General features: G+C 42.8%; 1 protein-coding gene, 5 non-coding genes and 3 pseudogenes across 6 annotated transcripts; 8 read left to right on the top strand and 1 right to left on the bottom strand.

Annotated features, from left to right (window-relative positions):
- Positions 1-33,117: 33,117 nt before the first annotated feature.
- LOC148099773 (5S ribosomal RNA) lies at positions 33,118-33,236 on the top strand. Its single transcript, XR_015720309.1, has one exon. It is a non-coding gene; the product is annotated as a 5S ribosomal RNA (ribosomal RNA).
- Positions 33,237-33,701: 465 nt separating this feature from the next.
- On the top strand, positions 33,702-33,814 carry LOC148099772 (U5 spliceosomal RNA). The gene has a single exon (XR_015720451.1). It is a non-coding gene; the product is annotated as a U5 spliceosomal RNA (small nuclear RNA).
- A 194-nt stretch (positions 33,815-34,008) lies between these two features.
- Positions 34,009-34,199, top strand: LOC148099771 (U2 spliceosomal RNA). Its single transcript, XR_015720098.1, has one exon. It is a non-coding gene; the product is annotated as a U2 spliceosomal RNA (small nuclear RNA).
- A 101-nt stretch (positions 34,200-34,300) lies between these two features.
- On the top strand, positions 34,301-34,497 carry LOC148099770 (U2 spliceosomal RNA). The gene has a single exon (XR_015720245.1). It is a non-coding gene; the product is annotated as a U2 spliceosomal RNA (small nuclear RNA).
- Positions 34,498-35,150: 653 nt separating this feature from the next.
- Positions 35,151-63,907, top strand: LOC148099765 (mannan-binding lectin serine protease 2-like). Its single transcript, XM_087851713.1, has 6 exons — positions 35,151-35,700; positions 51,105-51,230; positions 51,487-51,561; positions 60,526-60,773; positions 60,884-61,072; positions 62,461-63,907. Exons 1-6 carry the CDS (start codon positions 35,151-35,153, stop codon positions 62,926-62,928), a joined length of 1,656 nt encoding a protein of 551 aa, XP_087707839.1. The 3' UTR covers positions 62,929-63,907.
- Positions 39,408-39,585, top strand: LOC148099769 (U2 spliceosomal RNA; annotated as a pseudogene).
- Positions 39,829-39,941, top strand: LOC148099768 (U5 spliceosomal RNA). Its single transcript, XR_015720543.1, has one exon. It is a non-coding gene; the product is annotated as a U5 spliceosomal RNA (small nuclear RNA).
- Positions 40,136-40,300, top strand: LOC148099767 (U2 spliceosomal RNA; annotated as a pseudogene).
- On the bottom strand, positions 40,339-40,457 carry LOC148099766 (5S ribosomal RNA; annotated as a pseudogene).
- Positions 63,908-71,812: the final 7,905 nt, after the last annotated feature.

Below are 71,812 nucleotides of genomic sequence, written 5' to 3'. Positions count from 1 at the left end.
AAAGCCTACTGTTCCCTATTAATAACATAGAGCAAAATTTCTCTGCCTTCCCTTTTAAATTAGAAAAAGAAACGTTTAAATATTTGGGAATAAATATAACCCGCACAATGAACGAGTTGGGGATTTATAATTTTGACACTTTGTTAGAACAAACGTCACAAGATTTTAAAAAATGGGCAACACTTCCAATCTCATTAGCAGGCAGAATAAATATAGTTAAAATGGCAGTCTTACCAAAATTTCTCTATGTTTTCCAAATGGTTCCTGTTTTTATAACCAAATCAAGTTTCAAAGATTTAGACAGATTAATAGCAACATTTATTTGGAAAAATTCAAATCCCAGAATAGAAAAAACATATTTGGAAGTACCAAAAGAGGCTGGTGGGCTAGGGTTGCCAAATTTTATTTTTTACTACTGGGCAGCTAATATCACCAAATTATTGCACTGGAAATATGTTTATGAAAATAGCGAGGGTGAGGCTTGGGTAAAAATGGAACTGATGTCTAATCCACTTCCCCTCCTAACCTCATCCCTAGCTCTAAATCAAAAACAGAAAATAACAAATCCAGTTGTAAGAACATCTATTAAAATATGGCTTCAATTCAGAAGGCACTTCTGTTTGCAACAGGTTAGTAATTTTTTCCCTGTTGCTTTTAACCCTTTTTTCTGCCATCCATTTCAGATAAAGCATTCCAAATTTGGCACAATAATGGTTTGAAGTTTTTTTTACAATTTATTTTCAGGAGAAACTTTTAACACCTTTGACGCTCTGATGAGAGATTACAATATACCAACCTCACATATGTTTAGATACCTGCAAATACGAAGTTTTGCAAAAACATTGTTTCCTTCTTTCCCCTACCTACCTCCTAAAAATCAAGTGGATACCATTTTGAAAATAGATCCTTTTGGCAAAAGGAGAATCTCCGTCATATACAAACTGATACAGAACTTAAGGCCTACTACTTGGGAAAAAACTAAAATAATTGGGAAAAAGACATTGGGGTGGATTTATCTGATGATGAGTGGAGATCTTGTTTGAATCGTATACATACTTCCTCCCTTTGCAATTAATGATAATAATAATAATAATAATAATAAAAGTATGGATATTTCTGCATACATATGTCTTTGTGTGGTGCAGCAGGCTCTGTATCGTGATTGTGAGCTGCTAACCTCTGGATTAGCTTGCATGTCATTGCACTGAACAACTTTAAGGATTTTTATTTTTATTTTTAAACCGTGTCCTGTCTGGCAGCTGTTGCAGTCAGAACTGTCATCTGAACACACTGTGGTTCCAAACAGATGTTGCTCATCCAAGAACAGCTGTATAAGATCTCTCTAGACTCCTCTTGTTCATGTGAATCTTTTATCTTTATTTCTTAATTTCCACTTGTGTTATTTCAGTTTCAGTGTCTGAGGCAGGAGGGGAAAAGGAGGGCGAGAAAATATATTAAAAGGATAGAGTACAAATACACATGCAGAATGTGTCACTACCAATTACTGCACCTGCAAGAAAAAAGTAAAGATACAACACCTGGAACACAAAAATTAGAAAATGCAGATACATAAACCCACAATCCTTTTGTAGCCTGAGAGGGAGAGGAAGAGAGTGTGTCTTTGACATGAAATGTACTTGAAATCGTTGCCCAGGAGCCACAGGGAGAGAGAGATGGAACCAGGACCACCGGACCATCCGCAGTCCCGAAGAGTACTGAAGACCTGAGAGCGCACAAAACAGTGACATCGGCGCATGCATCCCAGAAGGACAAGGAAGGAGGCCCCAGATAGGGTCCCCACGATGCCGCTAAAGGCCAGCCACCTGGTACAAGAAGTAAGAATGAGGTCCCAGGGCCCCAGGCACCCAAGAACTGCTTGTTACCCCCCCTTTCCCACAGGGGCCAAGTCTCAGCATGTGCTAGACCCAGGCCCAGGCTGGCCAAAAAGCTTTAAAGTTAACATTATGTCTTTTTTAAATAAAAAGTCTCCGTGTGACTTCCTGCGAAAGAAGGCGTTTCTGAGATGTACTAACAGTGTAGCGCTGTCTTTCTGGTGAAAAGATGAGACGTGTTTCTGGTTTCATTTCTTTTTGCTGTTGCTTTGCTTGCTGCAGTTTAGTATCTGCAGCAACAACAGAAAACTTTGATCACACAAACAAGACTCACACAGAAAATCAAGGACTGAATCAGTCCAGCCATGTGCCAAAAGTTTCTCCTCTCTCCTTTTCCTAACATATTTTCCTTGACCACAGCAAGGTCACGGAGAGGTGGATAGGAGAAGTGATGAGGAGTTATTAAAAGACAAGAGTGACACCATGCTGAAGCTACGATGTGCAGAAGATGGACAAAAAAACATCTTACTTCACCACAACATGATCTAACCTTGTTGTTTCATGCAGGTCATTTAAATGAGACGCATGTGTGAAAAATATCCGTTCAGTACAAAGATCGGAAATTTAAAGAAAAAGTTACACTTTGGGTCAAATTTACTAACATCTGCAGCAAAAAGTGTTTAATGTTAAAAAGCTGCTGGATTTACTGAAGAGGCACAGTGTCAGTTTTGTAACTGAAAGTTGTGAACAGGAATATTTTTGCAGCTAAATTTATGGCTTAGCCTGTGAGTTTGTAGTTACACTTATATGTGTCAAATAAATGTGAATAAGAAGTCTGTGGCACACAATTTATTGCTTTTCAAAAATGTCCTTTATGCACATTTTGACTGGGACGGCTCGTGATCTGAAGGTAAATAATGTTTTGTGCTCTTCAGCTCATTGTGCCGGTCACCTGTTCACATGCATTTAGTGTTTATAGGGTGGAACAGTTTGTAGTAATGCCACGCTCCTCTTGATGAATCTGCACCTGAGTCCTAATCCTCAGACCCTTTGCTCAGCAATTTCTACCCAAAGAGTTATTTGTGATATAAACAGCATGTTGATTTTTCTTCAGCCTCCTCATTTTTCTTGTTTGGAAATCAGCAAAGGGCATTATTACTGCAAACTGATTATATCGAGCCTTAAACACACCTGACTTTATATAAATGTGCGTTCTTCATGCAAAGCAACAACTCAACAAGAAGCAGTTTTTATTCCAGCAGTGTGATGTTCAGAGTTCAACAGTGAGCTTAGAAACTGTTAAAACTCCAAATATGACAGCAGGTTTTGGCATGAATAGGAAAATACAGTTAAAATGAACATTTGCATGATCTGTGCCACTTTATTTATTGTGTTAATGGTTTTCATGAATGGAGGCCCGCTGCAGTGAATTATGGAACAGCATCTTCTCATCTTCTGTTAAATTAGATTTAGATATTTTTATTTCAGAAATGATTCCTAACAAAAATGGAGAATATAAAAACACAATCAAAGCAGTAACGTCCATATTATGAAGTGTTTGCTGTATCAGACAATCATGTTTATTCACAACAATGAAAACAATATAGTGCAGATGAACATGGTGCTGTAATGAATCTGCTCTTAAACACAATAACAAAATACATTTTCCAAGAGAGATGATAATGATTCACATCAGAGTGAAGAACGAATACATTTACAACTGGTTTCTAACATTTATTATAGATCGAACTGATCACTGATAGAAACAGAAGAATATTCAAAATGATACTCTGAGAGATACATGAATGAGATATGGATAAACATCAAATCACATAAAACAAAAAAGCACATAATCATTATAACTGAAATAAAATATGAGCAGAAATAAACAAGAATTAAGTCGAAAGATAGAAAAAGGCAAAATGTTTAAAATATATAATCATATAAGAGACTGAACCGTCCAGTCAGGTCACAGATTCATATCTACAATAATATTTTTGTTTGTTTTTGTTTTGATTTCTTCACTTCTATGTATTATTATTATTATTATTATTATTATTATTATTATTATTATTATTATTATTATTATTATTATTATTATTATTATTATCATAAGCATATTAAGTGTGTGTCTGAGCTGAAAGCTGCTCTCCTCTCCTGGTTTTCTGTGTCACACAGACCACAACAACACAAAGCATCACCTGCAGACTGCTGAGCAGTATCCACCTGACTCTGTAGAAGGTCGAGTAAACCCCAAAGGGCTCTCTGTAGATCAGAACAAATGTTTCTGCTGACACACACTCTAAACCCAGACCTGCACACACATACTCTCCTGCATCTTCCAGTGAGACATTAGAGATTATCAGGCTGTCATCGGAACAAGTGATTCTATTGTCACTGCAGAACACATCATCGTACACAATGTTACCTTCTGTTTGGATCAACTTTAAGAACATAAAGCCCAAAGTCATAGTTTTCCAATCATCAGAGCATCTCATAGTGACTTCATCTCCCTCTGAGAAAACCTTTACTGCAGGTGGACCAAGTTTAGGGCACACCAAAAGATCGTACTCATGTTTTACTGTTTCACCTACACAGAAGTAGTAACCTGAATCATTTAACATTAGTGATGGAAGTACCAGCGAGAAGTTTCGACCAATTTCTTGAGCAGTTTTGTAGGGAAATACTTCCTTCATCCAAACTGGGGGCTGGTCATGAATGGGGTCCATGAAGGGACACTCCAGCACAGCTGTGTCTCCCTCTGAAGCATAACGTCGCTTTATTTGTTTAAACAAATGTACAGAGTGAGTGCTCACACACTGCTGTTGGTTCATCACCAGGCAGATGTAAACAGTTTGTCGTTGATTGAAGACATGAAGAAGTGATGTGTTTGTCACCTCCAGGAAACTTTCTTGGACTTTATTCACCTTCAAAATTCTGTCTTTGAAAATACTCGGCCTGGCTTGTTGCCACTTACTGTCATGTCTGATCAAACGCACCGTCAGATTCTCACCTGCTCCTTTACATTGTACGTCTACAGTGTCTTCAGGACTTATGATATCTTGCCCCCTTACTGTCTTACACACAGTCAGGCTGATGTTTCTCTCATATGTCACGCTGCCCTGAGTCCAGCACACTTCTTGGTACAGTCCAGAGTCTGAGTGGGTCAGGCTGTTGAGAGTAAATGAAGGAGAACCATGAAATGTCTCAGGAAATGAGAGTCGTCCTGTCAGGTCTTCATGTTCTGTGAAGTTTCTGTTCCAGGGGTCAGAGATGTTCCACAGGACCAGAGTATCTTCACCAACACGTCTGGAGGTGATGCAGGAGCTGTTTTGATCTGGGAGCTTGAACTGTAAAGACTCTCCTTCTTTTCTTATGGCGATAAATTCTTCTGCATGAATGTTGCTGATGAGAGTGAACAGCAGGGAGAAGCAGAGCTGTGCGACTGCAGCCATCCTGCTCAGAGGTCTCGTGGTGAGTGTCGTACAAGCACTGACACTGCTCGCTTCATGAGCTTCCTGTTTGTGGTTGGAGGAGGAACGCCACTTCTTTATCACATCATCAAGGAACACTTTGAAGCATTTGGCTCGATATCACGCCGTATATCTGCTTTCACTCTTCACAGGCCAAAGTGTGGACACGGTTTTTATACTTCGTTGCATGGGTCCAGGGGTATCAAACATGTGGCCTGGAGCACAGAACCGGCCAGTCACAGTGTCCAATCTGAACCATTACAAGTGAGATAATGTCAGCTTTACCACACAGCCATGAATATTATGAAAATGTAAAAGTCCTTTCTAAACTATTTAAAACTTTTTGAATAGTTTTTTAGTTTCAAAAACAACTAAAAAATGTTGTTTCTTATGTGATCCTTCATAAAACATCACATATTTTCCAACATAATTCAGGGTTTGGTTTGGTCTAAGTAAGCAGAGAAGTCCAGGCATCCAGTTTCCATGCAGATGTTTACATGAAGCTCATCATCTGATGATGAAACTTACTTTGTACCCAAGCAGCCCAACCAGAAATTGAAAGTGTACATGCATCAAGGGACGGAGCGCATCCCGTCAATAGGTCCAAAGTGCAATCGAGGCTAATCCCATGATCTTCTTATTTTCTTGTAGACCGAAGTTGAAAATCTGGCAGTATTTATTTTTGTGATTTTTTTCCACTCTCAGCTGTCCTTCTCCTGTATTTGGGCCTGTTTGTTAATTTATTTCAATCATGTAAACAATATACACGTACATTTAGCAAAGAAAATCTGAGAAAAACATACTATACAAAATAAAGTTAATACATTTCAATATTGCTTCTGTTCTGATTCAGTTACATGTCGAAAGGGAGAGGGAAGAAGTACACACTTATTTAATCCCACCCCTTTGCCATAAGTTATCAGTCAATATTTAGTCACTTACTGATATAATCTGTAATAAAAATAGTGAACAGATTTCTGATATAATATATACTATAATATCACATCATGAAATTTTCTAAATAGTGACATTCACTTAATTTCAACATTTTCCCTTTTCTTTATAGCTCAAGAAGATCATATCTTTATAACTCTTTTTGAACTGTTTCATGTTTGGATATTGCTTCAATTTCATATTCAAACTGTTCCACAGCTTCACTCCATGCACAGAAACACAAAAGCTTGTTCCTGTTGTACGTACCTTCCCTGTTTTGAGTTACAAAAACCCCTTAAATTATAACTTACTCTGAATATAATCTGGCAGTTCCTTATTTTTTGCTTAACACTTAAAGCCAAGTTCACTCATAAAATGTGCCGGTCATAATAACGTTACAGGCTATGCTAGGCTTTGGCCGACATCAGTCTAAAATTGTATGTAACCATGAATAACGTGTTTTGGAAACTAACTGCACAACAGGCAGCACTATTAGTTCTCTCAGTCTCAGAGCAGCATTTCTAATTTTGATTAAAACTGTCAGAGAAAACGGAGCCTCGAGCAGCCAGGATAATAATACTAAAATGTTTAATTATTACTACATTACCTTTGACTAAAACTCTTGTTTGCGAGCAGCTTATTGATCTTGATAAAGACGTGCTGCTTACTTGTGTAAAAACAGTGAAATATAAAAAGTGTTTACTAATTTGTACCAACGTGAGAGAGAAATGGATCTGAAACCACTGAAACCAGAGTGTTTGCAGACACACAGATAATGAAGACATGCTGCTCGGAAATGCTAGATACAGATAAAAATGGAGTGTGTGTGTGTGTGTGTGTGTGTGTTTGTGTGTGTGCGTGTGTGTGTGTACTGAGCCAAGATTGCGAAACAGCCTAACTGCCTCAATAATTATGGACCTTATAGTCCTTACAAACACTGTTTCACTAACTTCAGTAAACATTTTACATACATATGTCACACCGTGAACGCAGCGGTGCACGAGCCACTGCAGTGGAGCTCACGTACAGCTTTGTGGGCTCAAAATGTGGTTATAAATATTTTGTACTTGTACTTTTGTATGTGTAAAAAGAATTTGTGTGTGTAAAAAAGATTTGTATGTGGACTTAGCCAAAAAAAACGTGTGACTCTCTGCAAGTTACAAGTACGAATTTTGACCCTATTTTTCTTCCTTTCATCTGATTGGTCAATGTCATGTCAATCACAAATGTAACAATCCAATCAGAGAACAGATGGGTTTGGCTGTCGGAGGATAAAATTGATTCATGTTTGCGGCTGTAATGTGACAAAATGTGGAAAAGTTTAAGGGGGCCGAACACTTTTGCAAGCCACTGTAAGGAGCTTGGAAAGAAAAGCATCTGGCATCAGGACATCCAGATGTTTTTCTTCTCTACAAAGGTGTATTAAAAAAAAAGAACAGCAAATTATAATATGACAGCGGATGTGTGACCTTAAAGGTTTCTGGCTGAAAAAAGGTCACTGATCAAACTGATTCTTGCTCACAAAAAACATTTTAATCAGATTCTCTGCAGGAACATTTGAAAACATTTCCTCCTAACTTCTCAGTATTCACTTATCAGCATTCAGTCAAACGTTCATTTACGGGTGTAGTTAAAAAACTGCTAATAACTGACTTTCCACAGCAGTTGTTTGGTCGGACACAGTGAGAGATGTAATCTGTTACTCTTCGTGTGAGAAAGAAGGTGTCTCTGAGATGTACTAATAGTGTGTTAGTTCCAAATAGTAAATTAGTGAATGTATTTCATGGCAGTTTGATTATTCTGGGACAAACAGTGCAGTCTTCCTCAAAGCATCACTGTGAATATAATCATATAATGTTAAAAATATAATAACAGTCTTTTTATTATTGGTCAATGAAATAAATAAATCCTCTTTATTATCAGAGTGAAAACAGACTTCCACAAACGAACGTCAACTGATGACTCCATAAATATTCAGCCCTTCAAAGGTGACTGACCTACTTCAACAGCCAAAATCACATATTTCTGGAAGGTCCACTCACTGGTTATTCAGCATGCCAGGCTACAGTTACACCATGCAGACAAAAGAGCACTCGGAGCAAGTTAAAGGAAAGTTTATTCAAAAGTAGAAGTCTGGGAATGGAGACAGAGGAGTTCACTTAAATCTGTCATTATGAAACAGAAGCAATCAAATCTGCCTAAATCTGACACTCAAAGGTAAACTGGATACCTGGCTGACCATCACGTTCACGACCAGGTGAGGACGGATCAAAGATCAGGAGTCGATTTCAGGCTTGGGCTCGCTTTCATCATATTAGTCCAATCCAATCCAACTTTATTTATAGAGTACGTTAAAACCAACATGGTTGAACAAAGTGCTTTCCATCACAAAAACTGAGATAAAAGTAAAAAAAAACATAAACAGACAAAGAAAGTGAAATAACAATAAAATAAATACATAAATTAAAAAAAGATTTAAAAATTAAATCCTTAAATATCTTAAATATTAAAACTAGTGCTGTCAGCGTTAATCTCGTTAAAATGACGTTAACGCCACGCGGCAAATCTCCGTTAGTGAATTAACGCAGATCGTGTGGTTGTTTGCTGACAACAGAAAAAAGTTGCATCTAAGAACACGTTTTTTTCTTACTGATGCTCATTAGTGAAACACAAAGACATTAGACTAGTGATGGTAAATTTGATTCTTTTTACTGAATCGAGTTTTAATGAGTCACTCACCAAAGTGAATCGTTTTTTTGAGTCATTTGATTCACTGAGTCAGTTGACCAGAGTGTGCAAAAAATGTACATTTTCACTCAAACTTAATTTGTTTCTCTTTTCATGTGAATCCTACTGCTCAGATGAATGATTCAAAAACAAACAAACAACTATTTTATAGAGCAAAAAAAGAGCAAAAACATTTCTAAAATTCAGCAATTTCCTATCAAAATTGCTTAATAAACATTTATTTTGTTTATCTTTATTTTATTAGTATTTTCCTTAAATGTGTTAAATATATATTTTCTCATCTAAATGTCCACTGAAATGTGAGCCAGGGGGCGGTAATGCGCCTTAACATTGGTTGCCAACCAAGAAGAAGAAGAAGCTGTGAGCCAGGAGGGAGGGGGTGAGTGATTGAGTGATTCGTTCGCTCTATGATTCAGCACAGGAAGGGAGGGGGTGAGTAGCTCAAATGTGCTGTTAGCATGTTAGCAGAGCGATGCTACTGTGAACCGAGGAGCTATTGTCTTGATGTGAGCTTCTACTCAGGGTTTTTTCTTCCAGTTCAGAGCAGAAATGTTTTTGTTAAGATACTGGATGTTGTGTTTTTCTCCACAATTTTAATTATAAGCTAGATACATTGCTGCTAACAGCAACAGGGATGAGTCAGTGAGTCAGTTGGACTTGTGAATCATGATTCATGAGTCAGTAAAGTGATTCTCGAGTATTGAACGATTCGTTCATGATTCGCGCATCACTACATTAGACAAAAATGAAACTTTAGACCCTCTCTTCCCCCCCAACAGAAGTCAAAGGGATCTTCCAGGAATAGTGACACTATTTTCTGGAGAAGTGATTGGTCAGTACGTCGTGATTTCATACCTGCTGATCTCTAATCTGGAACCTAACCGGCACCAGCAGAGTAAAAGACACTTAACAGCTAAATTGAATCAAGCATAAAAACATTTTAGGCATCAAGACAAGTCATATTATCTGTGAATTTCCCTTTTTTTGATTGGTCAGATGCTGCCAACACCTCCCTTTCCTTGTGAAGGTGCATGAGAAACCCTGGATCCTGATCACGATTGTTAGTGTAAGTGAATCCAGATGATGGAAAGAAAACCTGGGCATGCTGAAATCACTTCGTAGTATATGCCCCAGGGTTCAAAGGCCATCCAGTCGCACCATAACAAGAACATGGGAACACTAATGTTGTTTCTCCTTTTACAGTCATAATCTGCATTCATGAATGTTAAAAATGATTTTATTAGAAATGTATTTTGAAACAGAAGAGGTATTTCAGTTAAGATAACACAGAACTACTTCAGTGACAGTGGACGAGATCTTTCCACTGCTGTGCAGTCCAGATGTACAGCTCACAGACTGATGGCAACCTCTCAGAAAACACGAGTTACAGTAGTAGTGATAAACAGTGAGACAAAGATCCTCTGCTGAAGCAGAAAAGGTTTTATATATTTCCTATGTAACCTGCAGGGGTGATTCTCAAGTCTGTTGGAGCCCAGGCAAAAAGGGACAGGGACACCTGACAGCCCAGTGGGCCCAGCAGAGCTGACATGAGGGCTGTTTCAACTGAATCACACACTCTGCTTGCCAGAGGTGAGTGAGTGGAGTCATGTGGGGTCCCTTTAGGGAAGTCAGGTCCAGCGTACCGCCACTGCAGACTCTGCACATTATCGCTGCTGTAGTCTCAAATTTGTGCAAACAGTGCATTGTGGGTTGTGTTGCATCCGAATCTGCTGGCAGGCATCTTTTTCTCAATCCTGCCAAACTCCGCCCCTTTCATGTAAGCGTGCAGGGAAGACCCTGGGTTAGAGAACTGATAACAAACTCTGTGTGACAGTTTATCCTGATTACAAACGTTAGGGTAAGTGAATCCAGATGATGGAAAGATAGCCCGGGTCTGTTGATGAGTCTCCACTTAAACACTGACTTTGTTTGTGTTTCCTGGAGTCCCGTCAGTCCTGTAAACCAGCGTCCCCAACCTTTTTTGTGCCACGGACCAGTTTATGACCGACAATATTCTCAAGGACCGGCCTTTAAGGTGTCGAGGATAAATACAACAAAATAAAACCAGTACCGCTGCCAAAAAAAGAAGAGTTATTCAAAACACATGGGAAAAGACCCAGGGAAACAGAGTTACCGATAAAAAAGATTTTAAAACATAACGCTTAAAAATTCATAGTTTTTCATTAAAACATTTTAATTAATTAAAATAAATTAAAATTTTAATTAGCCTAAAATTTCTCCTCCGTGAATCGCAACCTTATCCTGGTGGAGGGGTTTGTGTGTCCCAGGGATCCCAGGGGCTATGTTGTCTGGGGGCTTTTGCCCCCTGGTAGGGTCTCCCATGGCAAATTGGTCCTGGGTGAGGGACCAGACAAAGAGCGATTCAAAAGACCCTTATGAAAAAAACACAGAGGGAACAGTTTACCCTGCCCGGGATAGGGTTACCGGGGCCCCGCCCTGGAGCCAGGCCCGGGGAGGGTGCCCGAGGGCGAGCGTCTGGTGGCCGGGCCTTAGTCCATGGGGCCTGGCCGGGCACAGCCCGAAGAGGAGACATGGGCCCATCCTCCCGCAGGCCCACCACCCGCAGGAGGCGCCATAGGGGTCGGGTGCATTGTGTGCCGGGTGGCGGCCAGGAGCGGAGGCCCTGGCGGACTGACCCCCGGCTGCCAAGACTGGCAATAGGGACATGGAATGTCACCTCTCTGGTGGGGAAGGAGCCTGAGTTAGTGCGTGAGGTTGAGAGGTACCGGCTAGATATAGTCGGGCTCACCTCTACGCACGGCTTGGGCTCTGGAACCAGTCTCCTGGAGAGGGGCTGGACTCTGTCTCAGTCTGGAGTTGCCCCTGGTGAGAGGCGGCGGGCTGGGGTGGGTATTCTAATATCCCCTCGGCTTGCTGCCGGTACGTTGGGGTTTTTCCCGGTGGACGAGAGGGTTTGTTCCCTGCGCCTTAGGGTCAGGGAACGGGTCCTGACTGTCATCTGCGCTTATGCGCCGAGTGGCAGTTCGGAGTACCCAGCCTTCTTAGAGTCCCTGGGGGGGTGATGGAAGGTGCTCCACCTGGAGACTCTGTTGTCCTGCTGGGAGACTTCAATGCTCACGTGGGTAACGACAGCGAGACCTGGAGGGGCGTGATTGGGAGGAACGGCCTCCCTGATCTGAACCCGAGCGGTGCTTTGTTATTGGACTTCTGTGCTAATCACAGTTTGGCTATAACGAACACCTTGTTCGAACATAAGAGTGTCCATAAGTGCACGTGGCACCAGGACGCTCTAGGCCGTAGGTCGATGATCGATTTTGTAATCGTATCACCAGACCTGCGACCATATGTTCTGGACACTCGGGTAAAGAGAGGGGCTGAGCTGTCAGCTGATCACCACCTGGTGGTGAGTTGGATCAGGTGGCGGGGGAGGACGCTGGACAGACCTGGTGCACCTAAACGCGTAGTGAGGGTGTGCTGGGAACGACTAGCAGAGGCCCCAGTCCGCGAGATCTTCAACGCACACCTCCGGCAGAGCTTCAACAGCATTCCGAGGGAGGCGGGGGACATCGAGTCCGAATGGACCATGTTCAGCGCCTCCATTGCCGAAGCTGCTGCATTGAGCTGCGGCCGCAAGGTGGTTGGTGCCTGCCGTGGTGGTAATCCCCAAACCAAATGGTGGACACCAGAGGTGAAGGGAGCCACCAGGCTGAAGAAGGAGTCCTATCGGGCTTGGTTAGCCTGTGGGACTCCGGAGGCAGCCGACAGGTATCGACAGGCCAAGCGGAATGCGGCTCGGGCAGTGGCTGAAGCAAAAACTCGGGTGTGGGAGGAGTTCGGAGAGGCCATGGAAAAAGACTTTCGGACTGCCTCGAAGAGGTTCTGGCAAACCGTCAGGCGTCTCAGGAGGGGAAAGCGGTGCTCTACCTGCACTGTGTATAGTGCTGGCGGAGCGCTGCTGACGTCGACTGAGAAAATTGTCAGGCGGTGGAAGGAATACTTCGAGGACCTCCTTAATCCCACTGACGCGTCTTCCGAGGAGGAAGCAGAGTCTGGGGATGAGGGGAATGACTCGCCAATTTCCGGGGGCGAGGTCACTGAGGCAGTTAAACAACTCCTTGGTGGCAGAGCCCCTGGTGTTGATGAGGTCCGCCCCGAGTTCCTGAAGGCTCTGGACGTTGTAGGGCTGTCCTGGTTGACACGCCTCTGCAATGTTGCGTGGAGATCAGGGGCAGTACCCGTGGATTGGCAGACCGGGGTGGTGGTCCCCATCTTTAAGAAGGGGGACCGGAGGGTGTGTTCCAACTACAGGGGGATCACACTCCTCAGCCTCCCCGGGAAAGTCTATGCCAGGGTGCTGGAAAGGAGAGTTCGTCCGCTAGTCGAACCTCTGATGCAGGAGGAACAATGCGGTTTTCGTCCTGGTCGCGGAACACTGGACCAGCTCTTCATCCTCTCGAGGATACTTGAGGGTGCATGGGAGTTTGCCCAACCAGTTTACATGTGTTTTGTGGACTTGGAGAAGGCATTCGACCGTGTCCCTCGGGATGTCCTGTGGGAGGTGTTGCGGGAGTATGGGGTGTCTGGCCCATTGCTACGGGCCATTCGATCCCTATCCAACTGTTGCAAAAGCTTGGTTCGCATTGCCGGCAATAAGTCGGACTCGTTCCCGGTGGGTGATGGGCTCCGCCAGGGCTGCCCTTTGTCACCGGTTCTGTTCATAATTTTTATGGACAGGATTTCTAGGCGCAGCCAAGTGGCGGAGGGCTTTCGCTTTGGTGGCCTCAGGAACTCATCTCTGATTTTTGCGGATGATGTGGTTCTGTTGGCTTCATCGGGTGAGGGCCTCCAGCTCGCACTGGAGCGGTTCGCAGCCGAGTGTGAAGCAGCGGGAATGAGGATCAGCACCTCCAAATCTGAGGCCATGGTTCTCAGCCGGAAAAGGGTGGAGTGCCCACTCCGGGTCGGGGATGAGGTCCTGCCCCAAGTGGAGGAGTTCAAGTATCTCGGGGTCTTGTTCGCGAGTGATGGGAGAAGGGAGCCGGAGATCGACAGACGGATTGGGGCTGCAGCTGCAGTGATGTGGACACTGCACCGGTCCGTCGTGGTGGAGAGGGAGCTGAGTGTAAAAGCGAAGCTCTCAATTTACCGGTCGATCTACGTCCCTACCCTCACCTATGGCCACGAGCTGTGGGTAGTGACCGAAAGGACGAGATCGCGGATACAAGCGGCGGAAATGAGCTTCCTCCGAAGGGTGGCTTGCATCTCCCTTAGAGATAGGGTGAGAAGTTCGGCCATCCGGGAGGGGCTCAGAGTAGAGCCGCTGCTGCTCCACGTCGAAAGGAGCCAGCTGAGGTGGTTTGGGCATCTGACAAGGATGCCTCCTGGGCGCCTCCTGGGTGAGGTGTTCCAGGCATGTCCCACCGGGAGGAGGCCCCGGGGCAGACCCAGGACACGCTGGAGAGATTATATCTCTCGGCTGGCCTGGGAACGCCTTGGTGTTCCCCCGGATGAGCTGGAGGAGGTGGCTGGGGAGAGGGAGGTCTGGGCCTCTTTGCTTAGGCTGCTGCCCCCGCGACCCGGCCCCGGATAAAGCGGATGAAGATGGATGGATGGATGGATGGATAAAATATTTAAAAAAATTTAAACTCTACCACCACCAAAAATAGAAAAATAAAAATAATAATAAATGATGATAACATGTATTTATTATGTTGCTCTTTTTTGTTTGATTTCTCTTCTGTTTTTTTTCTCCATACAGGTGATCCAGGTGTTTGTTTTTCTTTTTGTTCCTTCCCCCCTTTCTCATCATCTCTTCTGCCCTCTGTTTTTCTTTCTCTCCCTCTCTTTCTTTCATTCTTTCCTTCTCCCTGTCCTATCCCCCAGTCATGTCTGTCCCGTCTGTAACAACCGATAATAAAATAAAATAAATACACAATTATAATAAAGGTCAATCAAATGGACCAACATGGCATCTTTCTTGGCCTTCAAACAACAATTCTGATGGCTAAAGATCCAAATGGGACAGGCAAAAAAATAAATGAATAAATAAATGATGATAACCATGTGCAGCTTCTCTCGTCTTCCATTTTTCCATGATATGTTTCACTCTACATCAGACACATGTTAAAGTGTGTTGGCTGCATATTAAGTTCAAAATGCTGATGAGCTCTGATCCAGTTGACTGATATACTCTGCTCTACATCCTGCACTGAAATATGAGGATTGTGTGTTTATTAAAATGTAAAATCATCATGGAGTCATTGACAGAAGAGCATCAACGTTCAGCCTGTTAAATTAGATTTAGATATTTTTATTTCAGAAATGATTCCTAACAAAAATGGAGAATATAAAAACACAATCAAAGCAGTAACGTCCATATTATGAAGTGTTTGCTGTATCAGACAATCATGTTTATTCACAACAATGAAAACAATATAGTGCAGATGAACATGGTGCTGTAATGAATCTGCTCTTAAACACAATAACAAAATACATTTTCCAAGAGAGATGATAATGATTCACATCAGAGTGAAGAACGAATACATTTACAACTGGTTTCTAACATTTATTATAGATCGAACTGATCACTGATAGAAACAGAAGAATATTCAAAATGATGCTCTGAGAGATACATGAATGAGATATGGATAAACATCAAATCACATAAAACAAAAAAGCACATAATCATTATAACTGAAATAAAATATCAGCAGAAATAAACAAGAATTAAGTCGAAAGATAGAAAAAGGCAAAATGTTTAAAATATATAATCATATAAGAGACTGAACCGTCCAGTCAGGTCACAGATTCATATCTACAATAATATTTTTGTTTGTTTTTGTTTTGATTTCTTCACTTCTATGTATTATTATTATTATTATTATTATTATTATTATTATTATTATGAGCATATTAAGTGTGTGTCTGAGCTGAAAGCTGCTCTCCTCTCCTGGTTTTCTGTGTCACACAGACCACAACAACACAAAGCATCACCTGCAGACTGCTGAGCAGTATCCACCTGACTCTGTAGAAGGTCGAGTAAACCCCAAAGGGCTCTCTGTAGATCAGAACAAATTTTTCTGCTGACACACACCCTAACTCAAACTGTGACTTAAAACCTGCACACACATACTCTCCTGCATCTTCCAGTGAGACATTAGAGATTATCAGGCTGTCATCGGAACATCGGCTATTGTCCCTGCAGAACTCTTCATCAAACACAATTTTGTCTTCTGTTTGAATCAACTTAATGAACAAAAAGCCCGAAGTACTATTTTTCCAATCATCAGAGCATCTCATAGTGACTTCATCTCCCTCTGAGAAAACCTTTACTGCAGGTGGACCAAATTTAGGGCACACCAAAAGCCTGTACTCATATTTTACTGTTTCACCTACACAGCTGTAGAGACCTGAATCATTTAACATTAGTGATGGAAGTACCAGCGAGAAGTTTTGACCAATTTCTTGAGCAATGTAGGGAGGTACCTCCATCCACCAAACTGGGGGCTGGTCATGAATGGGGTCCATGAAGGGACACTCCAGCACAGCTGTGTCTCCCTCTGAAGCATAACGTAGCTTTGGTTCTTTGATCAAATGTACAGAGTGAGTGCTCACACACTGCTGTTGGTTCATCATCAGGCAGGTGTAAACAGTTTGTTGTACATTGAAGACATGAAGAAGTGATGTGTTTGTCACCTCCAGGAAACTTTCTTGGACTTTATTCACCTTCAAAATTTTGTCTCTGAAAATACTCAGCATGTCTTGTTGCCACTTTATGTCATGTCTCATCCAACGCACCGTCAGATTCTCACCTGCTCCTTTACATTGTACGTCTACAGTGTCTTCAGGACTTATGATATCTTGCCCCCTTACTGTCTTACACACAGTCAGGCTGATGTTTCTCTCATATGTCACGCTGCCCTGAGTCCAGCACACTTCTTGGTACAGTCCAGAGTCTGAGTGGGTCAGGCTGTTGAGAGTAAATGAAGGAGAACCATGAAATGTCTCAGGAAATGAGAGTCGTCCTGTCAGGTCTTCATGTACTGTGAAGTTTCTGTTCCAGGGGTCAGAGATGTTCCACAGGACCAGAGTATCTTCACCAACACGTCTGGAGGTGATGCAGGAGCTGTTTTGATCTGGGAGCTTGAACTGTAAAGAGTCTCCTTCTTCTCTTATGGCGATAAATTCTTCTGCATGAATGTTGCTGATGAGAGTGAACAGCAGGGAGAAGCAGAGCTGTGCGACTGCAGCCATCCTGCTCAGAGGTCTCGTGGTGAGTGTCGTACAAGCACTGACACTGCTCGCTTCATGAGCTTCCTGTTTGTGGTTGGAGGAGGAACGCCACTTCTTTATCACATCATCAAGGAACACTTTGAAGCATTTGGCTCGATATCACGCCGTATATCTGCTTTCACTCTTCACAGGCCAAAGTGTGGACACGGTTTTTTATACTTCGTTGCATGGGTCCAGGGGTATCAAACATGTGGTCTGGAGCACAGAACCGGCCAGTCACAGTGTCCAATCTGAACCATTACAAGTGAGATAATGTCAGCTTTACCACACAGCCATGAATATTATGAAAATGTAAAAGTCCTTTCTAAACTATTAATAGTTTTTTTCACAAAAAGGACAGAAAGATGGCGGGGCGCTAGGTCGCAGCAGCCACACCGTGTCCTGTCTTGTCTACAATATCCCGACCATAACTTGAACCTGGTATTTAATACCTACTGCACAATCCACTTCGTATTGTCTCTGTCCTGTCTTCGTGTACAGTAGTCCCTCGCTACAAAATGTGTTCAGCTTGTCAATTTTACATAAATCTTTGATCACTAGCAGTGTGACTCTGAAGTGCTGTACAGTATGTTTGTAAGTCTTCTCCCCAACAAACACCAAAATATCGACAAAACGTTTTGCACCGTCAAAAGGCAGCGGCGGGTGTTTTTGGTTTCATTCTATAATACTGGACTCATTTTTCTATGGAGGACCGCGAGAGCCACGCGCATCGAAATAAAGAATTCTGTGCTTAAATAATGAATTGTAGAATAAATTCTGCATTTGTAAATTTATTTTTGAATTCCAATTTAAGAAACTCATTTCAAAATCCATTTCCCTTTCCTGTTCGCTCTGGGATTAGCTGCTGGATTAGCTCTTCGATTAACAACTTCCTTGCTGCTATTCAAATTAGCCACACTGTGGGATGTAAGGAGCTCTCTGATTGGTTGGACAGACACAGGCTTTCTGCCTGGATTTTTCTAGCTCATAGCTTCACCCTGCTAAGAAGCGTGTGTGCTTGTACAAAGGCCGTTCAGCCTCGGGATTTACACTCGGCTCGACACGGATATGTGAAGAATGAAGGGACCCTGCAGCGAAACGGAGAGCCCAACCTCTGACTGAGTGCCTGTTTTCACAGTCTGACCACCTGTGAAGGTAACGTGCTAACATGGCTAACGCTAGCATCACCGCACATAGCCCCATTATTTCAAGGTCATCTTAGTTTATGAAGGTTTTACGTCGCAGCTGTACGAGCTAGCTACGTGTTTTGTAAGCTGCTCTTCACAAATAAAGCTGGAAGCAGCTCAGACTAGTAGAACCAGCACTGAGGCCTGTTACATTTATACAGTGTTAGAGCAACGGCTGCAGCCTACAGCCTTTAAACTAGCGATTAAAATGCTGACAGTAAACTCATCAGTCCAGATGTTACCACATTACTTTGTGATACTTAGAGTTAAAACAACTGAGACAGGCTGATTAAAATAACAGCTGTCAGTTCTCTCATTCCTTATATCAAGACTGGAGATCACACTACTGATTTCAGTTCATTTAATATGTGAGTGCACAGATTCATTCTGAGCTGGACATAAATGATGATCAAAGGTTGTATATATGACGAATTCATCAAATCCCAGCCTGTAACACAGTGCGCTGAATCTTAGCTTTGAATGTCCAGTATATTCTAATCAGTGCAATTTAAGCATTCACTGAACCTAAAGTATCTATGTCATAGGTGGATTCACAGGTGGTAAGTTTAACACAGAAGGGAAACCCTTCTGACGGGAAGAGCAGTGGAGCAGCCCAGGGAAGTAGTAAATATAAACACAAGTTGCTAAAACTATAATTTATTTTTAAAGAAAGCGCTAAAATACTCTGGCCAGGCAGGAACATGAAGTTAAAAACATTAAAAGTAATTAAAACTATACAGCCAAAATGCAATGGCCTCAGCCATGAAGGTCAAGTCCCATAAAAGTCCAAACGGTGCAGAAACCAACAGGATCGTCGCCGCCCTGTCTGCCTCTTCATTCTGGTGCCAACTAAGAAAGGAGAGAGGGCCAGCAGCAGCCACCATTCTTAGATTCCACTGGAATGTGTGTGTGTGTGTGAGTGTGTGTGTGTGTGTGTGTGTGTGAGTGTGTGTGTGTGAGTGTGTGTGTGTGTGTGTGTGTGTCTGTGTGTCTGTGTGTGTGTGTGTGTGTGTGTGTGTGTGTGTGTGTGTCTGTGTGTGTGTGTGTGTGTGTGTGTGTCTGTGTGTCTGTGTGTGTGTGTGTGTGTGTGTGTGTGTGTGTGTGTGTGTCTGTGTGTGTGTGTGTGTCTGTGTGTGTGTGTGTGTGTGTGTGAGTGTGTGTGTGTGTGTGTGTGTCTGTGTGTGTGTGTGTGTGTGTGTGTGTCTGTGTGTGTGTCTGTGAGTGTGTGTGTGTGTGTGTGTGTCTGTGTCTGTGTGTGTGTGTGTGTCTGTGAGTGTGTGTGTGTGTGTCTGTGTGTCTGTGTGTGTGTGTCTGTGTGTCTGTGTGTCTGTGTGTGTGTGTGTGTGTGTCTGTGTGTCTGTGTGTCTGTGTGTCTGTGTGTGTGTGTGTGTGTGTGTGAGTGTGTGTGTGTGTGTGTGTGAGTGTGTGAGTGTGTATATATATATATACACACACACACATGAATGAATCATTGAGTTTCAGCAGCATTTCTATTCATCTTATGAATTCCAGTCTAATGTCAATTCACTGTTTGAGTTTGGTCTTAAACTCCAGAGAATACCACCTGGTTCAACAATCTTTTTATCTTATTATTTGCTAAACGGTTTTCTTCTGAGAGATGCTCCTGAGGCTGAAATTGAGCCCAGAGAAACAACAACAAAGTTTGTCTGTGAAGGTTCTCAGTCATCCAGGTCATCATAGTCAAAGGAGCTGCAAAGAAAAGCGTCTGGACTTCTTTAAGTTGCTTGAAGACGTTTCACCTTCATCCGAGAAGCTTCTTCAGTTCTAAGGTCAAATGGTGGAGAGTCCCAGATTTAAACCTAGTGGGAGTTTCCCCCCACAGAGGGACAAAAGGACCCCCTGATGATCCTCTAATCGCCTGAGCCAAGGTGTGAAACTGGGTGTGGGTCCCAATCAGCCAGAGTTTCAGGTGAGTTCATTGTGAAACCTGGCCCCACCTTATCATGTGACTTCCTGAGGTCAGATGGCCCAGGATGTGAGTGGGCGTTAAGGCGTCTGGGGAGGGAACTCAAAACTGGATTATAGATGGCAGAGAGTTGTTGTCGTAAACCACCGCCTCTGTTCAAAGATGGTCGCTCACAGTGGACATAGATGCTTCTTTCACTCCTCTTTCAAACCATCTGTCCTCTCTGTCCAAAATGTGAACATTGGCATCCTCAAAAGAGTGACCTTTGACCTTAAGATGCAGATGGACTGCTGAGTCTTGTCCTGTGGAGGTGGCTCTTCTATGTTGTGCCATGTGCTTGTGAAGTGGCTGTTTGGTCATTGGAGAGACCAAACAGCCACTTCACAAGCGCATATATATAAGATATATATATATATATATATGTATGTATTGTTACGGATTCAAATATTGGGGATGGATACAAGAGGAAAACCAAAATAACAACACTGGTCCGGCCGGGTCAAGTCAAACGATGATTTAATGAACACACGCGTGGGAGATGGACACCATACACAGACAGCATCAGATCTCAAAATGGTGGAGCCTTGATCAAACTCTTATAGCCTCTAGTGGCCCCCACCTAATCATCAGAGCCTAAACATTCTTTCTCACACAGCGCCTAAGCTACGACCTTGGCTCCCTGTTTATCTGCTCCTGATGAAATGGGGCAGTATGCTCTGTTCTCTTCTAATCAGACAAATGAGACGATGACTTTCTGTGAACAATATTTCTTATAACTCAGCAGTATAATGCATCATAAAACAATATCATTCATTCACAATAAATCAACAGTCTAATGTAATGCAGATCAGTTTACCAAATGTAATAATTATCACCTTCTTCTAGTTCAGGAGCATGATGCAAACTGAAACTACATAATAATTCACAATCTTTAATTAGGGGTCTAACATGGCATAAAATAATATCATAATCCCACAATTCCCCCTGATGAGCTCTTTAGACTTAAAGAGCTCACTTACACCCTGCAATCCAGTGTTGCCGGGTTCATTTCTCCTTACTCCTCAGGCCTTTTGTCCCCCTGTTGGGTGAACCATATGTGAGATGACCTCTGTGTTTACGCAGTTCAGATGCAAGAAAAACTTTTATTACAACAACAACAGTAGGTACAGATGATACTCCCATCACTCCCCAGTTCTCCCACAGCTTTATTTCGATGCTACCTTATACCCTCCAAACGTACTCGGACTAGAACCTCTGTCCGAGGAGCTTTTAACCTTTATTTTATTGCTGTAGGCACCAGTGTCTTCCAGTCGGGTGATCCTCTGCTCTTGTTTCCTTCAACCTCAGGGGTTAGACAACCCTTCAGTCGTTGCACAGATCAGGGGATTATTCTGCCCCGATTTCAAACAATGATCTGTGTATTCTGGGATCACAGCTGTGTTCCCCAGGAAAAGGAACAGAAAGGTGTTCTCCTTATGACCAACAGCCTCTCGAACGTCGTTGGTGTGGTGTTCCTGGATTTCCGTCAACCCCTTCGTGGTTATTGCTGTGTTTATTTGATCCATCCTTTTGAGGTGACTAACTGGAGCCCAAAATGCCATGACACTTGAACCCAGTTGATGTTTCCGCAGTCACCGTAACTGTCTCTGCTGCCAAGGATCCTCGTATATCTGTGACCTCGTCTGGTGTCTGTTCCTTCCTCTGTAAGAGACAGAAAACCAAAACACCTCTCTTCCCAGCTCTAACAATCTAATGTTGCTGTCTACTAATCTTTTGGTGATTCAGAATTTGTTTAGAATATTCAGAATGTCCCAAGGACTTATCCTAATTTAGTGTATGTGTGTGTAAGCGTGTTTGCATTTAGCCTGCTGCACTGGCATTTCCTACACTTTATCAGTCCGGACTATCACCGAACGAAGCTTATGACCTTCAAAAGACCGAGTGCCAACTCATTATAAGCACATTTGCAAGATATGTATAAAAATGATTAAAACCACTCATTCTAATAAAAGACATAAACAAATTAGCCATTTCTAATTCTAACATGTGTCCATTCAATTAAGCTAGAAAATTAAAAGAACAGGTTAGTGACCTCATATCTCAGAAAGTATCAGACTTTCTCCTATCCAGTGTCGTTGCTCCAATCTTGTTATCCTTTGTTAGGGAATGAAACCAATTTAATTGTCATGTTAGATCTGTTCAACTCCTGGCTCCGCCCAGAGCCTGCGTCTTCACAATCGTCTACAAACAAAACCTGTATTATTATGAACTTCACTTCAACATGAACTTGTTGACTACTTTTGACACCTGTAAATAAAAGATTAACATTAAGTTATAACAATCACTGTAATACAAATATTAATGTAATGTCAATAGCTTCAATAAATGTTCAATGCAATGCTTGTTATATGATTCTGATGTAACAATAATGCTGATGCTAAAATAACAGTAAAACACACCCTTTTTATCCCTTACTGACCACAGCAGGGGCCTCTATGTTTTGATTCAGCCATGAAGCTCACCTGATTCATCACTGAGCCCCACTGGCACTGGCATCTGACAGGGTGGCGCTGCATATTCTTCCTTTAATGTCACTATTTTCAATCTGTTAATTAGAGTGCTTAAACATGAAGTAGACTACGTCCACTACAAGTCAATACAACTGTGAATGTGGCCAATTATCAATCTATTACCAATCAATAACAAAAAATAGCTTTTATTTTATGCATGCTTTTAGTCAACCACTCACCCACAGGATCTCCAATCCCAGAAAATTCCTTCTCCTCATTTAATGAGTCTGTCCTCCTTCCATGCCCTGGTAACTGGTCCATCCAGAGCCATAACATCTTGAAATATACATACAACAAGCCAAACCACACCTTGGTCACACCAACCCTTTTCCGCCCTGAAGATGTCCAACGCCATCTTAGTCTGGACTGTCAAAGGTAACTTTAACACTGACTGTTCCGACAATCCATTTTATAACATTTCCTGGTCAGATTAGCCAATCTCTGCACACTGGAATAAACATAATCAACATGATCAACATTTTTCCTGCGTGTTTTTCACCATCTTATTGATTCCAACGCTCCATCCTTATGTGGTTTGCTACATTATGTTTATCTAGAACTCCACTCTGTCTCTAAATGTTTGAAGAATTTTTCATGTTTGGGGTCAAGTTTTAAGAATTTGACCATACGTGAAATTAATGATGTTATCACCCCCATCGGGGCTTACCTTTCCCACTTCTGATGATATTCCTCCCTATTCTTTGCAAGTACCCAGTTTTGGTGGCGAGAAACTGTTGGCGTGGTCAAGTGGGCGCTGTAAAAACAAAAGCTCAGGACAGAACAGTTATCAGTCATGTACTTCATACAAAGTTAGCATATATTAAATTTCATATTGATCCTCTGAGTGTAATGGTACATTTTAATTTAAATTTATCAAAGCTAAACACAATAATTTTTCTTTATTTTGCTCTTGTTCTTGTGCAGCACCACATCTCAGCACATGCCCCTGTCGGTTCTATCTTACTTTTCTAAATTATTGACTATTTCAATGGAGAACCTAAATGACGTGGACCAGTGTTTGTCTTTACATATCTCTATTTTAAATGTGACAAGTCTATCATTCCCCTGTTATTCATAGACATCAATAGAGTTTTTTTTCTTTTTTCTCTATCAAAATTAATTGGCTTTTCTACAGTGGCCTGCTGTGGTTAATAATAACATGTTCAGTCTTGAGTGAAATCAAAGCTTCTCTTCACTTTAGCATTTAACATTCCCAACAATATGATGTGATACATTAATCGAAACACAGCTAATAAAACACAATTTTCTTGATGGAAACATCAGTAGCTGAAAATTAGCAACCAAAAGGTTAAGTCTGCAGTTCACACTCATGTGAAGCTACAGCCTCCCCCTTTAGTCTCTGTCCTCCTACTCCTCCAAAAACAAAACAAAGCAAGACAAAACATCCACCCTTCTTTTACAGGCTGGGTGAATTGTTTGTGAACATTTACTAATCCTAAAGTCGGTACCGTTTTTGTCTCAGTATCAAGTCAGTTTAAACATTTAGTCGTCAGTCCATCACAGTCCAGTCACATGCATACATTCACACACATTCATACTAGATATTGCTGATAATGGAGTCTCACACGCAACCTATTCGAGGCTCCATCACCAGCAAGATGACGTCATCATTTTAAAGGAAAACAGTTCCTTTTTTTTTGGACTGGATTGACTCGCTGCAATCCTTTGATCACATGAGAAGTCCTGAGGCTAAATGTCCCATATAAGTGAATTTCTCCAGAGCCCATTATAATCATGGAGAAAAATACTTTGCAACTGTTTTCAGTAAGAATGTTTTATAGCGCTTTAAAGTTCAATCTCTCAGGCCTGGATTAAAGAGCTGATTTGTTAAATCAGGAACTCACAAAATACCACAATATCACCACCGGTGGATCACTCCTCTCAGATGTTCTTATTTCAGTGCACTGTAACAAAAGCAAAGACAAACGTAACCAATAAAATACTCATATAATAACAAATACTGGGGCCCGTTGGAAACATGTCCAAACATAAAACCATCTTTCTCTCTCTTAGAGAAAGAAAACAATCCAAACCTCACTGATAAATTCAACCTAGTGTTAAGCAAAACCCAAAATCAACCAAAACTTCACCAGAAAGTTTTTCTCTGTCCCGGGACAATATTGTGTAAGCATACAGGTACCGTAACTTCTTTTGCACTGACAAAAACGTGTTGAACTTATTACAGTCAATAGTGGACACTAGTTGCACACAAATGTTTTGCTTTGATAGAAACTTAAACAACTGATTCGAATCAACACAACCTTTTCATTTTCAGTAAACCTGTGCATTTTGTGTTCATATAACACGATTAAAACATGTTCAGATGGAGTAAGTTGAGCTCCTGGAATATTTTAATTCTTCACAATTCTGTCATTTTATTTCAACACTATTCAATAACTTTTATCCAAATTCTACTTGGTCCCTTAAATACTACACGTTGTATTCATATTGCCTACGGTTCAACAAAGTCTAAATTCTGGTTACCATAAAAATTGAATGGGTCTACAACAACTACCATCCTCCTATCTTTATCCTGATTGCAGGAGGGCTGGGAAATAACCCTGAAGTGATAGGTTACGAGTCAGGGTGCACCCCGAACAGGTCACCAGTCTATCACCTAGAAACAAACAACCATTTACACTTACATTCACGGATAATTTAGAATCATCAATTAACCTAGCTCTAATAGCTGCATGACTTTTCACTGTGGCAGGAAACCAGAATACCCAGAGAGAAACCACTGCAAACTAGCCAGACTGTGGACTTGCACCCAGGACCTTCTTACTGTGGAGCAACAGCACTCACCAGCATGCCAACAATGTAGGAAATACAGGGAAGCTATGATTTCCTGTTGAATTTTATACAAATCTTTAAAGCCTGAGGTAATTGTGTTAAATACACGTAGGATGCTTACGTGAATCCAAGGGCTGGCCCCCTTTTTCTTTTCTTTTTTTTTTCAGTATGTTCCTCCTTCAATTAAATCTCAATCACAAAAATGTGGCGCTTTGAAATAAGGCTCACACCGTTAATTCATCATTTTCACTCTGTACCACTGCTCCTTATCAGGCTGTGTGAAGCACAGTAAACAATTCAGTTGAGGCCTTGAGCCATAAACAGACATCACTCACAGACATTGTTTTCATAACCAAACTGCTCTAGACCCTGTCCCCTAAATCTACACAAATGCCCTCTGGGTGACATGAAATGCATTTAACCAATTAACAATCAATGGCTTCTTGTTGTTGTAACAAATTCTGTATTTGGACGTTTGTGTGCAGCATTTTGCGTATCAGCATAGCATTTGTTAGTAAAGCATTCTTCATTGCATCAGCGTGTGTGTGTCACTCTTCATTGCACAAGCATGTGCATGTTTGTGTGTGTGGATCACTTCTCAGTGAATTGAATCAGCATTTCGATTTGTGTGCGTGTGTGTGTGTCATTTCTCAGTCAATCAACGAGTGCATATGTGTTCATATGTGTGTTTCTCTTAATTCTGAGTCAGTGTATGTAAATGTGTGTGTTTGTGTGTGTGTTTGTGTTCATCACTTTCCTGTTCTGATGTTCTGGGTAAACCATGGCCTGAAGCGTGCTCTGGGGTCCTGCTCTCCTCCTTTTCAGTCCGTTTGGGTCCATTGGTGCTGCTGCCCAAAGTTCTGTCCATACTGGTTCTGGCCCCAATTGAGGCAGTCCTTTTCTCCAGTGTCCTGCATCTTCTCCTTGTCCAGCTCCTCCTTAACTTGACCCTTTTTGCTTCTGTAGCTCCTTCAGGGTTTGCTCCTGGTGTTGGAGCTTCTCGTCAGGTTTGACAACCTCCTGCTCCAGCAAGCTCCGACCTGATTTAAAGTCCTGTATCTGGGACTCTAAGCCTGACTGATGGGTTTGATTAGCAGCCAGCTCCTCCTGAGCCATGCTCAGTTTCTGCTCTGATGCCTTGAGCTCTTACTGAGGGCAGAAACCTCAGAGTCTTTTCCGTACACGTCAGATTGAAGTTTATTGATGTTTTCCTTGCTTTGCTCCACGGCCTTCTATAACTCTGCTGTTCGGCTCTTCTCAGAGGTCAGCTCCTGACCGAGCCCCGACACCTGTGCCTTCAGCTTATGTTCTTCTGCTGCTTTTGTCCAATCTGAGGTGCCTCCTGACCTCAGTTACTCCTCATGTCTCTGGCACGCCCTTTTTGCTGCCCGATCATCCGTGTTGGTCCGTCCCTGTCCTGCACAGTTTTAATGCAGAGTTGTTAAGGTCAGTATTCTTTTGCTCGGCCTCACTTTTCATCCGGGCTTAATAGGCATCTCGTCACAGCTCTGTCAGCTGAAGCTGTCTGGAAATCTCCTCGTGTAGTGAAACGGGCCTTGGATTTAACGTTCTCCGTCTCCGCTTCATGAGATCTTTTTCCTGCAGCACTGTTGACATTCTCAGGTTGTTGTTGTGGGTCCAGCTGCTGTAGCATTTGGTCAGTGTCACATCAAAGATGGTAGAGGGGAGAGCAAAGGTAGTAGAGGGGAGAGCAGGAGTCCAGGTCAGCCTCGGCTTTCCGGGCCGACAAAGCAGCCTGTAATTAAACATAAAGAGAAAAAACAAAAACAAAACAAAAACAGACAAACAGGAGAATGATGTTGTTTTGGCTGTGTTATTCAGAGAGGGGCCAGGCCCTGTGTCAGCCTTCTCCCCCCCTTTTTTTTGTTTTTTCTCACTATATAATCAACTCCTAACCCACCAAGTTGACAGGACAACACAGGTACACGTTAAAATTCTTAAGATCATGTTTAATAATTCAAAAAAGGAATTTTATTTCATTCAATAATCACTTATATTAATCAATCAGAAGAAAACATGTCACAATTTGACTCTTTTAACCACTAAATTTGTCATCACTGGTTTGTGATTTACCAGTGTCTTTCTTTTTGAAGTCAAGTTGTTGTCCTGCAACCCAGAGAGTTTATTTGTTAGTAGTGGATAGACTTTATCATTTAACAACAGGTGTATGTTAAGTTTTGCTGCTTTAACCTTGCTGGAAACTCTTCACGTGTTCATGAATGTAAGCTGTTTCTTCATTGCGTGTGTGTGCGTTTGTGGGTGGGTTATTTTAACTTTTTTTTCTCCAACAAGGCATTTCTCTAATTGTGTGTGTTTTTAATTTTGTTTCCCAAATTTTGATTTCCCACCTTAAATAACAGCATTCCATGTCTTCAGCCAGGAATTTAGAGCTTACTTGTGAGATTCAGGGACACATGGTGCCAAAAACAATTCAGTGAAAAACTTGCCTGAAAATTTCCAGTGATGGTAACCGATAACTGGAGGAGAAGATGTCCTTTAAGCTTCTTTTTCGGGTGGGGACAAAGTGATAGGTCAACCTGTAAAATTTTGAGCCAGAGCTTGGCCTGTGTGTCGTCCCAATTTTGTTAATCTATCCTTTTGCTGCTGTACTCAGGTCTCCTGGTTGAGAGAAATCCACCTGTATTAAGAGACTAAAACATTCATTTACTATTTTTCTTACAACATCCATTTGGTTCATCCACCTAGATTTTACTCTCTCTCTTGGTGCATAGTTCACACAGTCAGGCAGTTGCCTTTTATGGGCATGCAAGTTTCCGGTCACTTACCCCCAGCAGCTGCGAAGCCGTCTCTCCAATATCAAAACTCAGCCAAACATTAAACATTCACCGTAGTCATTTAAAACTTTATTTATAATATTATAATCAGCAAAATCAGCGTTTTAATTACAGGCATGTATCATTGTTTGCAAATCATACATATATAAAACTCAATAACACGCTAAACAGGAAGTCCTCTGTGGGCTTCACAACAGCCACCTCATTTGCATGTTCACACACTATCTAAAAATAGCTCGCAGCGCTGCAGCGCACTGTCGTCACACACACAGCCTCGTTTCACACTCAACTTTCTATTATTTTACAAAGACGTCTTATATTTACAATCCCTCTCAGGCCTGAAAGTTTTAGCGCCTACACAATTTTGACAAATTTAAAATAACGGGTCCAACCGAAGAAAGTCCAACTTTTTTGTAATCAATTAACCAGTATCAGACTCTAACTGTATCTGGCCTCATCTCTAAAATCCCTAACTCAATTTACAGTGCCCAAAAAAGCGTAGATACCGTTCAACACGGTAAGTGGTGCAACCACTAGTTATTCTGGAGTGCCCCAAGCTCCACAGTGACCAACTGACTATCCCTCAAAGAGGACAAGGCCTAGGCGTCCCTGGCCTTGGCAAGCGTTACCTCTGAGCACTGCGCCTCCTAGTGGACTCTAACCACCGTTCTCACAAAATTTATAATACTTTTAAACAACAGACAACACCCAAAAACAAGAGTATGACTGAGGCAGATGCAACGTTATGGACAATGGAGACTCTAACTCGCAACATGACCAACACAGATGCAATCTTTAGACCAATGGAGACTCTAACTCAGTATTATTTTCCTTTACCTTGGGACTCTAACCCAGTATTATTACCTTTACCTGAGACTCTAACTCAGTATTATTTTCCTTTACCTTGGGACTCTAACCCAGTATTATTACCTTTACCTGAGACTCTAACTCAGTATTATTACCTTTACCTGAGACTCTAACTCAGTATTATTACCTTTACCTGAGACTCTAACTCAGTATTGTTACCTTTACCTGAGACTCTAACTCAGTATTGTTACCTTTACCTGAGACTCTAACTCAATATTATTACTTTTAACCTTACTTCAAATTTCAACACTCATGAGATTTTTTCCTCAAAATCAAAACAGACACTCACCGGCAACTTTTACTGAATAGACATTTAATTTCATCGTCCAATTCAGCACACTTCGGATAAAATCAACAGGCCTGTGCCTACCTCTTTTATAAGGCGCCTGTCCACTCAGTTCGATTGCCGGATAATGTCTGCCCGTCTGACCACCTCGGACCGTCCAAGCCTCCAAAACCTCCACCCCAATACCACAGGACGAGCCCCCAAAACTGTTACGGATTCAAATATTGGGAATGGATACAGGAGGAAAACCCAAAATAACAACACTGGTCCGGCCGGGTCAAGTCAAACGATGATTTAATGAACACACGCGTGGGAGATGGACACCATACAGCAGACAGCATCAGATCTCAAAATGGTGGAGCCTTGATCAAACTCTTATAGCCTCTAGTGGCCCCCACCTAATCATAAAAGCCTAAACATTCACATTCTTTCTCACACACAGCGCCTAAGCTACGACCTTGGCTCCCTGTTTATCTGCTCCTGGTGAGATGGGGCAGTATGCTCTGTTCTCTTCTAACCAGACAAATAAGACAATGACTTTCTGTGAACAATATTTCTTATAACTCAGCAGTATAATGCATCATAATACAATATCATTCATTCACAATAAATCAGCAGTCTAATGTAATGCAAATCAGTTTACCAAATGTAATAGTTATCACCTTCTTCTAATTCAGGAGAATAATGCAAACTAAAACTACATAATAATTCACAATCTTTAATTAGGGGTCTAACATGGCATAAAATAATATCATAATCCGACAGTAGGTAACAGTCGTCTTGATGTAAATGTTTCCTTAGGAATCCAGCAATGCACCTGGACCAAGTAGACCTGCCATCTCCATACCGCTCGGAAGGCCTTCTTACACATATCATTTAGCTGACTGGTTTTGATATACAGTCAGGTTCATAAATATTTGGATACAGACACATTGTCTAATGTTGCTTCTGTACATTACCAGAATGAATTAAAAGTGAAACGACTCCAATGCAGTTGAAGTGCAGACTTTAAGTTTTAATTCAATGAGTTGGACGAAATGATTGCATAAAAATGTGAGGGGAAAAAAAGTAATTTGTAAACACAATCCTATCATTTCAGCGGCTCTAAAGTAATTAGACAAATTAAATAACTGAAAATAAAACGATCATTTCTATTTCTATTATTCAAAACCTTTTGTTGGCAATGACAGCCTGAAGTCTTGAAGTCATGGACACCACCAGATGCTGGCATTCCTCCTTACTAAGGCTCTGCCAGGCCTTTACTGCATTGGCTTTCAGTTGCTGTTTGTTTGTGGGCCTTTCTTTCCTAAATTTAGTCTTCAACAAGTGAAATGTATGCTCTATTGTGTTAAAATCCAGTGACTGACTTGGCCATTCAAGAATATTCTATTTCTTTACTTTAATAAAGTCATGGGGTGCTTGGACTGTATGTTTTGGGTCATCGTCCATCTTTATTATTAAATGCTGCCCAATCAATGTGACTACTTTTAGCTGGACTTAAGCAGACAGACAAGTATGTCTCTGAACGCATTCGGCTGCTTCAGTCCTGTGTCACATATTCAGTAAACACTACCAGTGCCACTGGCAGCCATGCATGCCCAAACCATCACACTGCCTCTGCCATGTTTTACAGATGATGTGGTATGCTTGGGATCACGAGTCGTTCCATACCTTCTCTATACTTTTTTTCTTGCCATCATTCTGGTAGTGGTCGATCTTGGTTTTATCTGTCCAAAGAATGTTTTTCCAAAATTTTGCTGGTTTTTACTAGATGTTTTTTTTGTTTTGTTTTTTTGTTAAGTCCATTCTAGCCTTTCTATTCTTGAGGCTTATGAGTGGCTTGCACCTTGCAGTGAACCCTCTGTATTAGGGCTGTTCGATATGACGATATGAAAACATCTATCATTTCATATTATACCTATCATTTGTTCTGTGGTGTTGCAAAATAAATTTTATGTCAATATTTTTCATTGTTTTGATGGTAAGTAGTGGCTATATGAATTTCTTAATTTTCTTTCTGTTATGTTCTCTTTGACCGCATGTTGTCTGTTCGCAGTAAAATTTTCAAAATGCAAACACTACGTCTCAAATCAATTCCAGGCCTTTTATCTGCTTAATTGGTAATGACATCATCATTTCAATATGGATACCCTAAATTAAAGCTGAGTCTGCACATCATGTCCATGATATAATTATGATTGGAAAATGTTTCAGTAAACGGGCAACAAAATAAAACTTGTTATGGTCCAAATACACACTGACCTAACTGCAGGCCTTTTCTACTCTAATTGAGTGCTCAAAGCACTTTATACAACAGATCTCATTTACCCATTCACAGGCACAGATTAATACAAGCACTTTTTCTGTCCAACATTCACACACAGTCATACTCAGATAAACCCATTGGGAGCTGTAGATTAGAGCACCTGGGGACTGAATCACCAATTTGACCAATAATCACCGAATGCTAATCTACAAGATACAAAAGGTTCAGTTTTCTGTGTAATGGGTAGACAATAGTAAGATGGTCTGAGTCTACAGTTTGTTTGTTTTTTGTTGTTGTTTTTGTTTTTTAATGAACAGATAACAGAAACACTACGGATGTATTGTAATGCATAGGTGTCTATCTGTATCTGTGTTTGAATTCATTTCAGGTTCCTCTCCCATCAGTTCCTCAAGCTCATACTATGCGCTCACATTTTGTGAGAAAAAACAAGACCTGCAAACACTATACAAAAGATGTTGTGTGCTTGCCCTTGTCTTCAGCATCAACGTTTCTCATACCGAGAGGAGATTCAAGAGCAAAACTAGCACAAGATGGCCTTATTGGGAAGATCTCCTTTACATCTGACTGGTCTGAAGCACAACTTAGAGAAGAAATAGCAGCAATCTTCAGAAGAACATTTGCACTGTCAACTGGCCAGACATTCCCTTTTGAGTATTTGAGTACAATTAGAGGATGTAAACGACTAATGAAACCAAATGTTTCTAGCAGTTTTCTTTGGGATGGCCAAGAAGTTGGCTCGATTTGTTCCACCACCTGCCTCTATATAATGAAGAAGGGGTGTATTAAAAGACCCAAAGCAGCTGCCCATTAATGAGGGCACATTAACGACATTGCTTTTGGCTGTTTTCACCAATGTCTTGTTCTGCTGGCTGAGGCCACCTACAACACACCAGGGCCAGTGCTGCTGGCCGAGGCTAACTACACCACACCAGGCCCTGTGCTGGTTCCTGAGGCCATCTTCAAAAATCCAGGGCCTGTGCTGCTGGATAAATGCTAAACTGAGTCTTTGGGTTAGGGTATTAGGCAAGCATGCAGGTAGGGTTATAGGATTGTGTTCGTGACTTCAGGTACTGGCCACCTCATCACTTGATTCCATAAATTGACACATTGTGCTGTGGGCAGCAGCTTACGGCCATACCACCCTGAGCACGCCTGACCTCGTCTGATCTCGGAAGCTAAGCAGGGCTGGGCTTGGTTAGTACTTGGATGGGAGACTGCCTGGGAATACCTGGTGCTGTAAGCCTTTCATTTTCATGTCATTGAACTGCTTTTGATCCAGAGAAGGGGTGTATTAAAAGACCCAAAGTAGCTGCCCATTAATGAGGGCACATTAACGACATTGCTTTTGGCTGTTTTCAAATTCAAATTCAAATTTTATTTGTCACACACACACAACCATACACAGTATGACATGGGGGTGAAATGCTTGTAGCTGTACGATGCCCGACCATTAAATGACAGAAAAAGGTTTTACAGTATTTACAATTTACTACAAAAAATTTACAAATTAACTTGGGAATTTACAGTAAAACAAAAAAAAAAAACAAAAAAAAAAAAGTGCAAATAGCAGAAAGAGATTATCAAGATTATAAATTATAGGATTATAGGAAGAGTGTGGTGATGTGATGTGTGGGAGAGTCCAGTCTTACACCTGGTTCAGGGCCCGAATAGCCTGGGGGAAGAAGCTCCTCCTCATTCTCTCCAACACACACTCTGGCTTCTCTTCAAAACGTACAAGTCTTTCGCCTTTTACTAAAGACTTCCGTGGAGAGTGAGGATTAGGAGTTGCACCTATTTTTGACAGGGTCTGCCGTCTGGCTGGGCCCTCTCCTCGTTGTTCAAAAGAAGAAATAGAAGAAAGCGCGCAGTTCTAGGGAGCTCCGCAGGCCTCTGAGCTACTGTGGGTGGGCGGAGATTTGAAGCGGCGCCCTCCCTATGAGCCAAGTGAAAGAGCACACCGTCACAAGCTAGAAGTGTCCCGAGAAGGCGGCTCAGCCAGGAACCTGCAGGAGGCCATCGCTTCTCGGCCTTTTGGCTAAGATCAAGTGTAGTGTCTGTTCTTATCAGTTTAATATCTGATATGCCCCCGATTCAGGGGCAACGTATTAAACGCATTTTTAGAACAGGGAGTCGAATAAGGGGCTTGCTCCATTCGCTCCACGCATCGACCCGGTATTGCAGCGCCTCCGGGAACGGTGCCCCCTTTGCTGACTTTGTGTAAAAGCAAGAAAGCCAAGTGAAAGAGCGCACCGTCACAAGCTAGAAGTGTCCCGAGAAGGCGGCTCAGCCAGGAACCTGCAGGAGGCCATCGCTTCTCGGCCTTTTGGCTAAGATCAAGTGTAGTATCTGTTCTTATCAGAGGAGGCGGGAAGCAAACAAAGATGGCGACGTCGTTGGCCAGTTTTTCCGAGACTTTTGGAACAAGAAATACGCTGAGATTTGAACTCATGGAGAAAGACACACAAATTCATGACAGAATAACTTTTGGACGGAGAATACTTTTCGAAGCCTTGAAGATACAGCCGGAGGAAATATTCTGCCTACAACAGAGCACCGCAAGTAAGCACTATGATGTGACATTCTCTACAGGAGAATACGCGGAAGAATTCAATTCAATTCAATTCAATTCAATTTTATTTATATAGCGCCAAATCACAACAAAAGTCGCCTCAAGGCGCTTCAAGAAGTGAGAAGGAAGAGCATTGTGGAAGAAGATAAAGAACTGCGGAGATATATGGTGACCCCTTTGTATCGCAATGATTACAGAACTTTAACGATACATATGTACAACCCATGGGTCACGGAAGAGACTATCAGGTACTTTCTAGGGAGATACGTTACTGTTCTCCCAGGAGTACGAAAGATAAAGGACGGTCTGGGCATATGGACCGGAAAGAGACAATTTCGCATCAAATTGAGGGCGGATATGAACAGTGAAGATGGATATTGCCACCCACCTGCAGTCTTTTCTATTGGAGCGGACAGAGGCTTCCTTGTTTACGCAGGGCAGCCCCAAGCATGCAGGAAATGCGGGAGTGTTGGACATAATGCGGAACAATGCGACCAGGTGAGGTGTAGGAGTTGCGGCGAGCTTGGACATATTACGAGGAACTGCAAGGAGCCCAGAAGATGTCACTTATGTGACTCGGAAGCGCACATGGCGAGAGATTGTACTAAGCCACGGCCTTATTCAGCCGTGGTAAAGACTGGACTTATTGGGGAAGAACGTAGCGAAGAGGAAATAGACTCTGGTGTAGGAGCAAGGCCCCAGGAGCCGATACCAGCTGCTGGAAATCAGGCTAACGAGGACAAGGTGGAAGGTGTGGAGGAGGGGACGGAGCGACGTGAGGAGAAGGGAGAGAGAAGTATTGAGCAAGATGGTGAGAAAGTACAGCAGGGGGAGGAACCCCAAAAAGGTTGGGAAGTGGTTGGAAAACCACGGAGAAAGTCCGCTAAAAGGAGGAGAAAGGTGAGTCCAGCCGCCTTCTCTGAAGATGGTAAGCTAAGAGATCAAGATATTAGGGAGGAGGTTTTGGAGGAGGGTGGAAATGTGGAGGGGTATGTGTTGAGGGGAACACAGACTGAGTGCATGCATACCCCTCTAAGTGATGTGACAAGCGATGGAGATATGGAAGAGGAAGACGAGAGCGAAGAAAAGTCCGAGGACTCTTTCATAAAAGACCTTTTGTTACACGTCAATATGGATAGTTAGAGAATCCAAGAGAGCAGGTAAAATATACCAAGAGACTCATTGTTTTTTTTTTTTGTTTTTTTTTTCTTTCTCTTTAGTATTATTATTATATTTTTTGCCCTTAGTGCTCCGCTTTCTTTTTGTTTATGGTATGGGAAAACTACGGATAATTACCCTGAATGTTAGGGGGCTAAAAAGTGCCCGAAAGAGAAAAATTGTTTATGAATTTTTATTGAGCTACAATTTCGATGTTTGTTTGGTTCAGGAAGCTCATCTGAGAGATGAGAGGGATGTTGCTTTGTTTACTGAGGAATGGAGGGGAGGGGGAGCTACTTGGAGCATTGGGGGGGTACATGGGACTGGAGTTGGGGTGTTATGTGGGAATAAGGATATTCGGATAATTGAGAGCTTTACTGTAATACAAGGAAGGGTAATGGTGGTGGATATAGATAAAAATGGGACTCAATGTCGGATAATAAATGTATATGCACAGGTGGAGCACGGGCTACGTAAGGACCTTTTCCAAAAAATGGATACTTGTTTTTTGACTAGGAAAGATATTATTGTGGGAGGGGATTTTAATTGCTCTTTGGAAAGGGAAAAGTTTTCTCTCCCCTTTAGGACCTTCATTAAGAAATATGGATTAATTGACGTAATGGGGAAGTTACTGGGAAAGCAAGTGGGGTATACTTGGAAGAACACAAGGGGGGTGAAGAGTAGGTTAGATTACATTTTAGTAGAAAAAAAGTGCAAAATAATAGAGGGAAAAACAATACCGGCCCTCTTCACAGACCGTCAAGCAGTTGATGTGGAGCTCGAGATAATAGGGCCAGACTTTGGAAAAGGGTATCGGAAGTTTAACAACGACGTCCTCGCAGAGAAAGCCTATAGGGAAGGCTTCATGAAAATCTTCCCGATATGGGCCGAGATGAAAAGCTTATACAGTAACAACGTGGTTTGGTGGGAGGACATAAAGAAAAAAATCAAAAAGTTTACAATCGAATATTGTACAGAGAGGTCAAAAGTCCAAAAGAAAGAGTTTGACACAATACAAAAAGAAATAGAAAAAATCTATGTTATGGAAAATACGGGAAGGGGAATTAAAAAGGAAGGGTATTTGGAAAATTTAAAAATGAGACAGGAGGAATTACTTGAGAGGAAAGCGAGGGCCGTAATATATAAATTAAAACAGGAAGAGTATGAGGAGAACGAGAAGTGCTCCTCATACTTTTTTAGCAAAATGAAGACTAGGGATAAGAGGGGGGTTATAACGGAACTGGAGAGGGATGGAAAGGTGATAAGGGGGAAAGATGAGTTGTTAAGAACAGTGGAAGAATATTATGGAAAATTGTTTACAAAGGAGAGCTTGGATGAGGGGAAGGGGGAGGTTTTTATAAGATCGCTAAGGAGAAGGCTACCCGAAGAAGAAAATGGAAAGCTGGGGGGGAATTGATGGTAGGGGAGGTGTATAATGTGGTAACGGCAATGAAGGCCAATAAGGTGCCCGGCATAGATGGCCTAACAAAAGAATTTTACGTGGCGTTTTGGGATATGGTGGGGATCCACCTTTTGGAGGTTTTTAAGGAAATCATGGAGGGAGGAGAGATGCCGGAAAGCATGAAAACGGGAGTGGTGACTATTCTGTTTAAGAAAGGAAACCCGAACCAACTAGACAATTACAGGCCACTAACTATGCTGTGCGTGGACTATAAAATACTGAGTAAGGTTCTGGCGAATAGGCTAGCAGGAGTCATGTCACACATAGTGGAAATGGACCAAACTTGTGGGGTACAGGGGAGGCAAATCACATGGAACTTACATCTACACAGGGATGTACTCACATATGTAAAGGAGAGAAACATTGCTGCAATATGTGTTAGCCTGGATCAGCAGAAAGCTTTCGATAGAGTAGACCACGCTTTTTTGTGGAAGGTTATGGAGGGGCTGGGTCTAGGAGGAGCCATTACAAAATAGGTAAAGGTTTTATATAAGGGCATAAATTCAAAAATCAAAATTAATGGGCATTTAACGGATAAAGTGCAACAAACAAGAGGATTGCGGCAAGGGTGCCCGCTCTCTGTGGTGCTGTTTGTTTTATACGCAGAACCTCTTGCTTGTGCAATAAGGGTGAGCCACATTGTTAAAGGGATAACGTTGCCCGTTGGGGCGAGAGCTTAAAAATATCACCATACGCGGATGACACAATATTATATTTGGCAGACGATGAAAGCTTAAGGGGAGTGATAGACATTCTATATGATTATGAAAAAGCAACTGGATCGAGAATAAACAAGGAGAAGACTAGGTACAAATACCTTGGGAAGTGGGAGGGGAGGAAGGACAAGATCTGTGATTATATGTTGTGCGAAGGCCCTATGGACGTATTAGGAATTTCTTTTGGGAATGGGGAGGGGGATGCATTGTGTAATTGGAAAAAGAAGATGACTGCAGTCGAAAAAAACCTGGGATTATGGAAGACAAGAAAACTTTCCGTTTCAGGGAAAGTGTTGGTTGTAAAGGCCGATGTATTGCCAAAGCTGCTACATTTGGCCTACGTCTTTCCGATGCCGCAGAAGTATAGAGCTCAACTAATGAGGGGAATATTTAATTTTATATGGGGTGGCTATGAATATGTGAAAAGGGCGCTAATGCATCAGGAAATAGCAGATGGTGGGAGGGATGTGCCAAACGTTCCCTGAAGCTGGATGCAATATTCTATAGCAATGTATGTATACTCCTGAAAAAGACATATATACACAAATGCCAAATCCTGATATGGTTTTGGCTGTCTATACCATACCGTTTTCTAATAGGGTGGGATAATAAAGGCCCTAAAGCTGAGACTAGGCCGGAGTACTTCCAGCGAATGGTAAAGTGGGGGAGGAGATATACGGAATGTAAAGATGAGGATACAGTGATAAATCATAAGTTACTATATAGGAAATTGGTACAGAAACTCAATGTCAATCCAGTAATGGTGAGCTCTGAAGTGTGGGTACGGGCCCAGGACAAGAGTTTTAAGAACGGGCTTAAAGATTTTAATTGGTTGCACTTGCATAGAAGGCTACCAGTCAGGGTCACGATGTATGCCCACAATTTGGGGAAGCAAAAAGTCTGTCCAAGGAAAAACTGTATGGAAGATGAAACAATTGAACATGTATTATGGGGATGTGAATATGCAAAAAAGGTGTGGGATGGGGTGAAAGAGAGTTATAAGTGCTTGGAGAATGTGACATATGATGAAATCACTTCGTTTGGGGTTAAAGGAGTGGGAAAAGAACAAAACAAAATAATTTGTATGCTGATATCAATTGTAAAACTTAAATTATGGAAAGCAAGGCAGGGACATATAACTGGAGTGTATAAATGGAGGGAGATAGGAACAGTTAAGGCAATAGAGAAAGAATTTGAAAGTATATACTGGCATGAATTAGAAAAGTGGGGAAGTGATACAATTAAGGATAGGTGGAAAATCATCTTTTTAAAACCACCAAAAAAAAGGTGGTAAGTGATAAGGAGCGAGATAATAGAAACGCGATTGTTTCTTCGGTTTCTGGTCTTTCATTTTGTGGGATTTTCTTGTTGTTCAACTTCTATTCTCTTTCTGTAGGATGTTTGTTTAGGTGTAAAGAAATGAAGGTATGACATTGATTTGGAAAGTAATGTGTTAAGATGTATGAGAAATGCGAAATGTAAGTGTAAAGGATGGAAATGTTGTGGAAAGTAAATTTTAAAAAAAAGGAAAAAATCTGTTCTTATCAGTTTAATATCTGATACGCCCCCGATTCGGGGGCAACGTATTAAACGCATTTTTAGAACAGGGAGCCGAATAAGGGGCTCGCTCCGTTCGCTCCACGCATCGACCCGGTATTGCAGCGCCTCCGGGAACGGTGCCCCCTTTGGTGACTTTGTGCAAAAGCAAGAAAGCCAAACAAAGTAAGGTCTGCCAAGCCAAGAGCCAGAAAGCAGCCTGAAGCCGCGAACGTGCTCCTCTCCAGTCACCCCTCTCCTGTCAAAGTCGAACTCTGGAGCAGAGCAGGCGGGGCCTGAGATCTGCCCCTTCAGCCAAGCAAACAGGGCCTACCGTGACGCCGGAAGCCGGGACGAGGAGTCACTGCGGCTTCCTGCGAGGCCAAAGAAACACACACTCTGGCTTCTCTTCAAAACGTACAAGTCTTTCGTCTTTTACTGAAGACTTCCGTGGAGAGTGAGGCTTAGGAGTTGCACCTATTTTTGGCAGGGTCTGCCGTCTGGCTGGTCCCTCTCCTCGTTGTTCAAAAGAAGAAATAGAAGAAAGCGCACAGTTCCAGGGAGCTCCGCAGGCCTCTGAGCTACTGTGGGTGGGCAGAGATTTGAAGCGGAGCCCTCCCTGTGAGCCAAGTGAAAGAGCGCACCGTCACAAGCGAGAAGTGTCCCGAGAAGGCGGCTCAGCCAGGAACCTGCAGGAGGCCATCGCTTCTCGGCCTTTTGGCTAAGATCAAGTGTAGTATCTGTTCTTATCAGTTTAAGGGGGCCTCAGCCAGCAGAACAAGACATTGGTGAAAACAGCCAAAAGCAATGTCGTTAATGTGCCCTCATTAATGGGCAGCTGCTTTGGGTCTTTAAATACACCCCTTTTCTGGATCAAAAGCAGTTCAATGACATGAAAACAAAAGGCTTACAGCACAAGGTATTCCCAGGCAGTCTCCCATCCAAGTACAAACCAAGTCCAGCCCTGCTTAGCTTCCGAGATCAGACGAGGTCAGGCGTGCTCAGGGTGGTATGGCCGTAAGCTGCTTCCTACAGCACAATGTGTCAATTTATGGAATCAAGTGATGAGGTGGCCAGTACCTGAAGTTACGAGCACAATCCTATAACCCTACCTGCATGCTTGCCTAATACCCTAACCCAAAGACTCAGTTTAGCATTTATCCAGCAGCACAGGCCCTGGATTTTTGAAGATGGCCTCAGGAACCAGCACAGGGCCTGGTGTGTTGTAGGTGGCCTCAGCCAGCAGAACAGGGCCTGCTTTGGTGAAGATGGCCTCAGCCAGAACCACAGGCCCTGGTGTGGTGTAGGTGGCCCCAGCCGACAACTCAGGCCCTGGTGTGGTGTAGATTGCCTAAGCCAGAGCCACAGGCCCTGGTGTGGTGTAGGTGGCCCTAGCCGGCAACTCAGGCCCTGGTGTGGTTTAGATTGCCTAAGCCAGAGCCACGGGCCCTGGTGTGGTGTAGGTGGCCCCAGCCGACAACTCAGGCCCTGGTGTGGTGTAGATTGCCTAAGCCAGAGCCACAGGCCCTGGTGTGGTGTAGGTGGCCCCAGCCGGCAACTCAGGCCCTGGTGTGGTGTAGATTGCCTAAGCCAGCAGAACAAGACATTGGTGAAAACAGCCAAAATCAATGTCGTTAATTTGCCCTCATTAATGGGCAGCTGCTTTGGGTCTTTTAATACACCCCTTCTTCATTATATAGAGGCAGGTGGTGGAACAAATCAAGTCAACTTCTTGGCCATCCCAAAGAAAACTGCTAGAAACATTTGGTTTCATTAGTCGTTTACATCCTCTAATTGTACTCAAATACTCAAAAGGGAATGTCTGGCCAGTTGACAGTGCAAATGTTCTTCTGAAGATTGCTGCTATTTCTTCTCTAAGTTGTGCTTCAGACCAGTCAGATGTAAAGGAGATCTTCCCAATAAGGCCATCTTGTGCTAGTTTTGCTCTTGAATCTCCTCTCGGTATGAGAAACGTTGATGCTGAAGACAAGGGCAAGCACACAACATCTTTTGTATAGTGTTTGCAGGTCTTGTTTTTTCTCACAAAATGTGAGCGCATAGTATGAGCTTGAGGAACTGATGGGAGAGGAACCTGAAATGAATTCAAACACAGATACAGATAGACACCTATGCATTACAATACATCCGTAGTGTTTCTGTTATCTGTTCATTAAAAAACAAAAACAACAACAAAAAACAAACAAACTGTAGACTCAGACCATCTTACTATTGTCTACCCATTACACAGAAAACTGAACCCTTTGTATCTTGTAGATTAGCATTCGGTGATTATTGGTCAAATTGGTGATTCAGTCCCCAGGTGCTCTAATCTACAGCTCCCAATGGGTTTATCTGAGTATGACTGTGTGTGAATGTTGGACAGAAAAAGTGCTTGTATTAATCTGTGCCTGTGAATGGGTAAATGAGATCTGTTGTATAAAGTGCTTTGAGCACTCAATTAGAGTAGAAAAGGCCTGCAGTTAGGTCAGTGTGTATTTGGACCATAACAAGTTTTATTTTGTTGCCCGTTTACTGAAACATTTTCCAATCATAATTATATCATGAACATGATGTGCAGACTCAGCTTTAATTTAGGGTATCCATATTGAAATGATGATGTCATTACCAATTAAGCAGATAAAAGGCCTGGAATTGATTTGAGACGTAGTGTTTGCATTTTGAAAATTTTACTGCGAACAGACAACATGCGGTCAAAGAGAACATAACAGAAAGAAAATTAAGAAATTCATATAGCCACTACTTACCATCAAAACAATGAAAAATATTGACATAAAATTTATTTTGCAACACCACAGAACAAATGATAGCGTATAATATGAAATGATAGATGTTTTCATATTGTCATATCGAACAGCCCTAATACAGAGGGTTCACTGCAAGGTGCAAGCCACTCATAAGCCTCAAGAATAGAAAGGCTAGAATGGACTTAACAAAAAAACAAAACAAAAAAAACATCTAGTAAAAACCAGCAAAATTTTGGAAAAACATTCTTTGGACAGATAAAACCAAGATCGACCACTACCAGAATGATGGCAAGAAAAAAAGTATAGAGAAGGTATGGAACGACTCATGATCCCAAGCATACCACATCATCTGTAAAACATGGCAGAGGCAGTGTGATGGTTTGGGCATGCATGGCTGCCAGTGGCACTGGTAGTGTTTACTGAATATGTGACACAGGACTGAAGCAGCCGAATGCGTTCAGAGAAATACTTGTCTTTCTGCTTAAGTCCAGCTAAAAGTAGTCACATTGATTGGGCAGCATTTAATAATAAAGATGGACGATGACCCAAAACATACAGTCCAAGCACCCCACAACTTTATTAAAGTAAAGAAATAGAATATTCTTGAATGGCCAAGTCAGTCACTGGATTTTAACACAATAGAGCATACATTTCACTTGTTGAAGACTAAATTTAGGAAAGAAAGGCCCACAAACAAACAGCAACTGAAAGCCAATGCAGTAAAGGCCTGGCAGAGCCTTAGTAAGGAGGAATGCCAGCATCTGGTGGTGTCCATGACTTCAAGACTTCAGGCTGTCATTGCCAACAAAGGGTTTTGAATAATAGAAATAGAAATGATCGTTTTATTTTCAGTTATTTAATTTGTCTAATTACTTTAGAGCCGCTGAAATGATAGGATTGTGTTTACAAATTACTTTTTTTCCCCTCACATTTTTATGCAATCATTTCGTCCAACCCATTGAATTAAAACTTAAAGTCTGCACTTCAACTGCATTGGAGTCGTTTCACTTTTAATTCATTCTGGTAATGTACAGAAGCAACATTAGACAATGTGTCTGTATCCAAATATTTATGAACCTGACTGTATATCAAAACCAGTCAGCTAAATGATATGTGTAAGAAGGCCTACCGAGCGGTATGGAGACGGCAGGTCTACTTGGTCCAGGTGCATTGCTGGATTCCTAAGGAAACATTTACATCAAGAACGACTGTTACCTACCAAATAAATAAATACAGTTGTATGATGTTCGATCTCTGTCTGCTGCCTACCAAATGAAATAATTGAGGACTGGCTAAGTAATTTAGCTTTGCTAGTTTTGCTAACACTGCTATCAACCCGTCCAAAATGCTATATAATAAACTTACCAAGTGCTGCGGCGTTTGTGAGGTTGAGGGTGCACTACCGCTGAATCATTGGATGGCCGACAAAACGGCTCTTCCAATGTTTTCAGCTGGACATGCTGGTAGGGAATAGGTGAAGCAGCTCATGGCAGTCAAAAGTGACCGTGAGAGGAGCGCACACATGCAACCTGACCTCAACCGGCACACTTTAGCGCGGGAGTTTTTCTTGAAGCTTTTATTTTGGTATTTCCCTCTGACCCGTACAAGAAATTTGCATATTAGCTAAATATTTAGTTTCCCGTAACATTTAGATTTAACATTTAACATTTAGATTTATATATAATATTTACATTTAACATTTAACATTTAAATATAATATTTACATTTAACATTTAGATTTATATATAATATTTACATTTAACATTTTACATTTAAATATAATATTTACATTTAACATTTAGATTTAAATATAATATTTACATTTAACATTTTACATTTAAATATGATATTTACATTTAACATTTAACATTTAAATATAATATTTACGATTAACATTTAGCATTTAGATTTAACATTTAAAATTCTGTTTTAAATATAAAAAGTTGCAAATATTTTACTAAATGTTGTAAAAAATGACTCGAAAAAACATGTTTTTGTAAGATTTAGAGCTAAATGTGGAAAAATGTTGCCGTTAATTTCAGCATGCTTCAGTTTACAAACGGCGCCCCATACATAGGCTGTATCCCAATTCAGATCGTCTGCAGCCTTAAAGTACGCAGCCTTAACGGTCCACAAGGGCTGCGTACTCAAAGACCACTAAGGCCGGAAGTGCGAAGCTTCTGAAATGGGACGGTCTAGCCTCCGTTGCGCTGCCCAGGTTGCCTAGCAACCATGATAATAACAGCTAACGTTTCGTACAGCATTGTTTGACAGAAATGAAGGAGAAAATCTTTTGTTCATTTGTTTGTTTGTTTCTACATGAGCTTTGATCATTCTCTGTAAGATTAAGGTCAGCTATTGAACAGCGTATATTTTAAAGTAAAGGCTTTAAAACCAAGTTAGTACAAACGTCACTAATGTCACATAACTTTCCAGACATTTGGCCAACAGGAATGTTTTAATGTTCTTCGTTATTGAACATTTACACATAAATAAGTGACATGATATTCAGTACTTACTCAAAGTTTACTTTTCGGGCGCCCCTCATCCGCCGTTTTTTCCGCCAAAATTATCCACACCCACCGCCGTGCTATGCATTCTGGGATATGTTGGGCCACGAAGTCTACACCGCCACATCCTTAAAATTCAGGGAAATTAAGGATGCATTTGAGGGCCGGATTTCGAGCAGCCTTCGAAGTGGGACAGCCTTCGTCGCGTCGCTGTGACGTAATTGGCCTTAAAATGCAGCCTTTAAGGCTGCAGACCCTGAATTGGGATACAGCCATAGCCTGACATATGAAACAGGAAAAGACGGCCGTGTAATCCCTTTATTTCCCTTGAGAGAGAAATGGATCTGAAACCACAGAAACCAGAGTGTTTGCAGACACACAGATAATGAAGACATGCTGCTCGGAAATGTTAGATACAGATAAAAATGGAGTGTGTTTGTGTGTGTGTGTGTGTGTGTGTGTCTAACTGCCTCAGTAATTATGGACCTTATAGTCCTTACAAACACTGTTTCATTAACTTCAGTAAACATTTTACATACATATGTCACTGTTGTATAATTTACAGCAAACGCCGTGAACGCAGCGGTGCACGAGCCACTGCAGTGGAGCTCACGTACAGCTTTGTGGGCTCAAAATGTGGTTATAAATATTTTGTACTTGTACTTTTGTATGTGTAAAAATAATTTGTGCGTGTGTGTAAAAAAGATTTGTATGTGGACTTAGCCAAAAGAAAAACGTGTGAATCTCTGCAAGTTACAAGTACGAATTTTGACCCTATTTTTCTTCCTTTCATCTGATTGGTCAATGTCATGTCAATCACAAATGTAACAATCCAATCAGAGAACAGATGGGTTTGGCTGTCGGAGGGGAGCTTTTTTGAACTGCGGGTTATTACTCTATAATATTACTTACTCTAATATTACTAATAATAATTATTAGTAATATTAATGATTAATTATCTAATAATATACTAATCTAATATTACTTACACCGCACTTTACAGTTATTTATTTGTAAAAAATGTTTGGAATCATGTATGATTTTTGTTCCACTTCTCACATGTTTACCACTTTGTGTTGGTCTTTCACGTGGAATTCCAATAAAATCGATTCATGTTTGCGGCTGTAATGTGACAAAATGTGGAGAAGTTTAAGGGGGCCGAACACTTTTGCAAGCCACTGTAAGGAGCTTGGAAAGAAAAGCATCTGGCATCAGGACATCCAGATGTTTTTCTTCTCTACAAAGGTGTATTAAAAAAAAGAACAGCAAATTATAATATTACAGCGGATATGTGACCTTAAAGGTTTCTGGCTGAAAAAAGGTCACTGATCAAACTGATTCTTGCTCACAAAAAACATTTTAATCAGATTCTCTGCAGGAACATTTGAAAACATTTCCTCCTAACTTCTCAGTATTCACTTATCAGCATTCAGTCAAACGTTCATTTACAGGTGTAGTTAAAAAACTGCTAATAACTGACTTTCCACAGCAGTTGTTTGGTCGGACACAGTGAGAGATGTAATCTGTTACTCTTGGTGTGAGAAAGAAGGTGTCTCTGAGATGTACTAATAGTGTGTTAGTTCCAAATAGTAAATTAGTGAATGTATTTCATGGCAGTTTGATTATTCTGGGACAAACAGTGCAGTCTTCCTCAAAGCATCACTGTGAATATAATCATATAATGTTAAAAATATAATAACAGTCTTTTTATTATTGGTCAATGAAATAAATAAATCCTCTTTATTATCAGAGTGAAAACAGACTTCCACAAACGAACGTCAACTGATGACTCCATAAATATTCAGCCCTTCAAAGGTGACTGACCTACTTCAACAGCCAAAATCACATATTTCTGGAAGGTCCACTCACTGGTTATTCAGCATGCCAGGCTACAGTTACACCATGCAGACAAAAGAGCACTCGGAGCAAGTTAAAGGAAAGTTTATTCAAAAGTAGAAGTCTGGGAATGGAGACAGAGGAGTTCACTTAAATCTGTCATTATGAAACGGAAGCAATCAAATCTGCCTAAATCTGACACTCAAAGGTAAACTGGATACCTGGCTGACCATCACGTTCACGACCAGGTGAGGACGGATCAAAGATCAGGAGTCGATTTCAGGCTTGGGCTCGCTTTCATCATATTAGTCCAATCCAATCCAACTTTATTTATAGAGTACGTTAAAACCAACATGGTTGAACAAAATGCTTTCCATCACAAAAACTGAGATAAAAGTAAAAAAACAATATAAACAGACAAAGAAAGTGAAATAACAATAAAATAAATACATAAATGAAAAAAAGATTTCAACAAGACAAGACAGTTTTTCTCAAAAAGGTGTGTTACGGTGCGTTCACACCGAACGCGATAGTGCTGCACAACAAGCAGCACTATTAGTTCTAACAGTCTCAGAGTAGCATTTCTAATTTTGATTGAAACTGTCAGAGAAAACGGCAGCCTCGAGCAAGCCAGGATATTAGTTTATAGAAGCTGTTAAAATTATATGTCTAACATTAAAATGTTGGTGACACAATAATTTCATCCTAATGGTACTGACATATTCATAGGGTTAATTTTTGAGGCAAAATATCATGAGGTAGTCGTGATTTTACAAATATTCCACCTTGTAGTGCAGTTTGCACAAATTGTTTTAAAAATGCACTCAGCCTACAAACATTACTGATGAGTCAAGATCTGCACAAACTGACAGAAACACTAAAGCAGCTACACATTTTATTCTTATTGTCATGTATGTCCTATTTATCAGGTGACAGAAGAACCAACAAAGCTCAGAGAGTAATGGTGATACAAGATCACAGGTGAAATTGGATGATGACTTGGTGGTTCATGTAGGCAAGTATATTTCTCCCTTTTGTTAATCTTTTTTTTTTGTCTTTAGCAAAGACAAAAAGGGGGAAAAAGAAACGGGGCAGGGTTCGGTGGTGGAATCATCCATCCCCACCAATGCCAAAACCTAATCTACGCCCTTGGATTACAGAATACATGCCCCAAAATGTATTTTGTAACGTAATCCGTTACGTTACTCAATGAGAGTAACATATTCTGAATACTTTGGATTACTTAATATATATATATATAAATTTGTTTTATTCTTATTTATTTTTTAATTACCCCTTCATCTGCTTTCAGCTGCACAAACTCAAGTCTCACATATCAGTGACAAACCACAGTTGTGCTGTTGGAGCATCCACAGCCTCTGTGTGAGTGCACTGCAACATCATGACATGAAGAACACTGGACACTTGAACCCGCTTTCAGTCTAACTTTAACTTTTTATCGCCAATAGACAAGTTGGCAAAATGTAACACTCAGAACATGGAGTCAACAAATAATACTAAAATGTTTAATTATTACTACATTACCTTTGACTAAAACTCTTGTTTGCGAGCAGCTTATTGATCTTGATAAAGACGTGCTGCTTACTTGTGTAAAAACAGTGAAATATAAAAAGTGTTTACTAATTTGTACCAACGTGAGAGAGAAATGGATCTGAAACCAGAGTGTTTGCAGACACACAGATAATGAAGACATGCTGCTCGGAAATGCTAGATACAGATAAAAATGGAGTGTGTGTGTGTGTTTGTGTGTGTGTGTGTGTGTGTGTGTGTGTGTGTGTGTGTCTGTGTGTATTGAGCCAAGATTGCAAAACTGCCTAACTGCCTTCGTCTTCCTCCCATTAGGGCCTACATGGATGACATGACCATCATTACAACAACAGAACCATGTACTAGGCCAAGGGCGTAGATTTGGCATGGACAGAGGGGGCATGGCCCCACCAATAATTTGATTTCTTCAAGTAAAGAAAAACAAACACGATAGAAAGAAAAAAACAATCTGTCAACGTCTCATTCAACCAGCGGTGAAGAAAGATTTAAATTACGTTCTCTACCTCATGTGACAAATATGGCCAATGTGATTGGCTGTGCCTTTCAGGGAGCTCTGTTTAGTTTTAGCAGCAGCAAGCCTGCACTGTGAGGACCTGCAAGTAGGAGAGGAGGATGGCAGCAAAAAGGAAGAACCTGGATATAAGAAAGTGTTTTTCAAAGAAACCTGTAAGTCAATTAAAGCCAAGTTCACTCATAAAATGTGCCGGTCATAATAACGTTACAGGCTATGCTAGGCTTTGGCCCACATCAGTCTAAAATTGTATGCAACCATGAATAACGTGTTTTGGAAACTAACTGCACAACAGGCAGCACTATTAGTTCTCTCAGTCTCAGAGTCAAGTCAAGTCAGCTTTATTTATATAGCACATTTAAAAGACATCAAGTGTCGGCCAAAGTGCTGAACAGAGGAATAATATAATATAAGAATTAAAATAGAAAGAAAACTTTTTAAGACATGTAATATCAGCGAGATCCGAAAGCCTTGGAAAATAAGTAGGTCTTGAGATTTGATTTAAAGATTTCCAAGGATGAGGAAATCTCTTTCTTTCATTCTCACCACTCAGACAGCCAGCAATTTAAGGAGAACATGCGGCTAAACATGTCACTCCTGGTCTGATTGGGGAGGGGACCAGAGAAAACTACAGAGTCCGACATTGTTTTGGCAAAGTTGCACACCGATTCAATATTGATTTTAGTGACCTCCGATTGGCGTAACCGGGTGTCATTACTGCCGACGTGAATTATGATTTTACTGAATTTATGTTTACCCTTAGCCAGCAGTTTTAAATTTCCTTCAATGTCGCCTGCTCTGCAGTAAGTGCAGATTTATTACTTCCAGGCTGGACGACTGTAATTCATTATTATCAGGAAGTCCTAAAAACTCCCTGAAAAGCCTTCAGTTAATCCAAAATGCTGCAGCAAGAGTCCTGACAGGGACTAGAAAGAGAGAGCTGATTTCTCCTGTTTTGGCTTCCTGTTAAATCCAGAATTCAAAATCCTGCTCCTCACATACAAGGTCTTAAATAATCAGGCCCCATCTTATCTTAATGAACTTGTAGTACCATATCACCCTATTAGAGCACTTCGCTCTCGCTCTGCAGGCCTACTTGTTGTTCCTAGAGTATTTAAAAGTAGAATGGGAGGCAGAGCCTTCAGTTTTCAGGCCCCTCTTCTGTGGAACCAGCTTCCAGTTTGGATTCAGGAGACAGACACTATCTCTACTTTTAAGATTAGGCTTCAAACTTTCCTTTTTGCTAAAGCATATAGTTAGGGCTGGACCAGGTGACCCTGAATCCTCCCTTAGTTATGCTGCAATAGATGTAGGCTGCCGGGGATTCCCATGATGCACTGAGTTTTTCCTTTCCAGTCACCTTTCTCACTCACTATGTATTAACAGACCTCTCTGTATTGAATCATATCTGTTATTAACCTCTGTCTCTCTTCCACAGCATGTCTTTATCCTGTCTTCCTTCTCTCACCCCAACCAATCACAGCAGATGGCCGCCCCTCCCTGAGCCTGGTTCTGCCGGAGGTTTCTTCCTGTTAAAAGGGAGTTTTTCCTTCCCACTGTCGCCAAAGTGCTGCTCATAGGGGGTCATATGATTGTTGGGTTTTTCTCTGTATCTATGAAGCGCCTTGAGGCGACTTTTGTTGTGATTTGGCGCTATATAAATAAAATTGAATTGAATTGAATTGAATGATGTCATTAAAAGGCTCCAACAGCACAAACACGGCCCACGGGTCCAGCTCAGGTGAAGCTAGTAGCTACAGCCACCTGTGTCACCATCCACATGTCAGTCAGTCGCAGAGGCCACGCCCCTAATAATGCAAACAGGTGAGTTATGAATGACATGTTTATTTTACCACCGCGGGGGGGGGGGGGGCTGGCTGATCAGGCCGGTCGTGCTGTGGTGGGCAGGCACCGCCGTGGCGTCCTGCAGATCAGCTGTGCAGGTAAAAGGTGCTGAGAGACGGTTCAGGGCTGCTCACACACTTTCCTCTCGCTCTTGTTTCTCTGCAGACTCCAGGAGGAAGCCAAGCTCTCTGTCCAGCATCCGGACCAATCACAGCCTAGCTTAATGAGCAAGCCAGTCTCATTGGCCGATAAAGATACTGCAGGAGCGAACAGTGTTGATGTGTCTGTATTTTCCAATAAAACGTAAAACCAGAAGCTTCTGTTGTGTGTCTGTGACTCACATTCAGGGATGGCGGTGCTGATGTCATGTGTTTCTGTGTTTCTGTCACACGTGTTTGCACTCTTTGTCTCGATGCGTGTTCCTGTGACGCCCCCTGCAGGACACGCTGACTCTTCAGCCTGTCGGGTCTCACGTTACGTTGAAATGAGTCTCAGATTAAAATCACGTGTCTGGATCATTGGAACACGTCAGTTCTGATTCGCTGTCGGTCAGCTGTAGTTTGGTTCTGGCTCATTCTTCCTCCTTTTTGCTCAGACTCAAAGCTGATTGGTGTTTTTGTCCTGTCTGTCACAGTGGTGGATTGTGGGAGTCCAAAGATGGTCGACATGGCTGACGTGGTGTTTGGTAACCATGACAACAGCACACTGTTCGGTGCGACCGTTCAGTACGTGTGCAGGGAGGGCGGCGTGCAGCTTAACAGTAAGAGGTCTTCCTGTTTGTTTCCTTCAGTGGTTACTGCGCAGTGACAGCTCGTCTGATTATTGATTATTGGCTGAGCCTTGTTGTTCCTCGAGCTCTGTGTCTGGTTGTAGTCAGCAAACGTTTTTATTCATTTTTATTATTTTGTTCTCATCTTTGGGCAATTTGCTCGTCATCTGTTTTTAAACATGATGATAAAAACTGGACCTGCTGTTGATAACCAGAGGCCTCCTCACACTCCGCTTACTGTTTGTAGCTTCATACAGGTGTGGTCCTAGTGGAGACTGGGTTGATTCAGAAGGAAGGAGCACAGTACTCACCTGTCTGCCAGGTACCTGCCCGTCTGTCTGTTAACCTGTCTGTCTGTTCACCTGTCTGTCTGTTAACCTGTCTGTCTGTTCACCTGTCTGTCTGTTAACCTGTCTGTCTGAAAACCTGTCTGTCTAAAAACCTGTCTGTCTGTGCACCTGTCTGTCTGTGCACCTGTCTGTCTGTTCACCCGTCTGTCTGAAAACCTGTCTGTCTGTTAACCTGTCTGCCTGTTCACCTGTCTGTCTGTTCACCTGTCTGCCTTTTAACCTGTCTGCCTGTTCACCTGTCTGCCTGTTAACCTGTCTGCCTGTTAACCTGTCTGTCTGTTCACCTGTCTGTCTGTTCACCTGTCTGCCTGTTCACCTGTCTGTCTGTTCACCTGTCTGTCTGTTAACCTGTCTTTCTTTTAACCTGTCTGTCTTTTCACCTGTCTGCCTGTTAACCTCTCTGCCTGTTCACCTGTCTGCCTGTTCACCTGTCTGCCTGTTCACCTGTCTGCCTGTTAACCTCTCTGTCTGTTCACCTGTCTGTCTGTTCACCTGTCTGCCTGATAACCTGTCTGTCTGATAACTTGTCTGTCTGTTCACCTGTCTGTCTGATAACCTGTCTGCCTGTTCACCTGTCTGTCTGTTCACCTGTCTGTCTGTTCACCTGTCTGTCCGTTCCTGATAACCTGTCTGTCTGTTCACCTGTCTGTCTGTTCACCTGTCTGTCTGTTAACCTGTCTGCCTGTTCACCTGTCTGTCTGTTCACCTGTCTGTCTGTTCACCTCTCTGTCTGTTCACCTGTCTGTCTGATAACCTGTCTGTCTGTTCACCTGTCTGTCTGTTCCTGATAACCTGTCTGTCTGTTAACCTGTCTGTCTGTTCACCTGTCTGTCTGTTAACCTGTCTGCCTGTTCACCTGTCTGCCTGTTAACCTGTCTGCCTGTTAACCTCTGTCTGTTCATCTGTCTGTCTGTTCACCTGTCTGTCTGTTCACCTGTCTGCCTGATAACCTGTCTGTCTGATAACTTGTCTGTCTGTTCACCTGTCTGTCTGATAACCTGTCTGCCTGTTCACCTATCTGTCTGTTCACCTGTCTGTCTGTTCACCTGTCTGTCCGTTCCTGATAACCTGTCTGCCTGTTCAACTGTCTGTCTGTTCACCTGTCTGTCCGTTCCTGATAACCTGTCTGTCTGTTCACCTGTCTGTCTGATAACTTGTCTGTCTGTTCACCTGTCTGTCTGTTCACCTGTCTGTCTGATAACTTGTCTGTCTGTTCACCTGTCTGTCTGTTCACCTTTCTGTCTGTTCACCTGTCTGTCTGATAACCTGTCTGCCTGTTCACCTGTGTGTCTGTTCACCTGTCTGTCTGTTCACCTGCCTGTCCGTTCCTGATAACCTGTCTGCCTGTTCACCTGTCTGTCTGTTCACCTGTCTGTCCGTTCCTGATAACCTGTCTGCCTTTTCACCTGTCTGCCTGTTCACCTGTCTGTCTGTTCACCTGTCTGTCTGATAACTTCTCTGTCTGTTCACCTGTCTGCCTGTTAACCTGTCTGCCTGTTAACCTCTGTCTGTTCACCTGTCTGTCTGTTCACCTGTCTGCCTGATAACCTGTCTTTCTGATAACTTGTTTGTCTGTTCACCTGTCTGTCTGTTCACCTGTCTGTCTGTTCACCTGTCTGTCTGATAACCTGTCTGCCTGTTAACCTGTCTTTCTGTTCACCTGTCTGTCTGTTCACCTGTCTGTCCGTTCCTGATAACCTGTCTTTCTGTTCACCTGTCTGCCTGTTCACCTGTCTGTCTGTTCACCTGTCTGTCTGTTCACCTGTCTGTCTGATAACCTCTCTGCCTGTTAACCTGTCTGCCTGTTCACCTGTCTTTCTGTTAACCTGTCTGTCTTTTAACCTGTCTGTCTGTTCACCTGTCTGCCTGTTAACCTGTCTGCCTGTTCACCTGTCTGCCTGTTCACCTTTCTGCCTGTTCACCTGTCTGCCTGTTAACCTGTCTGTCTGTTAACCTGTCTGCCTGTTCACCTGTCTGTCTGATAACTTGTCTGTCTGTTCACCTGTCTGTCTGATAACCTGTCTGCCTGTTCACCTGTCTGTCTGTTCACCTGTCTGTCTGTTCACCTGTCTGCCTGATAACCTGTCTGTCTGATAACTTGTCTGTCTGTTCACCTGTCTGTCTGATAACCTGTCTGCCTGTTCACCTGTCTGTCTGTTCACCTGTCTGTCCGTTCCTGATAACCTGTCTGTCTGTTCACCTGTCTGTCTGTTCACCTGTCTGCCTGTTAACCTGTCTGCCTGTTAAGCTCTCTGCCTGTTAAGCTCTCTGTCTGTTCACCTGTCTGTCTGAAAACCTGTCTGTCTGAAAACCTGTCTGTCCGTTCCTGATAACCTGTCTGACTGTTCACCTGTCTGTCTGTTCACCTGTCTGTCTGTTAACCTGTCTACCTGTTCACCTGTCTGCCTGTTAACCTGTCTGCCTGTTAACCTCTGTCTGTTCACCTGTCTGTCTGTTCACCTGTCTGCCTGATAACCTGTCTGTCTGAAAACCTGTCTGCCTGTTCACCTGTCTGTCTGTTCACCTGTCTGTCTGATAACCTGTCTGCCTGTTCACCTGTGTGTCTGTTCACCTGTCTGTCTGTTCACCTGCCTGTCAGTTCCTGATAACCTGTCTGCCTGTTCACCTGTCTGTCTGTTCACCTGTCTGTCTGTTCACCTGTCTGTCTGATAACCTGTCTGCCTTTTCACCTGTCTGTCTGTTCACCTGTCTATCCGTTCCTGATAACCTGTCTGTCTGTTCACCTGTCTGTCTTTTCACCTGTCTGCCTGTTAACCTGTCTGCCTGTTAAGCTCTCTGTCTGTTTACCTGTCTGTCTGTTCACCTGTCTGTCTGAAAACCTGTCTGTCTGAAAACCTGTCTGTCTGTTCACCTTTCTGTCCGTTCCTGATAACCATTCTGACTGTTCACCTGTCTGTCTGTTCACCTGTCTGTCTGTTCACCTGTCTGTCTGATAACCTGTCTGCCTGTTCACCTGTCTGTCTGAAAACCTGTCTGTCTGTTCACCTGTCTGTCTGTTCACCTGTCTGTCAGTTCACCTTTCTGTCCGTTCCTGATAACCTGTCTGCCTGTTCACCTGTCTGTCTGTTCACCTGTCTGTCCGTTCCTGATAACCTGTCTGTCTGTTCACCTGTCTGCCTGTTAACCTCTCTGTCTGTTCACCTGTCTGTCTGATAACTTGTCTGTCTGTTCACCTGTCTGTCTGTTCACCTGTCTGTCTGATAACCTGTCCGCCTGTTCACCTGTCTGTCTGTTCACCTGTCTGTCCGTTCCTGATAACCTGTCTGTCTGTTCACCTGTCTGTCTGTTCACCTGTCTGTCTGTTAACGTGTCTGCCTGTTCACCTGTCTGTCTGTTCACCTGTCTGTCTGTTCACCTCTCTGTCTGTTCACCTGTCTGTCTGATAACCTGTCTGTCTGTTCACCTGTCTGTCTGTTCCTGATAACCTGTCTGTCTGTTAACCTGTCTGTCTGTTCACCTGTCTGTCTGTTAACCTGTCTGCCTGTTCACCTGTCTGCCTGTTAACCTGTCTGCCTGTTAACCTCTGTCTGTTCATCTGTCTGTCTGTTCACCTGTCTGTCTGTTCACCTGTCTGCCTGATAACCTGTCTGTCTGATAACTTGTCTGTCTGTTCACCTGTCTGTCTGATAACCTGTCTGCCTGTTCACCTATCTGTCTGTTCACCTGTCTGTCTGTTCACCTGTCTGTCCGTTCCTGATAACCTGTCTGCCTGTTCAACTGTCTGTCTGTTCACCTGTCTGTCCGTTCCTGATAACCTGTCTGTCTGTTCACCTGTCTGTCTGATAACTTGTCTGTCTGTTCACCTGTCTGTCTGTTCACCTGTCTGTCTGATAACTTGTCTGTCTGTTCACCTGTCTGTCTGTTCACCTTTCTGTCTGTTCACCTGTCTGTCTGATAACCTGTCTGCCTGTTCACCTGTGTGTCTGTTCACCTGTCTGTCTGTTCACCTGCCTGTCCGTTCCTGATAACCTGTCTGCCTGTTCACCTGTGTGTTTGTTCACCTGTCTGTCCGTTCCTGATAACCTGTCTGCCTTTTCACCTGTCTGCCTGTTCACCTGTCTGTCTGTTCACCTGTCTGTCCGTTCCTGATAACCTTTCTGTCTGTTCACCTGTCTGTCTGATAACTTCTCTGTCTGTTCACCTGTCTGCCTGTTAACCTGTCTGCCTGTTAACCTCTGTCTGTTCACCTGTCTGTCTGTTCACCTGTCTGCCTGATAACCTGTCTGTCTGATAACTTGTTTGTCTGTTCACCTGTCTGTCTGTTCACCTGTCTGTCTGTTCACCTGTCTGTCTGATAACCTGTCTGCCTGTTAACCTGTCTTTCTGTTCACCTGTCTGTCTGTTCACCTGTCTGTCCGTTCCTGATAACCTGTCTTTCTGTTCACCTGTCTGCCTTTTCACCTGTCTGTCTGTTCACCTGTCTGTCTGTTCACCTGTCTGTCTGATAACCTCTCTGCCTGTTAACCTGTCTGCCTGTTCACCTGTCTTTCTGTTAACCTGTCTGTCTTTTAACCTGTCTGTCTGTTCACCTGTCTGCCTTTTAACCTGTCTGCCTGTTCACGTGTCTGCCTGTTCACCTTTCTGCCTGTTCACCTGTCTGCCTGTTAACCTGTCTGTCTGTTAACCTGTCTGCCTGTTCACCTGTCTGTCTGATAACTTGTCTGTCTGTTCACCTGTCTGTCTGATAACCTGTCTGCCTGTTCACCTGTCTGTCTGTTCACCTGTCTGTCTGTTCACCTGTCTGCCTGATAACCTGTCTGTCTGATAACTTGTCTGTCTGTTCACCTGTCTGTCTGATAACCTGTCTGCCTGTTCACCTGTCTGTCTGTTCACCTGTCTGTCCGTTCCTGATAACCTGTCTGTCTGTTCACCTGTCTGTCTGTTCACCTGTCTGCCTGTTAACCTGTCTGCCTGTTAAGCTCTCTGCCTGTTAAGCTCTCTGTCTGTTCACCTGTCTGTCTGAAAACCTGTCTGTCTGAAAACCTGTCTGTCCGTTCCTGATAACCTGTCTGACTGTTCACCTGTCTGTCTGTTCACCTGTCTGTCTGTTAACCTGTCTACCTGTTCACCTGTCTGCCTGTTAACCTGTCTGCCTGTTAACCTCTGTCTGTTCACCTGTCTGTCTGTTCACCTGTCTGCCTGATAACCTGTCTGTCTGATAACCTGTCTGCCTGTTCACCTGTCTGTCTGTTCACCTGTCTGTCTGATAACCTGTCTGCCTGTTCACCTGTGTGTCTGTTCACCTGTCTGTCTGTTCACCTGCCTGTCCGTTCCTGATAACCTGTCTGCCTGTTCACCTGTCTGTCTGTTCACCTGTCTGTCTGTTCACCTGTCTGTCTGATAACCTGTCTGCCTGTTCACCTGTCTGTCTGTTCACCTGTCTATCCGTTCCTGATAACCTGTCTGTCTGTTCACCTGTCTGTCTTTTCACCTGTCTGCCTGTTAACCTGTCTGCCTGTTAAGCTCTCTGTCTGTTCACCTGTCTGTCTGTTCACCTGTCTGTCTGAAAACCTGTCTGTCTGAAAACCTGTCTGTCTGTTCACCTTTCTGTCCGTTCCTGATAACCTGTCTGACTGTTCACCTGTCTGTCTGTTCACCTGTCTGTCTGTTCACCTGTCTGTCTGATAACCTGTCTGCCTGTTCACCTGTCTGTCTGAAAACCTGTCTGTCTGTTCACCTGTCTGTCTGTTCACCTGTCTGTCAGTTCACCTTTCTGTCCGTTCCTGATAACCTGTCTGCCTGTTCACCTGTCTGTCTTTTCACCTGTCTGTCCGTTCCTGATAACCTGTCTGTCTGTTCACCTGTCTGCCTGTTAACCTCTCTGTCTGTTCACCTGTCTGTCTGATAACTTGTCTGTCTGTTCACCTGTCTGTCTGTTCACCTGTCTGTCTGATAACCTGTCCGCCTGTTCACCTGTCTGTCTGTTCACCTGTCTGTCCGTTCCTGATAACCTGTCTGTCTGTTCACCTCTCTGTCTGTTCACCTGTCTGTCTGATAACTTGTCTGTCTGTTCACCTGTCTGCCTTTTAACCTGTCTGCCTGTTAACCTCTGTCTGTTCACCTGTCTGTCTGTTCACCTGTCTGCCTGATAACCTGTCTGTCTGATAACTTGTTTGTCTGTTCAACTGTCTGTCTGTTCACCTGTCTGTCTGATAACCTGTCTGCCTGTTAACCTCTCTTTCTGTTCACCTGTCTGTCTGTTCACCTGTCTTTCTGTTCACCTGTCTGCCTGTTCAGCTGTCTGTCTGTTCACCTGTCTGTCTGTTCACCTGTCTGTCTGATAACCTCTCTGCCTGTTAACCTGTCTGCCTGTTCACCTGTCTGTCTGTTAACCTGTCTGTCTTTTAACCTGTCTGTCTGTTCACCTGTCTGCCTGTTAACCTGTCTGCCTGTTCACCTGTCTGCCTGTTCACCTTTCTGCCTGTTCACCTGTCTGCCTGTTAACCTGTATGTCTGTTAACCTGTCTGCCTGTTCACCTGTCTGTCTGTTCACCTGTCTGTCTGTTAACCTGTCTGCCTGTTAACCTCTCTGTCTGTTCACCTGTCTGCCTAATAACCTGTCTGTCTGATAACTTGTCTGTCTGTTCACCTGTCTGTCTGATAACCTGTCTGCCTGTTCACCTGTCTGTCTGTTCACCTGTCTGTCTGTTCACCTGTCTGCCTGATAACCTGTCTGTCTGATAACTTGTCTGTCTGTTCACCTGTCTGTCTGATAACCTGTCTGCCTGTTCACCTGTCTGTCTGTTCACCTGTCTGTCCGTTCCTGATAACCTGTCTGTCTGTTCACCTGTCTGTCTGTTCACCTGTCTGCCTGTTAACCTGTCTGCCTGTTCACCTGTCTGTCTGAAAACCTGTCTGTCTGTTCACCTGTCTGTCCGTTCCTGATAACCTGTCTGCCTGTTCACCTGTCTGTCTGTTCATCTGTCTGTCCGTTCCTGATAACCTGTCTGTCTGTTCACCTGTCTGTCTGTTCACCTGTCTGTCAGTTCACCTTTCTGTCTGAAAACCTGTCTGTCTGCTCACCTGTCTGTCCGTTCCTGATAACCTGTCTGCCTGTTCACCTGTCTGTCTGTTAACCTGTCTGTCTGATAACCTGTCCGCCTGTTCACCTGTCTGTCTGTTCACCTGTCTGTCCGTTCCTGATAACCTGTCTGTCTGTTCACCTCTCTGTCTGTTCACCTGTCTGTCTGATAACTTGTCTGTCTGTTCACCTGTCTGCCTTTTAACCTGTCTGCCTGTTAACCTCTGTCTGTTCACCTGTCTGTCTGTTCACCTGTCTGCCTGATAACCTGTCTGTCTGATAACTTGTTTGTCTGTTCAACTGTCTGTCTGTTCACCTGTCTGTCTGATAACCTGTCTGCCTGTTAACCTCTCTTTCTGTTCACCTGTCTGTCTGTTCACCTGTCTTTCTGTTCACCTGTCTGCCTGTTCAGCTGTCTGTCTGTTCACCTGTCTGTCTGTTCACCTGTCTGTCTGATAACCTCTCTGCCTGTTAACCTGTCTGCCTGTTCACCTGTCTGTCTGTTAACCTGTCTGTCTTTTAACCTGTCTGTCTGTTCACCTGTCTGCCTGTTAACCTGTCTGCCTGTTCACCTGTCTGCCTGTTCACCTTTCTGCCTGTTCACCTGTCTGCCTGTTAACCTGTATGTCTGTTAACCTGTCTGCCTGTTCACCTGTCTGTCTGTTCACCTGTCTGTCTGTTAACCTGTCTGCCTGTTAACCTCTCTGTCTGTTCACCTGTCTGCCTAATAACCTGTCTGTCTGATAACTTGTCTGTCTGTTCACCTGTCTGTCTGATAACCTGTCTGCCTGTTCACCTGTCTGTCTGTTCACCTGTCTGTCTGTTCACCTGTCTGCCTGATAACCTGTCTGTCTGATAACTTGTCTGTCTGTTCACCTGTCTGTCTGATAACCTGTCTGCCTGTTCACCTGTCTGTCTGTTCACCTGTCTGTCCGTTCCTGATAACCTGTCTGTCTGTTCACCTGTCTGTCTGTTCACCTGTCTGCCTGTTAACCTGTCTGCCTGTTCACCTGTCTGTCTGAAAACCTGTCTGTCTGTTCACCTGTCTGTCCGTTCCTGATAACCTGTCTGCCTGTTCACCTGTCTGTCTGTTCATCTGTCTGTCCGTTCCTGATAACCTGTCTGTCTGTTCACCTGTCTGTCTGTTCACCTGTCTGTCAGTTCACCTTTCTGTCTGAAAACCTGTCTGTCTGCTCACCTGTCTGTCCGTTCCTGATAACCTGTCTGCCTGTTCACCTGTCTGTCTGTTCATCTGTCTGTCCGTTCCTGATAACCTGTCTGTCTGTTCACCTGTCTGTCTGTTCACCTGTCTGTCTGTTCACCTGTCTGTCTGATAACCTGTCTGCCCGTTCACCTGTCTGTCTGTTAACCTTTCTGTCCGTTCCTGATAACCTTTCTGCCTGTTCACCTGTCTGTCTGTTCACCTGTCTGTCCGTTCCTGATAACCTGTCTGCCTGTTCACCTGTCTGTCCGTTCCTGATAACCTTTCTGCCTGTTCACCTGTCTGTCTGTTCACCTGTCTGTCCGTTCCTGATAACCTGTCTGCCTGTTCACCTGTCTGTCTTTTCACCTGTCTGTCCGTTTCTGATAACCTGTCTGCCCTTTCACCTGTCTGTCTGTTCACCTGTCTGTCTGTTCCTGATAACCTGTCTGTCTGTTCACCTGTCTGTCTGTTCACCTGTCTTTCTGTTAACCTGTCTGCCTGTTAACCTCTCTGTCTGTTCACCTGTCTGCCTGATAACCTGTCTGTCTGATAACTTGTCTGTCTGTTCACCTGTCTGTTCACCTGTCTGTCCGTTCCTGATAACCTGTCTGCCTGTTCACCTGTCCTTCTTTTAACCTGTCTGTCTGTTCATCTGTCTGTCTGTTCATCTGTCTGTCTCTGCGTGTCCAGCCTGCGGCCAGCCATCCCGCCCTCTCCCCCCTCAGGTGAAGCGGATTGTGGGCGGTCGTAGCGCCGAGCCTGGCTTCTTCCCCTGGCAGGTCCTGCTCAGTGTGGAGGACCTGTCCAGGGTCCCAGAGGATCGCTGGTTCGGCTCCGGGGCACTGCTGTCGGAGTCCTGGGTCCTCACAGCTGCCCACATCCTGCGGTCCCTGAGGAGGGACACCAGTGTCGTTCCCGTGGCCGCTGACCACGTCAAGGTTTCTGAAGTCCTCTCCTATATCTGTGATTAGCTTTGTGTCTCTGCGTCTGCCAAACCGTGGGACGGATGCTCATCGGCTGTCAGTGACCTGCTTGTTCTGTCCTTCAGGTCTTCCTTGGTCTCCATGATGTCAGAGACAAACGTCGGGCCACCAACCTCTCCGTAGACCGGATCTTCCTCCACCCGGACTTCCAACCCAACAACTACAACAACGACATCGCCCTGCTGAGGCTGAGTGAGCGGGTGGAGTTTAACCAACTCATCCGTCCAGTCTGTCTCCCACTGCCTCACACACAGGTGGGTCACAGCTCCAGCTGAGTCTGCACAAAGCCGTGTTCACTTAGGAGTGATCTCCCAACACAAAGGTCAGAGGTCACAGGACCTCTGAGCTGACAGACACAACGGTTATCAGAGACTGAAAATGTAAAACTAATAATAAAAGTCTGCTTTATAAAAAACTAGAATGACTTTAATGACTTCAGTCTGAAAAAAGGTGGAGATTAGGTGGAGTTAGCTTTCCTGAGCTCTTCAGGCAGGAGGACCCGGTTAAGGCCTCCTTACCTGTACAGGTGTCCGTGAGTCTGCCAGAGTGTGCTTGGCAAAGTCGGGGTAAAAACAAAGCATGGTGCTTAGCAGCAGTGCGTGAAGGTGAAGCCGAACCTCACCTATGCTTGCTCCAAAGGTCAGCTGGTCCCCTCATTAAAGACGGGGGAGGAGCTACTCCTCGACACTGAAAGTCCCTGATTGGGACGGCTCCTGGTGAGGTGTTAACAGGAAGAAGCCCCCGAGCAGATCCAGGAAATGCTGAGAGATTTTCTGGCTGGCTTGGGATCGCCTGAGGATGTGGGCACCTTGCAGTGAGCGAGTGGGCTGTGAACTCATCTGTATACCAACGTATGCAGCGTGAGGCCGTCTGTCCCACAGCTAAGCAGCTAAATCTCCAACAGAACGGCTGAAGCAGAAACGAGTGGAGCTGCTGCAACGGTCCAAAGTCCAGAGCTCAGACAGCTGTGCACAGATTAAAGCTGCAAACCTCAATAAGCCAAAGCAGCGGTGAAGAAGAGTGGGCACAAACTCCTCCACCCTGGTGAGACACAGAAACATCACGACTGAAGGAGGAGCTACAAGCTGCCAACCTCTGCATTTGACACAGGCTCAGCTTTCATTTGAATCCTTTTAGAAGCTGAGAGAAAAAGATTATGTTCATGTCCTGATATGTAAAACCTTTTTCACATGACTGCAAAGGTCTTCGGTGAGACGGTGAGTGTGAGGCTCCTCGTGGACGCCATCATGTGAGTTCTAAAACAGCGAGGGTTGGTGTGATGAAGTTCAAAGTGTTTTGAAACCACAGTGAAGTCCACTGACCTGGTCGAGGCTTGACGACCTATAAATCTGCAGGGGAAGAATGCTTTGGGTGGGTGTGATGCAGAAGCGTTTCTACATATTTATCCTCCAAAGCTGCAGCAGGTGGCGTCCAGATGAAGCAGAGGTGTAGCCCGGTGGAAACTCGCTCCTGTCCAGCAGCGTTCGTCTCAGAGACACGTCTGCTTTGGGCTGGATGTGGACACGTTTGCTTTATTTACAGTATTTTTGAATCACATGTTTCTTTATGTCTTTAAAATAACGATGTAAATCTTTTACTGATCTGTCTGCTGGTTGACCTCTGACCTCTGTCTTTACCCCAGGATGACCCTCTGGCACCTCTCCCCAACTCTCTGGGTGTGGTTGCCGGTTGGGGAATCTCCAACCCCAACGCCTCTACTTCTTCCTCCCCCTCATCCACTCTGACCTTTGACCCTGCGTCGAACACCGACCTCGAGATGACCTCTGACCTCCTGCAGTATGTGAAGCTGCCTGTGGTCTCCCAGGCCGAGTGTGAGGCGAGCTACGCCTCGCGCTCCGTCAGCTACAACATCACTGACAACATGTTCTGTGCCGGCTTCTTCGAGGGGGGGCGGGACACCTGCCTAGGGGACAGCGGGGGTGCGTTTGTAATGGAGGACGAGGTCAGCCGGAGGTGGGCGGTGTTTGGGTTGGTGTCCTGGGGCGGACCGGAGGAGTGCGGGAGTCTGAGAGTGTATGGAGTCTATACCCGAGTGGCCAAATATGTGGAGTGGATTCAGAGTCACCTTCACGCTGCCCCCTGGTGGTGATGCTGGGTTTACTTTATTTTTGTTGGTGCTTTTGTATATTTTTTACAAAACATTCAGACCTTTAACAAGTACAGAGCGCTAGGCTAGCAAAGACGCATTAAAGAAAGGCATCCATTTATGGTACAAACAGGTGAATTACAGCAATGATACTTTTGGTACCAGAACTTTAATATTTGTCCATTCAAGTAAAGGTCCCATTTTTCCAGTACTTCTCAGATTTATCAGCAGCAAGTCTCAATGAAAAAGTCTCCATTGTGTAAATTTCCTTGATAATGCCTATCCAGTCCAAACATGACGGTGGATCCACGTTTAGCCATTTGCGAGTTATTCTTTGCACCAGCCAGTAGTTTAAATAAAAGATATTTGTCCGATTTCCTCCTTGGGGCAAATCTCACAGATAAAACAGTGAAATCAGGGTTCAAGTTCAAGCCCATCATGGTATTGATTTCTGTAATCACTACTAGCCAGTAGGGGACAATCTTCAGCACTCCTCTGTAGGCCCGCCCCAGGAGATGGATAAACCCAGCATTTCATCAACACTGTGATGAGACCTTTGGTTTGTGTAATGTTATAAATACTCAGATACTCCCCAGAGGCTCCGGACTTTTACATAAAGATATTATATTCAGTCCTGTAGAAAGTTATATATTTAAAAATATATGATCCTCTCTGGTTACTCTGGTATGAATAACTCTGAATCACTTTTTTTGACAAGTTTGTAGTTCAACATACAAGTGACGACCTTTGACCTTCATCAGGTTTTATTTAATTGTGTCAGAGAAACTCAAACGTGCTCTTCATGCAGCTGAGTACATCAAGTGTTTAAAACAGAAGCTGTGCAGGTCTGAGATCAGCAGCTTTGTGAAACACCAAACTGAGGTCCTGTTAATGCTGATATATAGTGACACAGTTACATGAGTGATTAATCCTTTTGTTTTTTGTCTTTAACTTTATCAATAAAGCTGCAGCTTTCACTACAGCACATGTGGTACTTTAACCTTTGTACTGTTTCCATCAGTTCATTTTGCAGTTAACATGTGAACATGTTGGATGATCTGTCTGCTGTCACTGGGTGGTGCTGAGGTCTGAATCTGAGGGCAGCTCCTGTAATCACAAAGACAACAGAACCATCAAACTCACATATAAATTTTATCCCTCAATATTGAAATAAAGCTGATTCTTCTGTCCTCACACACTCAGGATCTGAAGTTCTTCTCTTACATTTTTTCAGTATTACAGTACACTACAGTACTTTAATCCATAGTTCCTGATTAATGAGGAGTTACTGAAGTACAAGCTTTTAAAAAAATGTTACTGTCTTTACAGATGTGGCAAGAGACTGAAAACATGCTGTTGTTTGCACATATTCCCAGATAGCAAGGAAACATTGAAACAACGTGGAATCAATATCAGGCGACGTCATTGAATCAACGTTGAAGTGTGACGTTGACCTAACATCACTCTTGCACCCTTTTTTAATGTTGAAACAACGTCAGGTTTTGATGTTGAATCAATGTTGAAACCTGACATTGAAACAATGTCAGATTCTGATATTGAAACACTGTTGAGCTATGGTGTTGATTTTCCACCTCTTTCGCACAGTTGCTTTTTATTAAAACAACAGTTAAATCATGACTGGAAATCTACCTTTCTTTATAGGTATTTTAACCAATACTAAACTACTGCATGTTTCCATCAATACTTAAAACCACCTAAACACATAATTGTACTTATTCCTCAAATTGGACACCCTTTATAAAAAAAACAACAACAAATGTCTCACAATGTATCATGTCAATATTAATATCCTAAAATAAGAAAGCATTGCATGTGTCAGGGTTCCTGGGTCGGTGACCCAGTGCTTTCCGTTTTGTTCATGTTCAGTTTATTTTGCCACTTCCTGTTTCATTTCCTGTTTGTTCCTGTGTCACCTCGTCTCGTGCCATTAGCCAGATTATGTTCAGCTGTGTACTCACCGGTCTCTCATTATCATCCTCATCAGTCTGTGTATTTAAGTCTTCTGTTTCTACTCGTTCTTTGTTGTGTCATTGATGTTTAGGTTATGTTGTTGTTTCCGCCAGTGTTCGGTCAGCCAGTCCGTCCTTCGTTCATTCATTCAGTCAGTCGTCCAGCCAGCCATGTCCTTCCTCTGTTCTGCGTGTTCACTCCATCATCAATAAATCACCCAGCTTCACCTACCTGCGAGTCCTGCGTTTGGGTTCCTTCTTCCTCGCCTCCACTCCACAACGCCTGACAGCATGTGATGTAACAGAGAAAAAAAATAAACAAAAAAAGGTCAATAGGCATGTTTCGTTTGCTAAATACTTTATTAAAAGACAGTTTCCTATTTACATTTATATGTTTCACAGAAGTTTGTAATTTTTTACTCTGGGATGGGGATGCATGATGTGCGTCCTGCACCACCCATACCCATACGATCTGGGGCGTATCGGAGCCATTTCTGCACTGCTTGTGCAAAGATAAACTCGGACATAAAGTTTGCCCCTAACTGCTGCGTCAGGCCATCTAGGAAAAAAATACACACACAAACAAAAAAAGTGAATTAGAGCACATGAATAAGCTCTTGTTAACTGTCTTCAGCGGGGAGAAAGTATGTAAACTCCTAGGCTGATAAACATGAAAGTCACCAGGCGTAAATCTGCAAACTGCCGCATTTGATTCCCAAAGAGCTATGAGCTGTGATAAGTGATAAGTCTTAGCATGGTGTGCCGTGTATCCTTTAAAACAAAATAAACATGGGGTCCTCGGGCTGTACAACTACAACCCGAGGACTAAACAAGCCAAAGACCAAAGACTCCATCTCCAGATTAACCGGACATGAAAGTCTTGTTATTAAGAAAGACAAAGTAATATAGCAAAAAAACTGTAAAACTTACCACCATATATGCATTTGCAGAGCGCTGTATCTTTAAATGCCATTTTTTGCTTTGTCTGGTCCTTGGTTTTTTTCCCTGCCCAGTTGAGTACCGAGGCCAGCTCATTTGTAATGGCATAAGCCATTACACGGCGGACTCGCACCTCCAGTGTGGTCCCTCCAATCAAGGCAAAGCGTCTCACCTATAGACACATTTTAAGAGATGGAATTAGCGTGTCTCATGTCTTAAATGTGTATGCAAGTGCTTGTGTGTTTAATCAACAGGCCGTTGTTATGTATTTAAATCACATCTGACAGCTATTACACTTTATAGTTACAAAGTGTACATAACCTTTATATACTTACCATTGCCTTATTTGCCTCTTATGATTGAAGAGCTGCCTCTGCATTGTTTAGCTCCTCAATGTTGTGCAAGGGCAAATCCAGAGGCAATACCCCAGCATCTACCGATTCATTTCAGCAGGGATGGCGGATGGCTCTGACCTCCTCACGGAGTTCGTTAACAGCTGTCGTCAGGTCTGACAGCATAGCTAATATCTTTTGTGAGGTCGCATCTGTTTAAAAAAACAATTCCAGAAAGATTAATGGCTTAAGCAGTGAGAGGCGAAAAACTAATATATAAATAATAAAACGCAGTTTACGTGTGGACAAAGGTGCAAACGCAAGTTAGGTGAGCGTGCATCGTAAAGTTTGAATCGAGTGCGAATCGAAGCGGGTCCTCTCCAATCATTAAAAGTAACAAAGTCATTGAACACATTTATACAGTTACCTTTACGTTTATCAATCATATCTCACAGATTTACAATTTTTTTGTAGTACTATGCTAAAAAGCAACTACAGAGCGAAAGTCTGGGTCAAGCGCCGAGGCGACGGCAAGAACAAAGGAACCCTCGAACCGTTAAAGCTAGCTTTGTAAGGGAATATAACGGAAAAGTATGAAACGAAAATGTTTTCTTTGTTGACTTTGTTCGCAGTGCAGTTTATTTGTTGCCGGATTGTAAGATGAAAGTAGACACAATTTCGGGCTCCCACATTTTGTCCGAAACTTTACATTAACAAGTTTGTTTGTTTTTTACTGTTATTCAAATGCAACCGTGGAAATAACGAATAGAACAAAAGTCATTCATTCTTACCTTATATTAATCGTGGTGCAGGCCAGTGCGGTGCATGAACTGATGCCTTCTCCGGTCAATTCCGCTGAGAGTAAATCTAATATCCCGCTCTACTGTACAAGACAATGGTTACCTGAAGGGATGTACCACTGTGAGAGGGGGGGCTATGGAATAGTCCAAGTGGTAGCAGCTTTAATTTCCCGCGAAACCATAAATCAATGGTTTTTCAATGTGATTGTTGTCACTTTGTCAACTATAAATAGATCAACAATCAACGATGACAGAACAACATTGAATCAATGTTATTTCAATGTCAGTGTCAGGTTTCATCAGTATTTCAATGTTGTTTCAGCATTGGTTTTGTGTTGACATTTCAACCCTGACGATTCTGATGGTTCAGATGGAAAATCAACATCTGTTCAATGTTTCCTTGCTATCTGGGTTTAATATTCAGCTCTGCACAGGAGCTGCAGCAGGGTGCAGCCTGTTGCTTTTACAGTATAATACTTGTAATAAAAGTACAGTAACAGTAATTAGTGACTGAGCAGGCCGGGGCGTTTCTCTTGATTTCTTTAGTAAATTCATTCACCTGCACAGCTAAACAAACCCTGACAGCCGAGTGCTCATCTTAGCTAGCTAGGTCTCAGGAGCTAGCTAAGGACGGTAGTTACGGATTAGCTTACAAACACGTTTAACTTACCGAAACAGTGCAGCGGGGCCTCGGGTCCTTCTGTCGGGTAGTCCAGTTTACTGAAGAACACCTCAGGCTGTCAGGTTAAAACACTCGGTCGTGTTTTCGTAGCGTAAACGCTGGGCGTCCTCTTAGAGCCTACGCTCTATCTGCTATTCGCGAACAGAGATACGCAAGTTTCTCCGTGACTGCAGCTGTCAGTCAAAGCTCTTATGATGACGCTTCACCCCAATTTAACATCACCGCGGTAGGAATTAGAGCTGTCGCGTCGTCCATGTTTTCTACAGTCAATGGTCCAGTCGGGGTCACATAGGTCACAAAAGATTCTTTATACTTTTCATGTCATATCTTATCATTTGCTGGGTTTTTAATTTTCTGAATAAATCTGTCAGCGTGCTGTTTCCGTATCCTCCACGAAAGGAGTTTCTTGGATTTGGGACCATTTTCATAATAATTCTGCTTAATGAATTTAGCCCTTTTCTCTGTTTGGTCATCATATAACCTGTTTAATATCTGCTGTGCTTCTTCCATTTGTGATAAGGTGTCATCATTGTTACTTTTCATATGTTCTGATTGTGGGTGTTTCAGTCTTGTAGTGAGGTCTTTTAGATACTTCTCTATGAGGACCACAAAATTAGCTTCCCTCTAAGAACTACCTTCGCTGCATCCCATAAAATACTGAGGAGAAACATGTTATTATAGTCCATGTATTCCTTAAATTCTTCTTTTACAAACCTTTTGAATTTGACATCATTTAGTAGACTAGTATTAAGCGTCCATGAGTGCAGAAGTGTCAGGTACACGCCTGCATGGTCCGAAATATCTCTCAGCCCTATATCACAATTTACAATCCTGTGCTTATCAAAGTGTGACATAAACAAATAGTCCAGTCTTGAATACATATGGTGGGAATGTGAAGAAACAGTATATTCCCTCCATACGTCGACCAACCCTGCTTCTTTTAACATATCGAGCTTCTGATTGTGACACTTTAGTTTTACTGGACGTGTCCAGAAAAAGTGAATATCTCCACCACATATTAATACGCCTGATGTTTCTGTTGCAATTGATTCAAAGAGGGTCCTGATCAGATGTTTATCGGTCCCTGGCCGTCTGTACACATTAAACAGTCTAACGTCCTTGGGATCTGTGACCCTTTAACCAGTATATAACGCCCCTCCTTATCTCTGATTTGTGAGGAAAGTTGGAAATGTACTTTGACAATAAGATGGCGTGTGGGATATGTGAGGAATAATACAGATTTTTAAACACAATTTTACACAATTTTTTGTGCTCGGTGGCAGAAAGATGTGTTTCTTGCCAGAAAATGGTAAATGGCCTGTATTTGTACAGCGCTTTACACATCCATTCACACACTGGTGATGAAGCTACGTTGTAGCCACAGCCACCCTGGGGCGCACTGACAGAGGCGAGGCTGCCGGACACTGGCGCCACCGGGCCCTCTGACCACCACCAGTAGGCAACAGGTGAAGTGTCTCGCCCAAGGACACAACGACTGTCGGAGCCGGGGCTCGAACCGGCAGCCTTCTGATTACAAGACGAACTCCCAACTCTTGAGCCACGATCGCCCCCCCAAAAAAAAGATGGAGTCCCAGAGAGCCCCTCGTAGTGCTGCTGGGTGATCTCCGCTCATCATAGCAGCGCTCTTGGAGAAAGCCAGTAACATCCCATAACTGCGGTCAAACCTATTACTCTTATTTTACAGAGAACTGCAGTCTTAGATTAGGTGTTACTATCCAAACGCTTGAATCCCTGGAGCTTTTCCTGGATGTATTTCATCCGTTCCTCCCGGGTCTGCCGCGGCGCTCCGCTCGCTCTTTCCCAGAATGGCGTCCTCGGCTTGTGTCTGGGGATGCGTGGTATTGGGTCGTCTGCTCCCTTTTCCATCAACTTCCTCTTCTCCAGGTCTTCGGATGCGTCATAAATCACGAGCCCGTTTTCATAAAACACACAGTCTGGGACAGTGGTGCAGCTGCTGAGTGACCCTCATCTGGGACTCTCCTCAGCTCTTTCTGGGACAGCAGCCGCCCCTCTGTTGGTCTTCTTGGTCTCTTGTGTTCTGGGGGTCTCTGGATGTCTGGATGATCTCCTCCATACCTGCTTCATGCCCTGGAGGACGGGGCTGTGGCCCCCCCACACCCTCTAGCAGATCATTACATGAAGGAACCTTTTAAAAACAAGCGTCCATGCTCACAGGTGTACACACGGGTGCTCACACACACAAACTACACCCTTTTTGGCTCCTACCTCAAAGCACACTGTGCTGTCGATCTTACGTGCTGCACAATAATGTTTAATATTTAGTATTTACTGTGATATTCACATAGATCATCGTGATGTTGTTTATTATGTTTCTCTGTTTCTTCTGCTTGTTTTCTTTTTTCTTTCTCAACAGGTGAAATTAAAAAAGTATCTACTGCTAGCTAGTTTATTGTGATCGTGTTGTTTTTATTATGTTGCTCTTTGTTTGATTTCTCTTCTGTTTTTTTTCTCCATACAGGTGATCCAGGTGTTTGTTTTTCTTTTTGTTCCTTCCCCCCTTTCTCATCATCTCTTCTGCCCTCTGTTTTTCTTTCTCTCCCTCTCTTTCTTTCATTCTTTCCTTCTTCCTGTCCTATCCCCCAGTCATGTCTGTCCCGTCTGTAACAACCGATAATAAAATAAAATAAATACACAATTATAATAAAGGTCAATCAAATGGACCAACATGGCATCTTTCTTGGCCTTCAAACAACAATTCTGATGGCTAAAGATCCAAATGGGACAGGCAAAAAAATAAATGAATAAATAAATGATGATAACCATGTGCAGCTTCTCTCGTCTTCCATTTTTCCATGATATGTTTCACTCTACATCAGACACGTGTTAAAGTGTGTTGGCTGCATATTAAGTTCAAAATGCTGATGAGCTCTGATCCAGTTGACTGATATACTCTGCTCTACATCCTGCACTGAAATATGAGGATTGTGTGTTTATTAAAATTTAAAATCATCATGGAGTCATTGACAGAAGAGCATCAACGTTCAGCCTGTTAAATTAGATTTAGATATTTTTATTTCAGAAATGATTCCTAACAAAAATGGAGAATATAAAAACACAATCAAAGCAGTAACGTCCATATTATGAAGTGTTTGCTGTATCAGACAATCATGTTTATTCACAACAATGAAAACAATATAGTGCAGATGAACATGGTGCTGTAATGAATCTGCTCTTAAACACAATAACAAAATACATTTTCCAAGAGAGATGATAATGATTCACATCAGAGTGAAGAACGAATACATTTACAACTGGTTTCTAACATTTATTATAGATCGAACTGATCACTGATAGAAACAGAAGAATATTCAAAATGATACTCTGAGAGATACATGAATGAGATATGGATAAACATCAAATCACATAAAACAAAAAAGCACATAATCATTATAACTGAAATAAAATATGAGCAGAAATAAACAAGAATTAAGTCGAAAGATAGAAAAAGGCAAAATGTTTAAAATATATAATCATATAAGAGACTGAACCGTCCAGTCAGGTCACAGATTCATATCTACAATAATATTTTTGTTTGTTTTTGTTTTGATTTCTTCACTTCTATGTATTATTATTATTATTATTATTATTATTATTATTATTATTATTATTGTTATTATTATTATTATTATTATTATTATTATTATTATTATTATTATTATTATTATTATTATAAGCATATTAAGTGTGTGTCTGAGCTGAAAGCTGCTCTCCTCTCCTGGTTTTCTGTCTCACACAGACCACAACAACACAAAGCATCACCTGCAGACTGCTGAGCAGTATCCACCTGACTCTGTAGAAGGTCGAGTAAACCCCAAAGGGCTCTCTGTAGATCAGAACAAATTTTTCTGCTGACACACACTCACCTGACTTAAAACCTGCACACACATACTCTCCTGCATCTTCCAGTGAGACATTAGAGATTATCAGGCTGTCATGGGAACAAGTGATTCTATTGTCACTGCAGAACTCATCATCGAACACAATTTTGTCTTCTGTTTGGATCAACTTAATGAACCTAAAGCCCGCAGCACTATTTTTCCAATCATCAGAGCATCTCATAGTGACTTCATCTCCCTCTGAGAAAACCTTTACTGCAGGTGGACCAAATTTAGGGCACACCAA

Source organism: Neolamprologus brichardi, chromosome 14 (assembly GCF_056152115.1).
Source record: "Neolamprologus brichardi isolate AB-2024 chromosome 14, ASM5615211v1, whole genome shotgun sequence".
Classification (NCBI taxonomy): domain Eukaryota; kingdom Metazoa; phylum Chordata; class Actinopteri; order Cichliformes; family Cichlidae; genus Neolamprologus; species Neolamprologus brichardi.
The sequence above is the reverse complement of the archived record's forward strand: the minus strand, read 5'-3'. Positions and strand labels throughout refer to the sequence as shown.

Excerpts from the sequence above, each read along its gene's own strand:
- LOC148099765 (XM_087851713.1), top strand. The coding sequence starts at position 35,151 with ATGGCGAGAGATTGTACTAAGCCACGGCCTTATTCAGCCGTGGTAAAG. Across the intron at positions 35,701-51,104 it reads GTTACACGTCAATATGGATA|TGGTGGATTGTGGGAGTCCA; the intron begins GTTAGAGAATCC and ends TGTCTGTCACAG. Across the intron at positions 61,073-62,460 it reads TCCCACTGCCTCACACACAG|GATGACCCTCTGGCACCTCT; the intron begins GTGGGTCACAGC and ends TCTTTACCCCAG.